The sequence below is a fragment of the Dermochelys coriacea genome, chromosome 1 (genome assembly GCF_009764565.3).
Source record: "Dermochelys coriacea isolate rDerCor1 chromosome 1, rDerCor1.pri.v4, whole genome shotgun sequence".
In the NCBI taxonomy this organism is placed as follows: Eukaryota; Metazoa; Chordata; order Testudines; family Dermochelyidae; genus Dermochelys; species Dermochelys coriacea.
Genome location: NC_050068.2, coordinates 105,247,469 through 105,319,557, shown reverse-complemented (window position 1 = coordinate 105,319,557; position 72,089 = coordinate 105,247,469). Strand labels below are relative to the sequence as shown.

The 72,089-nt window shown below is 41.3% G+C and overlaps 1 protein-coding gene and 1 long non-coding RNA gene across 4 annotated transcripts; one reads left to right on the top strand and one right to left on the bottom strand.

The window, feature by feature from the left end:
• Window positions 1-42,635: 42,635 nt before the first annotated feature.
• On the bottom strand, window positions 42,636-49,875 carry LOC122456192. Its single transcript, XR_006275509.1, has 2 exons — window positions 47,432-49,875; window positions 42,636-44,096 (listed from the first exon to the last, which is right to left on the bottom strand). It is a non-coding gene; the product is annotated as an uncharacterized LOC122456192 (long non-coding RNA).
• A 10,450-nt stretch (window positions 49,876-60,325) lies between these two features.
• ARGLU1 (arginine and glutamate rich 1) lies at window positions 60,326-71,583 on the top strand. Of its 3 annotated transcripts, XM_038418847.2 has the most exons (4): window positions 60,369-60,969; window positions 65,679-65,904; window positions 68,200-68,283; window positions 69,623-71,583. In XM_038418847.2, the coding sequence occupies exons 1-4, from the start codon at window positions 60,620-60,622 to the stop codon at window positions 69,785-69,787; spliced, it is 825 nt and encodes a 274-aa protein (XP_038274775.1). In that variant the 5' UTR covers window positions 60,369-60,619; the 3' UTR covers window positions 69,788-71,583. The 3 variants fall into 3 exon arrangements, 2 of the variants coding, with proteins under 2 accessions (XP_038274775.1, XP_043346331.1); XR_006282649.1 differs by lacking the exon at window positions 69,623-71,583 and having other exon boundaries at window positions 60,326-60,969; window positions 65,679-67,775; window positions 68,200-68,269; XM_043490396.1 differs by lacking the exon at window positions 69,623-71,583 and having other exon boundaries at window positions 60,397-60,969; window positions 67,718-68,269.
• Window positions 71,584-72,089: the final 506 nt, after the last annotated feature.

Here is a 72,089-nt window from a genome sequence, read left to right as displayed (position 1 = left end):
GCAAGGTTCTTTAAAAAGTACATAAGTGTCAAAAATCCTCAACCATAAGGAATGACATATGCTTGATTTTCAATTTCATATGCTTGATTTTCAAAAACCTGCATAGAAAAATTATGCAAGGTGCACATTTTTTTGTAAATTATTTTCAGCTGTTAAATCAGCACACAAGAGGGAATTTATACAGTGGAAGGTCAGAGGGTGAACTTCAACTAAAACATTTGTGTTGTCACCCCCTCCACCCCCAAAAAAAGATAACCCAAGATGTCACTAATCCTAGAAGCATTACTTGGGAAATTCTTTTCCCAGACTATCCTCTCCTTAAACACATTCACCAATGTCTTACATGCAGTCAAGGTTTTACTAATAGCAGACAAGGTCTCTTCCCTCCAACCCAATTCCATTTTCCTTGGATAAATACTTTTACTGTGGCAAATACAACAGAAAACATTGGTTAAGCAGATAAATCCACAGGAAAGGGGAAGGAGAAGGAAAGAAATGGGAGATTAAAAAAAGAGGGGGGGAGGGTGGAGATTAAGCCCAGTAAAGGAAAATGTTAGGGTAAAAAAGGAAAAATGGGAGAGCCACAGAAAGGATAAGGAAAATGGAGAATTCAAACACAGAGCATAGGAGTAAGGAGGGAGAGATAGGAAAGGAATATAAGCCAATTCATTTCAAATGGAGAAGAATATCCCTGTTCTAACCATAAATACATTAATTATGGACTGGTTTACTGGCAACCTGGTTCCTCCCTATTTAAATTTTACCTGTACACAATAGATGCAGAAATTTTAAAGCCATAAGGGACCACTGTGATCATCTACTCTGACCTGCTGTGTAATGCAGATCATAGTGCTTCCCTGAACTAGAGCATATCTTTAAGGTCAGGGATCGGCAACCTTTGACACATGGCCTGCCAGGGTAAGCCCCCTGGCCGGCTGGGCTGGTTTGTTTACCTCGGACTGCGCCGCTTCCCACACCCCCCATTGGTCTGGAGCAGCAAACCGCGGCCAGTGGAGCCACAATCAGCCCAACCTGCGGACGTGGCAGGTAAACAAACCAGCCCAGCCCGCCAGGGTGCTTACCCTGGTGGGCCACATGCCAAAAGCTGCCAATCCCTGTTTTAGGTGTTTGCACCCAACTTACCAAGTCATCCAGATCACTCTTTATCAGTGCCCTGGTCTCTTTGCTATTTACCAGTCCTCCAGTCCTTGTGTCATCTGAAAACTTTATCAATAATGACTTTTTTCCTTCCAGATTGTTGATAAAAATGCTAAATAGCGTAGGGCCAAGAAGAGATCCCTCCAGGATCTCACTAGAAACCCATTTGCTTGAAGATTCCCTGTTTACAATTACATTTTGAGACCTATCAGTTATGCAGTTTGTAATCCATTTCATGTGTGCCATGTTGATTTTGTATCATTCTAATTTCTTAATCAAAATGCCATGTGGTACCAAGTCAAATGCCTTCCAGAAGTTTATGTATATTACATCACCACTATTACCTTTACGGACCAAATCTGTAACCTTAAAAAAATATATTGAGTTACTTGATGCAATCTATTTTCTATTTTTAAAATATTTATTTTGTATATTTGCTGCAGGTCACAACCACTGATAGATCCATTGCTGGCCAGCATGGTACTGGTATAAAATTGCATCTAGTAAGAGAACCTCTGTCCCATACATTTCCCTCCAAAATTCCACTGTTTGTCACTCCTATTTGCCTGCCATATAGTACTCAATGGGGAAACTGGGCAACATACTACAAATGGAGGCATTTGGGTGACTGGGACTCCTATGGTGAAGACAGTGAATTCAATTCCCAGCTTTGTCATACACTCCCTATGACATTGGGCAAGTGATTTAATTTTCTTGTGACTCATCTGTAATAGGGATTGCACTTTCTTTCTCTCACGATTTTCTGCCTTTTTTATTAGAATCCTTTTAGACTGAAAGCTCTTTAGAGCAAGGATTGTCTCTTACTAAGTGCATATATAGTGCCTAGAACAATGGGACATTGATCTCTGTTGTGGCCTCTAAACAATGCAGTAAATTGCCATCATTTTGACAGAAAGTGGACTTTTATTTTCCAAAATGAATTTTTCACAAAATAATTGTTTCTTTGAGAGATCTTCAGTTATTTGAGGGGAAAAAAACAAACAAACCAGAAACCAAAACATTTTCAGTTTTTATTTTGTTTTTCTCATTGTCTCTCTCTCCCTGCCTCTTATTGTTTGTTTCTGGAAAGGTGTGGGGGAAGGGAAGCCAGAAAACAAAAATTTTAAAAATGTTGTTTTCAGGGGGTTGTTTTTGTTTTTCTCAAAAAAAATTTGAGACATTTTAAAAACAAAACCCCAAAAACTTTAAAAATCTCCAATTGGGTAAAAAAGGGTATTTTTTTAAAACCAGATCCAATAATATGAATAATATTCTGGTGACCCTGACTGCACAATCTTGCCCTGCACTAGCAGAATGGCTCTAGTCCTGATTGTGTGGCCCCATCACACCTGTGTTCCAACATCTCTGAAATTCAATGAAATTGATGCACTTTGGAAAAGCATAACCCTTGGTTCCTTTTCTAATTTTCAAAGCACTCTAGAAACTTAGTCCTCAACATCCCATGAGAGAGATGTTGGAAGCAAGTATCCCTATTTCACAGACCAGGACACTGATGCTATTGTCTTTCCTTAAGGTCATTCAGTAGTATTTGGCCCAGCCCTAAACCACATGTCTGTCTTGTTTGAAAAAAAAATCTCTGAAAGTACTTTTTTTTAATTTATTTCATTATTACATTATTGGGAATTATTTTATCTTATTTTAAGTTGCATCCATTAATTTGACATTTGAAGGCTACTTAAACTGTAGTCATGAAAAAATTTCGGCTGGAAATTAGAAGACAGTTTCGAACCATCAGAGTGAGGTTCTGGAACAACCTCCCGACAGGAGCATTGGATGCAAGTGACCTAATAAGTTTTAACATGGCATTTGATAAGTTTGTTAATGGAATTACATGGAAGGGAAGCCTGCATCAGCAGGGAACTGGACTTGAAGACTCAGGAAGTCCCTTCCAGTTCTATGTTCTATGTTTTGATAGATTTCATTGGAAAAACTAGTTGACTAACGACAGGTTTGACTGTCTTAAAAGCTTCCCCCATTCCCTTGTATCCGAGCACCTCAATCTTTAGTGTATTTATCATCACAACACCACCGTGTGGTAGGGCAGTAATATTAGCCCCACTTTACAGACATTAAACTGAGGCATAGAGAGTCTAAGTCAGTGGTGGGCAACCTGCGGCCCGTCAGCGTAATCCACTGGAGGGCCGTGAGACAGTTTGTTTACATTGACCATCCGCAGGCACGGCCACCTGCAGCTCAGGAAGCCATGGGCTGCAGGGACATGCTGGCCATCGCTTCCTGCAGTTCCCATTGGCGAACCACGGCCACTGGGAGCTGCGGGTAGCCGTGCTTGTGGATGGTCAATGTAAACAAACTGTCTTGCAGCCCACCAGCAGATTACCCTGACAGGCCATGTACAGCCCACGGGCAGTAGGTTGCCCACCACTAGTCTAAGTGAATTGCCCAAGGTCACACAGGTCACACAGGAAGCCTATAACAGAGCAGAGAATTGAATGCTGGTCTCTCAAGTACTAGGCTAGTGCCCAAACTACTGAACCATCCATCCTCTCACCTTAAATATTAGCTCAGAGGCTTAAACGTGTGGGAATTTAGTTTGTTGGTACAAAGAATCTCTTTCTCTCTGATGGAATTTGCATATTTGCCATACATAAAATGCATTGGCTAGGAGATTTACAGCATGTAAGGATAGAGGGCTTGCATGGTTAAAGTAGATTGAAACAGGAGGGGGAGCTCTCACCATAGCAGCCCAGGAGATAAGGGAGATGTGAGGCACACTGCCTACTCATGCCAGGGAGACCTCTGCTTTTGCTTTTAGCAGAGGAAAGGGGAGCTGTTTCCTTTCTCTCCTGATACCTCTTATTTTAACCTCTGGGTTTTGAAAGCAAGATATCCCTCTAAAAATGCCCTTTGAGTCACTAAGAGGGCCAGCAGTAATGTACTGTACCTTGTTTGTTGGGTTATGTGGGGAAAAGCATGTTAACTTCCCTTCCACAAGAGAAGTTCTCTCAGAAGAGAATTCTGATGCTCCTTTAGAGACAGGCTCTTGGATATTTACTTTTTCAAACATGCACATCTAATGGCAAGGGAAGAATTGTTCAAGGAGGTGGGGGCAGGGTCATTAGGTAATTCCTAAAAATACTTTACAGCGAGGTCAAATAAAATAATTGCCACATCCCCTAAAGTTGGACTTGTGGATTCTTGCCTGCATGTTAAATCTTTGAAATATTTGACATTTTAACATTTCTAATGTTGTGAAAGAAAAGAGATTTATTTTAATAGGAGCTTGTAAAGAGAGAGTGAGAGAGACTATAATGTTGGACAGGAGTAAAGAGATCTGGCTTCTAGTCCCAGTTCTTCTACTGTGAATTCCTATATGTCCTTGCCCAGGATCCTGATCTGACTATGCCTCCCTGCCTCCCATCTACAAAAGGATTATAATAAGACTTCCCTACCTTACAGATTTGTTACAAGGATTAGTTAATTAATGTTTTGTAAAGTACTTTGAGATCCTTGGATTTCAGGCAGTTGTACTATAACTGTGCAAAGTATTAATGCCTCCCAAAACTTCTGTGGGAATTTGCTTGAATTTAGAGAAGAATTCAGTTCTGCTCATGGTTTTGTGTTCATTTCCCACAGTTATTTGATCAATTTTTACACGCACTCATAGAAAGTAAATATTAAGCTTGCAAATTCAAGTATTTATACAGGAAATGTTACATTTAAAAACAGGATGGGACACTGCTGGACGTAAGAGGGGCAGGATTCACAAAACCCCATACCAGGGCCCTGGTAAAGGGAACTTAAATGAGCTAGACAAGAATCTCACTGCACTCTTTGCCACTAGCACCATATCTTTCACATGCAGTTGTTTTGTGCAAATGTTATGAGAAAAAATATAAGAACATACAAATGGCCATATTGGGTCAGACCAATGGTCCATCTAGCCCAGTGTCCTGTCTTCCAACAGTGGCCAATGCCAGGTAATTCAAAGGGAATGAACAGAACAAGGCAATCATCAAGTGATTCATCACTTGTCATCCATTCCCAGCTTCTGGCAGTCAGAGGCGGAGACATGCGGAGCATGGGGTGCATCTCTGACAATCGTGGCTAACAGCCATTGATGGAACTATTCGCCATGAACTTCTCATTCTTTCTGGAACCCAGTTATACTTCTGGCCTTCACAACATTCCCGGCAAGGAGTTCCACAGGTTGACTGTGCATTATGTGAAGTACTTCCTTTTGTTTGTTTTAAATCTGCTGCCTATTAATTTCATTGAGTGACCCCCTGATTCTTGTATGATGTGAAGGAGTAAATAACACTTCTTATTCACTTTCTCTACACCACTCATGATTTTATACACCTCTATCATATCTCCTCTTAGTTGTTTCTTTCCCAAGCTAAGTCCAGTCTTCAATTTCTCCTCATATGGAAATCGTTCCATACCTTTAATCATTTTTGTTGCCCTTCTCTGTACTTTTCCAATTCTAATATATCTTTTTTGAGATGAGGTGACCAGAACTGCACTCAGTATTCAAGGTGTGGGCATATCATGGATTTATATAGTGGCATTGTGATATTTTCTGTCTTATTACCTAGCCATTTTCTCATGGTTCTTAATATTCTGTTAGGTTTTTTGACTGCTGCTGTACATTGAGTAGGATGTTTTCATGCACATTGAGCAGATATTATCATATTCAGATATAACAGTGATATCTAAATATTTATCATTTGTATTTCTGTAAAACTCAGATGTTCCAGTCAGTCCCATTGTGCTGGGCGTTGTAAAAACACAGAGTAGTAAAAGACAGTCCTTGTCCTAAAAAGCTTACAGTCTAACTTGATTCAGCAAGTGGTGTAACAAACAAATAGAGGAATTGGGGAAGGAAGATGAGTGCAACAGTGATAGGAATGCACAGTTATATAGCCTAGCTTTATGCACAGCTAGGAGATTTCAAATATTTCTAGGGGGAATTAATATATAAACAAATGAGAGATGTCATTCAAATCAGTCATGCCTACTGGTCTTTGTCTTATCCATTAGCAATTTATAAGTGGATCTTGCAGAAGAATCAAAAGGAAAATATATCAGATAGGTGATAGAAGGGTAAACAGGTGAAATTAAATTTCTTCACTCAGCCCATAAGTCTTACAGTATCATGACTTCATTTTTTACTAGGATAATTACTTTTTATTTTATTTATAATTACATTTAAGGCTTATGTGACCTATAAAGGGAAATCTTTAAATGGTCTAAAATTGCCTAATCCTATGTATCTAGAAGTTCTCTCTGTACTGTACCTTTTCCTGAAAGAAGAAAAGCCCCATTTTCTACTACAAACCATTGTCCTGATTATGAATCTGATCCAAAGGCCATTGCAGTCAATGGAAAGATGATAGGTTTGAACTAGTCAGGGAACAGAATCAATAGCATGTGACTTAGGCCCAATTAGAAATAACCAATACTTCTTGAATTTTAAATGCTGAGTACTAAATATTTCAAACTGTTATCAACCCATAGAGTTAAAAAAAATCAGCTGAGTGAATTAAAAAAACAAATACATTTGAAAGATCTGTCATTGATATTCCACAAGCCGGAAAGTTTAATTTATCAAGTACATTTTTCAAGTAAAATTAGTCACTGCAAATTATTCTTTCAGATTTATTATTCTATAATTCATACGGTGAATGGGCTTCAGATAATATTAATGAATCATCCTAGTAAGGCAAAATTAGGTTTAGTGCTTAAATGTGATCAGTCAAGTTTTCCAAGAGATTTGCTACCATTTACTGTTTGGTGTAAAGATTTCACCTCTTTTTTTAGGGGACACACCCATTGTGAGGTGATGAATCATCCCTGAACTAGAACCTGATTAAGCTATATGCTGTGATAAGTCATTCCCGTGCTAGCCAATCATGTGCCAGGAGATGCTCAGGGCAGGTATATAAGCCTGACTGGAGAAACAGCAGCTCAAGCTGCCCGATGTCATGGCTTGGAATTCATGGCTTGGAATTCTCCCCTGCCTCATAGTGGTGACAGACTCCATAGGCCTTAGCCTGCTCCAACCCTGCCCTTGCTGCAGCCTAGCTTCCAGCCCTACCTTTGCCTTGTGCCAACCCTGCTCTTGACTTCTGACTCTGGCTTTGACTTCTGGCTCTGGCTGCCACTGCACCAACCACTAGGCCTGCCCTGCCACATCTTGGTTTCCGACACCCTTGCCATCAAGCAGCAACACATAAAATCTATAACCAAATTAGTGTATCAAGATGGTTTTTAGAGCTAAGCTGTGTCCAAAACCAGGACACTCAATGGCACATACTCTCAAGGTATTCCATGAACAAAGCAGCAATCCCTCAATTGGATGCCCTGTTACAAAACATTAATGATAAAGTCACAGGGAAATATAAAAAATGTGATCCAGTAACTCTGAATGCAAACAATTTAAGAAATTAATATTTAGCAATGGACGCTGGGGGAAAAACTGGAATCAAAATCTGACAGCCTGGAAAACACTAAATCATGCAACAATAATAACTATCACACTAAAAGGGAAATGAACTATTTTGGAATTGCTTGGAGATAGCACATAAACAATGAGCCATAAACTACATATTGTTGCTCAGCCCAAAGAGAAGATACAATTGTTTTCTTTGAAAAATGGCTCTTGAAAACACTAGCAAAGGATGTCCCAATGTATGTATATGGAAACAGCATGTAGTCTGCTGAGAGACTTGACCAAAGGCAACTAGTGTACAAAGCAGTCTGTGATTGTGAAAAATTAAATTGAGGAGGTAGGGAGAGAGACAGAAGAATTTTATTAATGATATCTAGAAGGAAAGGAAAGTTCACTTCTAAAGGGGATGGAATCTACATGTTCTCAAATTTGGGACACAGACTAAGAAATGTGCATTTCTTCCTGTAAAAAAGCATCACAAAAGCAGGGTCTAGAAGCAGCTTTGTTGTTTCCAGCTAAATTTTGGGTCAAGTGCAAATGAAAAATGTACTTATTTTCAGACTATGAATCTGAAGCATCCTTTTTGTATGGGATCAATAATACAATGGAAGAGAATAAATGGGGATCAGAGGAACACATTGGAACTTCGCAAAGGGACTATTTGTCATCATGACTTTTTCTCCCTATGGATTCGTTAAACAGAACAATAGAACTGCACTAAGGCTTGCTAGAGTTGAACGTTTAGCTATGCTTTAATTGCTGTAAAAGCTTTTTGAAGGAAAGTTTTATTTCCATTTTTTTCTCTATATTTCTTCTTTCTTAGAAGTTCATCTTTTCTTACCAATTGTGAGGGACTCCTGGGAAGAAATTGACTAAACACAGCTATGAAGAAATCATCATTTTTCCTATTTTGCCCATTTTGATGATACCCAAACTTGACACTTTATTTGCCTCTAACATGCCGTCTCCCGACTATTCCAAAATCCACCACTTATATGCAGGGAAGTTGGCTGAAGTGGAAATTGAACCAATGATGGTGGTGTAAATGATGGAAGAGAGAAAGTTTTAGGACCAGATTCCCACCATCATGTCACTCTCTATTGAGAGGGGTCTGCTGTCAGATCTCAAATCAATCAGCAGCCTTGAGGTTCATTTGGACTCCTTGTTGCTGCTGGAATCCCAAGTGGCTCCAGCCAAGAAAAATATTTTCCACTTGAAAAAGTCTAGAAAACAGTTCCCTGTTTTTATTAAGTAATAGCTTGGCTACAGTAATTTGAAGCCTTCATGACCTCCAAGCCAAATTATTGAAAATCACTCTACCCAAGTATGAGCATATGGGTCCTTTTTTAAAATGCTATTTGAGTCCATAAAAGGTTGTTTTAAGTCCAGAATACAGCAGGTTTATCTCCTCACTATCATCAGCCACTGAGTGCACATCACCACAATGTTTGCCATAAACTATAGGGTCAAGGTCAAAATAAGGTCTTCCATGAAATTAGCCCTCAAATATAACTACCTCCTTTAGCAGCTATGTTCCTTCATGAACTATAAAGTTATCAACATCAAGTGAAAAGCTCCAGAGAGCAGAAGATAGTGCTTTCTTGCGAAAGTCATTGACTGAAGAGTAGGAAGACCACTAAAATCATGGTCTTCAGAATGAAGTGAAACACACACTTCTTTGGCTTGGTTTAATACAACTAAAAGCAGCAAAGGAGAAGAAACTGAAGAGGAGAAAGAAGATGTGGAGACATGAAGGCAAAGCAGGGAGATGGGGGGAAGAGAGAAGGAAATTAAAACTAGATAACAAAATAATTCTTCTCACTGCCTGGGAAAGTGGGAGAAAATTAAGCCATGGATCATTTGTAGATTTGGTTTTTAACTCCTTGTGGAGGTGTTCAGATATTACAATAATTGATAGCCATTATAAAAACCTCAATAGATTAGTAAGTTATAGAGTGATAGCTAGAGTAGCTCTTGGAACAACTAACATTTGGTTTGAATTTGTGAGAGTTCTGACTGTTAAATTGTAAATGCTTCCACATAAAGATTAGATACTCATACAGCCTCTGTTCAAAAAGATAGCCATGTTGGTTGCTAGGAGATGAGTAGAATTCTCTTGGAGAAAAAATCAGTCCCAATTAAAAAAAAAAAGATTTATGTAAAGACCTTCTTAAATTTAAATATATTTGACAGCAGCTATTATTATTCAGAGTTCCTTCACATCTGAATAAATGGCAGAAAAATAGTTTTATTCAAATATCACTATATCCTAAATGTAAATAGATGTTCTTTGCCTTTTCTTTTTCGTCCCTTTTGTATACAGAGTGATATTGCTTTCCAACTGAAACTGCCGTCTTCCCTTTTCTATAGGCTACTTAGTGAAAGAAAAATTCAAGGAAAACTGAATCAAAAATTGAACTCCACTTTTTTTTCCACTTTTACTGTGAAATATCCTTTGTGGACATTCTCAAAACAAATCGTACAATGGGTAAATACTTTCCTGGGGAAGCAACTTGAACCTAGCAAAACTGAAAGAAAAGTGCACCTTCACAAATGAGTGGCTGGGAGAAGGCAGGTGGGAGACTGTGCTTCATGAAAGCAACCCACAGTCCAATTTCATTTCAATAATGTTGGTAATTTTCCTTCCTATTGAGATGGCTGGAGGTACAGCTGCCTATATTTGTGTCCATGTGCCCAGGTTTGCTAAAAGCGACCTTGACAAATAAAACGTGAAACAAATAATATACTTGTTGTTTTAAAATTGTATTGTCAAAAAATGAAACAATAATCTTTCCTAATTTAGTGTGTGATGGCTTGCTATTGTGGACCTGAGAATACCACAGCTGCACAACACAAAGACATGCTGCCTACACAATGTGTGTCTCCAGCTGCTGTGCCTACCATTGACTGGAGCTAACAGAAATGTAGACCAAATGCTAACAATCAGAAATCAGTGCTGTAACATTACCATGAGAATGAGCACGCCAAACTCTGAGTATATCTTTTTTATTGTTATAAAGTTTCTCAAGAATTTTTTTTTTTTTGTAAAGTATCTTAGAATCAGGCAGCAGCATGTTTCCTATACAATATTGACAGGACTCCTTCAGCTTATTTGGAATTTTCCTGTGAAAGCCTCAGCAATATGGTAATACCCCTTCACCACTTCTCACACCTTTGTTCTGACTGTTGGCACCAGGAAGTCCTTATTGTTTTAATCAATACCATTGGAATGATGACATTTTTTTTTCTTTTAGTGACAGACATGGTGCATTTCCTTGCTTTAAGTTCTCATGAAAGATTTCTGTGCTGTGTTCTGTATATACAAAATAAAATATGTTGCTCCCCCTCACTCCGTTTTCATTTTAGTTTTTAATTGTGTTACTTTAGGGCCTAATCTTTTTACTTCTTCACACACAAATAGCCCCAAAGAAGGCAATGGAGCTACTGGCATGAGTTACGATTACTCACATGAGTAAGGTTTTCAAGATTGGGATTTACTCTTTTGGAGCTGTTACTCAGGTGGTAAATTCCCCCTTCCCCTCCTCCCCCGAAATACACACACACACACTTTAACTGTATTCTTATTCACTAGATTATAAATAGAAAAAAAAAAGGTGGGTGAGGTAATATCTTCCAACAATAGAAGTTGGTTCAATAAAAGATATTACCTCACCCACCTTGTCTCTCTCATTCTGGTACCAACACAGCTACAACATCACTGCATTATAATACTTTACAATCATTTTAATGAGCTGGTACCAAATTCATACAGTTAATTAATTAATGTTATTACAAGCCCAGATTATGTCTGGGCCTCAAGTGGATGCACTGACTTAACTTTCAAGCTTTCTTAAGAAGCAAAAAAGGGCACATGATCAATGCCTAAAAAATACTGTGCAGGTCACTTTAAACAGAGGTACACCCCTCTAAAAAGGCTTTAGAGTGCGTTGCAGGGAAGCAGAGAGTATAGGACATCTTCTCCCACCTTTTGTGGCCCATGTAATGGCTGTGCCAAACTTCGACCCCCGTGCTATGGGGAGAGCAGATCCTGTTCCCTCCATACTACCCAGGAGGGAGCAAGTGAGGCCATGGCTCAAGTCTACACACTCCCGTGGAATGGAGCTCTTCAGCCAGCCATACAGGGGGAGTAAGCTACAATTCTTAAAGAGATGTAGGAGACTGTACACTCTTCTGTGCACCTGGAAACTATGGCATATGAATTTTATGAGGGCTATTGTCAGTAGAGTAAGGACTCCACTTTTCTCTCTGCCCTGCTTAGAATCCGTCCAAGATTTCCCCTTTTCCTCTTCAGTCTGTTCTCCCTAGCATGCCCACTTTCTCCCTATCTCCAGTTTCCTTCTCCCAGCGTCACTACACAACACTTCCCCCTGCAGTGCTGCCCTTTATCCTATAAGTGGTAGGCCATACTGCAAAGGGAAGATTTTCCTAGCAGTTCTGGTGGGAATAGTCGGAGACAGAGTATACACAGTAGTTCCAGTGGACTGGGTATCAGGAGAATGCATGGCCTAGCAGCCCTCCTTTGAGAAACTGGGACAAACAGGAAAGCCCCCCAAGAGAAATAGAGAAAACTCAAGTTGTTTACGTAGGGCAGTAGATGTTCACAGCCCAGTACAATGAGTAAAGTGTGCAGGACAAACAAAGTTTCTAACTTCAAATGTTTACAATTTAAAAGCACACAAGTTTACAAAGCCTGATTACAACAGCTCCACACACATTAGTTGATCCTCATATACGTTTTGAAATCCCCTCCACCTTTTTTTCGCCCTGCCTTGATCAAGTAAATATGTGGCTTCTCATCTCCTTTGATAAGTGTCTCAAAGACAGACTTTGTAATTCTTGGGTTTTTCTAGCTTTTCTTCCCCTCCATGGCTCAGACTTCCCATTTGCCTATGAACTTGACGTCATTCTGTCCTCATCAAACTGTCCTTTCACCTCCATCCCCGAGCACATTCCTACAGACCATAATTGAGGTCAATAGGAGTTTTGCCATTAACTTCAATGGGAATAGGATCAGGGCTGATATATGCCAGTATACCTACCACCACAGTCTCACCATTCTTAGCATATGTCATTGCTTAAATTATACTTTTGTTGAAATGCTTATCTCTGTTATCCTCTTATTTGATGGCTTCCTCATAATCCCAGCACTCCAGATTTCAGCATGTGCAAAATGCTGCTACCTACCTTCTCATAAATCGCATGCTCATTGTCAAACAACTCCACTAGTTCCCCAGCTATTTTAGGATCCAGTTCCAGTTGCCCACTGTGTTTTAAAAACCCTCCATGGACTAACTCCAGCCTACTCAAAGGAACACAGCTGTAAAGTATATAAGATTTTAAGAAACCAAATTTCGATTCATTAAGAAATCTAGGTCTCAGGCCTGTGAGTTGCTTATTACCCTTGCCTCCAACTGAAATTGTTTGTCAATGTGTCTTTCAATGAGCTTGCCCAGGTGTAATTGCCTGGAACTTGTTAAATAATTCTGTTGATAATGCACAAAAAGAGAGCTCACTCCCAGTCTTGCAAAACCAACACAGCAATAACATATATGACTAAGTACACATGAGGAGAAGATCTGCTAATAAGTGCCATTTTCACTGAGTAATTTTTCCAAGACGAAACATACAAGTGAGCATCCCAAGGAGGCAACTGAACATACACTGGATGAAAATAGTAACTGTTGCAGTTTGGAACTTGCAAAAGCAAATGTATTAGATACATATACATTTGGAGCATTTTAGATTTCCCTCAGAAGATTTCACAAGCAACTGGGTCATTGAACCCGGTGTTATGGTTTTTGTTGTTGTTTTTTAAATTCATCTGCACATGATTTTCTATCAACAATACAGCAAAAACTCCAAGATTTGGGGGGAGGGGGTCCAGCCCCCAAATTAATAGTCTATCTAGATATAAAAATATAATTAGAAATGTCACGCTTTGTGTTTCTGAACAACATTTCTACATGATATGGTTCAAATATGTTACCTATCAACATATCTCTCCAACCGAAAGAAATATAAAAATGAAGACAAAAGTTATAGTTACTTTACCAGCTGGAAGACAGAAAACTACAACCAGCAGTTACTAGGGGCAAGATGGTCACTTTAGAAATACAACTGTTTAGCTCTGCCAAATTTAAAGGGTCAGACCCAAAAAGGAAGTCTTATAAGAGGGCAAAGCTGCCTATGGAAGGTTAAAAGGGATCATGCCCTTTTTGTGGTAAGTAGTCTGAGAGTCAGAACTATTTTGGGGGTGGGCTTATTATTGTTATGTTACAGTAACAGGATTTTTTAAAGATAGATAAGATTAAAACATTTAAACATTTATATAGCATATAGAACTTACTATAATGCTTAGATGCAACAGTAGCAAGTATATTACAAAGGTTGAGGGGAAAATAAATATGCTAAACTTGTTTAGAGTATCTGGAGATTTGTGGGGGAGAGAGATTTGTTTGTTTGTTTGTTTAAACATGTGTGCTGATTGTTGTCTCACATTTGGTGGCAATTGTAGAAAATAAAACTTGCTGTAAAATGCTTTTGGAAGAGAACTTAAGGTGTCCACTTTAGACTTGAACATAGACACCTAACACTGCTCCCTCATCAACTATGAAGATTTCTCAAAACAAAAAAAGGCATGTAGGAAATGTCTGGTTTTTCCATGTAACTGATTTGAGTAAACCTTTATAGTGAGAGACTCAGAACTTCATGTGTGTTTCAGATGGGGAAATATAGTTGAGCCACTACCCCTATGCCTAGCAAAAACTGACTGGGTTTAAATAAGAATCAGACAGGGATAGCTTAAAGTGGTCATTATAGGAGTCTTGTGTATGTGATGCTTAATGCAAGTTTTGCCAACTAATGCAACTGTCTCAGGTACTACAGCTGTTTTAGGTGTACACTTGCTAAATGTGCAGGGTGACATTTTCCAGAGTGCTCAACATGGTAAAGGAGTACTTGTGGCATCTTAGAGACTAACAAATTCATTTGAGCATAAGCTTTTGTGAGCTACAGCTCACTTCATTGGATGCATGCAGTGGAAAATACAGTGGGGAGATTTTATATACACAGAGAACATGAAACAATGGGTGTTACCATACACACTGTAATGAGAGTGAACAGGTAAGGTGAGCTATTATCAGCAGGAGAGAAAAAAAACCTTTTGTAGTGATAATCAAGGTGGGCCATTTCCAGCCGTTGACAAGAATGTGTGAGGAACAGTAGGGGAGGGGGGAAATAAACATGGGGAAATAGTTTTACTTTGTGTAATGACACATCCACTCCCTGTCTTTATTCAAGCCTAATATAATGGTGTCCAGTTTGCAAATTAATTCCTATTCAACAGTCTCTCATTGGAGTCTGTTTTTGAAGTTTTTTTGTTGAAGAATTGCAACTTTTAGGTCAGAGAGATTGAAGTGTTCTCTGACTGGTTTTTGAATGTTATAATTCCTGACATCTGATTTGTGTCCATTTATTCTTTTACGTAGAGACTGTCCAGTTTGGCCAATGTACATGGCAGAGGAGCATTGCTGGCACATGATGGCATATATCACATTGGTAGATGCGCAGGTGAACGAGCCTCTGATAGTGTGGCTGATGTGATTAGGCCCTATGATGGTGTCCCCTGAATAGATATGTGGAAAGAGTTGGCAACGGGCTTTGTTGCAGGGATTGGTTCCTGGGTTAGTGTTTTTGTTGTGTGGTGTGTAGTTGCTGGTGAGGATTTGCTTCAGGTTGGGGGGCTGTCTGTAAGCAAGGACTGGCCTGTCTCCCAAGATCTGTAAGAGTGAGGGATCGTCCTCCAAGATAGGTTGTAGATCCTTGATGATGCGTTGGAGAGGTTTTAGTTGGGGGCTGAAGGTGATGGCTAGTGGCGTTCTGTTGTTTTCTTTGTTGGGCCTGTCCTGTAGTAGTGACTTCTGGGTACTCTTCTGACTCTGTCAATCTGTTTCTTCACTTCAGCAGATGGGTATTGTAGTTGTAAGAATGCTTGATAGAGATCTTGTAGGCGTTTGTCTCTGTCTGAGGGGTTGGAGGAAATGCGGTTGTATCGTAGAGCTTGGCAGTAGACAATAGATACTCCTTTTCTTTTTACGGATACAGACTAACACTGCTGCTACTCTGCAACATGGTAAAAGTACCCTTAAAGTTAGTGGTAGTAGAAGTAAAAAAAACCTTATTAAAGTAATCAACTCACAATTTATTTATTTTTTAACATCCAGCCCTCTGGGGGTTTTTTAAAACTGAAATTAAACTGAGTTTGCATCTAATCAGTTCTCGTTTAAAAAAGATCTGTACCTTCTTATTATCAACAACAAATGGCTAAAAAGAGAAGCCTGAGTTTAAATGCTAGTTTTGACCCTGGCTCCTGGTGAAAGCTAATGTACCACACACAAAAAGAGAGAGAGAGAACCCAGTATGCCATTTATCAAAGGCCATTTCAAAGCTTGATATAAAGTTCAAACCTTTTGCAGCACACATTATGATTAAGATGAAATATTTAGTGGCACTGCATTCTGGTCATCTTTTGACAATAACCTACCATGTGTCATAGGTGATGGGTGCTGGAGATTTCAGTCAATAATTAAAGAATAATTAAACTTCTCATTTTTGAGGAGGAAAAGTTATTTGTACACCATTGATTAAATTGCACCCTCCATTTTAAAGTCCTGAACAAATTCCATAAGCATTAAAAAATTGGTTGCTTTAAAAAAACCTTAATACATTGCCATTTAATAGCCATCCCTATACCCTACCTAAACAAATTGGTATGATTCTTTCACCTATGGACAATAGTAAGTCACATTTTTTGGACTTGCACGTAGTGTTCTTTAGAAATCAGACTGTTACAAATGACTTTAAGCTTCTCTATATGATAGTTGCAAGGTGAATGCAAGGTTAGAGTGGAATTAGAGGTACAGCTACTGCTATACTTTTTCAGATTAAAATCTCACTAATATTTAATGTTTGAATTTAAGCAAAATGCTAAATGTTTAAAGAGTAAAGTTCTTTTGATTATTAAACCAGCATTAAAGCAAGATGGAAATTAGATTGCAACGCATTCCATTAGGCCCCATGCTGTTACGCTCGCAAGTGATGATCACTTTTCAGAAATATGTTGGCCAAGGAGGACGGCTAAGAAATGCTCATTTTAGTTTAAAGATTTATTTCCAGATATAATTCACATCTTAGGAGTGGTAAGATCACTTTGTGGAATTTCAAAATAGTGCAGCAAGCAAAAACTAGTTCAGATTTCCTCCACCACCATACTTCCACCTACTCCCTGTCCTTCTCCACTCCCTTTTTAATGTTGCTGCCAGAAGGGAGCAACTCAATACTAGCCCTGCTGTAAGCATCCTCATGTGTGTACAGCATTAGTAGTACAAGAATTAAGATGATTTGAGGATGAGTTTTCCCTGATAGAAATATCTATTCAAAAGTCTAAAAACGCCCCCACCAAAAAAAAGATTGGCAATTGACTAGAACTCCTATGAAATAAATTGAACAATTTGACACGTGAGCTCCATTTTTTACTATCAAGCAAATTCCTGACTTCATTGGCTGCGAACCAACAGAGGATAAAATGTGCAGAATAAACACTAGAGACACAAGGTGGGTGAGGTAATATTTTATTGGATCAATATTAACTCACCTGCCTTGTCTCTCTAATATCCTGGGACCAACATAGCTGCAACACCACTGCATACAGAATAAACACTGTCTGCAGCAAGTGGAAGTAGTGCCATAGTATATACAAATGCCAATCTGTGCTTTGTAACCTGCGGACAATTTAGTGCTTAGAAAAATCATAGTATATGCAGAAAAAAAGAGAAGCAAGGCTAACGACATTGTCTGCATTTGAAAATACCATACAAGATTTGAAACACATGTCCTGTCATATTGTCTCATCATTTAAAAAGAAGAGGAAGGAAAAGGGATTATTATATTTAAATGTAGATCCATCATATTATTTTAAAACAGATATTTTACAAATAAAATCTTATTCCGTCTTCCAAATGTTTACTTTCAAATGCTGGCATGGCAAAGCATTGATCCTTTTTGGTACCAGGGACTCCAGTCATCCAAGCACTCACCTTCACCCACCACCCAGCTAAGGGGAAACTAATCTTCTGCAGCACTGCTTGAGGATTGAAGCAGGCAAGTATTCTAATATTTAAAATGGTGGAGGGAGGAAAAGGGAAAAATACTGTGAAACTTTTCAGACTGGTGACATTTTGGTCCAAATCTGCTAATTGTCTTGAAATTCCTACAAACCCAGTGAGGAAGAAATCATCCAGATATTTTAGATTTGACAGCCATGGCATGCCTGGGAATATAGTGGAATCCAGCAGAGTTGATAATCATAGAATATCAGGGTTGGAAGGAACCTCAGATCATCTTATCCAACCCCCTCCTCAAAGCAAGACTAATCCCCAATTTTTTCCCCTAAACGGCCCCCTCAAGCATTGAACTCACAACCCTGGGTTTAACAGGCCAATGCTCAAACCACTGAGCTATCCCTCCCCCTGGCATGTCACAGATAACATCACCAACAACTGGATCAAACTCAGTGTTTCCTCCCTCACTGAATAAAAGTAGAGACCAGATATAACCACTTTCTACTTAGCCTATCCAATTGAATAATCAGCAGCAACAGCACTTTGTCTTCTAGGTGATTTATAAGCATTGACTAATTAATTCTCACAATTGGCACAAAAAACTTGCATTGGATTTTTTTTTTTAAAGTATTAACAGACACGGAAACTGAGTCATGGGTAGTAAGTGAATGGCCGAAGGCCCCGACACAGTCAATCTAAAAACTGGATTAGGACTAAGGAATCCTAGTTTCCAGTCCTGCACTGAGGTCACTAGACAACACCTCTCAGCCCACCATTCTTCTAGAGTGCTGTCTCAGTTGTTACTAAAACTGTACTAATACTTCAAAACTATCACCAGTATTAATTCAGTGTTCAGAAGAGATCATTTCAACTATGTTCATGACTCTATGTTAATTTTTTTATAAATATTCTAGCAGCAATATTTTGAGAAAGTGAATTTTGAGGAAGGAATTTTCTCTCAAGTGTGGCCTATATAAGGGCCATCCAAAATTGCCCACTCAGGAGTGTGCAGGGCTGGTATTGAGTTGCTCCTTTCTGGCAGCAACATTAAAAAGGGGGTGGAGAAGGACAGGGAGTAGGTAGAAGTATGGTGGTGGAGGAAATCTTGAATTAGTTTTTGCTTGCTGCACTATTTCAGAATAGAAGTATTGTAAAGGTACATGCCAATTTAAGCACCCAGAAGCAGAATACTTGCACCCAAACTGATCATTCAGTTTTGAAAACAACTCAGATATAAATCTGTTATCTCCCCCATCTTTCCTTTGTAATATACAATGCTTTCTGACAAATTTTATTACATTTTCTTAGGGCCCTTTCCAATATGTGTGTAATTCAGAAGTGCCACTACACTAGACTAATCAGAAAGAGACTTTACTATACAAAACCTAAATCTTTGCACTGACTGTCCACTTAAATCATTTGGTTGAGTACTGAGCAGCAAGTGACAATACATTTTTTTTCTCTCATTCAGGATGGAACTGTGTTTAATTAGGCATTGAAAAGAGACTTAACTTCTACAGTCCTCATCAGAAATGGTTTTTGAAGCAGCTCAGTGATCTGAAACACCAATTAGTTTCAATTCACACCTATTATCTGTCCTTCATTACAGTGTTCAGTTCAGAATCCAAATTTGCCTCCATGCCAAACAACAATGACTTTTTCTTTATTTTTTAAAATGTTTCTTCTAGTTGTTTTGAAAGCCATAGTGACAAAGGTCATTACTTAGAACTTAATAAAGATAACTTTTGGTGTGTCTCCCATTTCCTTTTTTCATTTTTATGCCAGCAGGGATCCTCACAGGCATATACTTTTGCTTCTCCTCCCCTCCCCACCCCCCCCCGACCTACTGCAGTGACTCCCCTATCCAGCCGTCCTATACAAGTCACTCACTCCCCCGCCCCCCCCAAAGCTGTTGACACACCACTGCACTCTATAGTACTCCATGGTTTCTCCAAAAGTTTCTCCATTAACTGTCTGTTAATTGCCAACTTTCCCATATTCACCAGTCACCAGCACAAAGTGCAAGAGATTCTCAGTTATTCTTAATCCAACTTTTACCATATACTGCTGCTGTGCTATCAAATTGGCCATGTCCCTGCGGGTATGACTTATTGTTAGTCCTTTATTTGGTTCAAAGGCTAACGTTGTTTAATGTTAATGTTAATGTGGTTAATGTTAATGAGGGGGGAAATGTGTTAGGATATAGATATTCAGGCCTGTGATAAGAACACACCTAAATTCTTAGAGTAGAGGCCTTTACAGACAGGCCTGAATATCTATATCCTGACAAAATGCACTTTGTTTAAATTATATCTGCTGTTTTAATATGTTGCCTTTTGTGAATAAGCTTTAGGACATTAATTAAAATATACTCATTTGAACACTCAGAAAAACAGTAGAACAAGTAGCATCACAGTTACTTATAGGATAAAAATATCTTCGAGTTACTGGTGTATCCCCTTATCATTTTTCCTTCGAATACCTCCATCATTACATTATGACATCTATTTATCTTAGTTGTCCCCTGAATATATCAAGCAGAAAAACAAACCACTTAAGAGCTCTGTACTCAGATAGCGTTTGGGGAGCCTGATCAGAGAACTGACCTGGCTCTCATTTGCAATGCCAGACATATATGACAGACATCTATTTCAAAGAGAGTGGCTGTATCAAAGAGGAGAAGGCAAATAGTTGCCACTATTGGGCCCTGAACATGCTGACACTACTCAACAATCTCCAATACAGGATTAATCTCCGATACAGGATTTTTCTAATCAGGTAGGCATTACAACATGTAGAAAATGGAATTCGGTCTTATAAATAAATAAATCAAGCTTTGATAGCTTTGCCTGAAGCTTTGTCTGTTTCCTTGTCAGACCCTGGTATTTGTTGGGAATCAAGGAAATTGAGCCACTGGGTTCAACCAATGGACTATCATACGTGGATAATACTTTCATTAGCATTTTATACTTTATAGCATTAATCCAAGAATCAGAAATAATTCCAGCTTTCAGCCCCTTTGAGACTAGCCAAAGAGATGAGTTTTCTAAGTTTATGTAGCCAATGTTCAGCATAGTGGCACTTTCTTTGAAAAAGATTCAAGGGCAGAGACCATTAGACCTTAAACCAAAATGATATTGTATTGATTTGGAGCCGATTTCTGCCACATCTAAGGAAAGTATAGTCCTTAGATGGGGAACTATTTCTCTGGCTGTAAATACGTGTAATGGGTGAAAAATGCTTATCATAACCTGGCTGTAATTTTTAACAGCATCATTTAAAATGATTAAGTGGTTATTTCATGCTTGGCATTAGCTATTATGGCTTATGAGAATTAAGGAAATGTCTCCCCAGAATGTTTTGTTCAGCTCTTTTCTGTTAGTTTTAACTGTTCAATATTCCATAATTGAAGGAGTTTTTAGGTCAAATTCTACAAATTTGTTGAATTTTGTGATCAACTATAGAATTCAAAGTTCTCCAGGGTTGCTCACCCCTATATTATATGTGCATGTAGCATAACACTTTCAGAGAAAACAAATCAATAGGTCATTATTTCTGTGAACTAGGCTCACAATAAAGTCTGGGATGTTTTCATCCCTGTTTTCAAAAGCATTACATGGTGCCAATGAGAATAGAGTCTATGCTAATCTTAATCTTAATGTGGCCAGAAATGCCATGGGAAAGAAATAGCAGCAGGCATACAACCAGAACTGTTTACAAGATAAACAAAAAGTTTACTGCTTCCCATATATTAGGGAAACAGTTGGATTACACATCAGTGTCTGGTTGCTTTAGACAATACTACCAGGAAGTTAATGGAATTGGAACAAGGAAATTACTAGGATTCTGCACTCCATAAAAAAGTATAATTAATCATTAGTAAAAAAAAACAATGAACGCGCTGCTGATAAATTAACAAAGGAAAATGTAAATAATTTTCTGTAAAGACTGCATTGCTGTAAAAAATTAAATTAGCTTTGTGTTCCTAAACATCTAAAATTAGGAGGGGGGAATGGTAATCTCATTATGCATTTCTGCTTGGAACACAACAATGATGTGAGGCAGGTGCTTTAGTGTGGTCTTACAAAGCAAGCATGACATCATAAAGTGACTGCTTTATTCATTTCACCCTAGCATGGTAGTGATTCCACAAAGAATAAAAACCCACAGCCCTACTTCAAGCACACAGGAAAGTCACTTCTTTCAATAAATGTTTCCCTTTAATGGAGTCAGCCCCCATTACGAACACCTGGACTTGCATTCTGGTGTCAGTTGACAAGTAGGTGAACCAAACTAATGCTTTGGAATCTTAGTGCTACAGTTTCTCCTCTGGAACAGTCTTCTTTCACACCGTAGGGGTGGCGAGACATTGTTTGTAGCAAGGCAAATGTCTCACACAAAGGCTTCTAGGAGAAAGGCGTATAGATTGTAAGATCTTTGGAATTTTGTCCTTTTGTTCTGTATTTATACAGTGCCTAGTGTAATAGGGTCCTGGCCCATGATTGTGGCTAATGGGTGCTATGGCACTGATTATGACTGCAAAAAGAAAAGGAGTACTTGTGGCACCTTAGAGACTAACAAATTTATTTGAGCTTTCGTGAGCTACAGCATCCGAAGAAGTGAGCTGTAGCTCACGAAAGCTTATGCTCAAATAAATTTGTTAGTCTCTAAGGTGCCACAAGTACTCCTTTTCTTTTTGCAAATACAGACTAACATGGCTGCTACTCTGAAACCTGTCATTATGACTGCAGACATTGTAACAGTGGCAGGGTTCTTCTGCCTTGCCTGAACATGTCTCTTAGCTGCTAGTTCCCCAGTTTCATTTCTCTCTCCCCTGTACAAGGCAGCTTAGCAGAGCTAATCAAAAATCCAAGATGCAAACAAAATGAAATAACACCCTTTTGCTGTACAGCATAATCAGAGCCATCCTCTTTTTGGAGAAAAATCTTTAAAAAAAAAAAAAGGCTAAAGACTAGCATTATTAAAATACTTGATGACACCTTGACTCTAATAGAAGAATGCTAATTTCTCTCTTCCTAGGTCCTAGATCTTCTTCTGAAAGTTCCAAAGAAGACGTGATATAGTCTTCTCCTTAGAAAAATTAGTTCAGGAGTTCCTGAAGACAGTCTTGAGGATGGAAATGTAGTCTTTCTTAACAGATGAATGTCAAAAACCACTTGATTTTTCCCTTTTCCAAATGCAAGAATTCTTCTAAATCCTTGTTTCCCACATAAGGAAAAAATGGTTTCTGTACTTCCTATCGATTAAAGTATCCAAAAATCTGTGATACTGCCTGGTCTTCAAGCATGTTCTACCCATGCTTTATAGAATGTCTAGTAGCAGCATACTGGCTAAGGTAAAATTTCGTAAAATGACCCTGTTGTACAGGTTTTACAGAACCAAAAGTCTGTCCTACTTGATCTTAAAGATTCTCTTGCTGGAAAATAGAGGTTACCCTGAAAAAGAATTTGAAGTGTGGTGAATAGCTAGCAGCCAACAGTGGATTTTTCTGTGGGAGTTTTGCCTGAGAGGAGAGTGGTAATTTTGTGTTCTGGAGATGCAGTTTTGATTTTGAGGTGATTTTCTCTAGGTGTGTGGCTTGATCCAGTCCTGGCTGACAGCCCTTAGCGAGGGGGTGGTGCTGACTCAGTTTAAAACTCAGTTACTAGTGAACACTGAAGCTGTGTATAGAAATGGAAATTACCGCATCTGAGGTGGAAGAAAAACTCAGAGCTTACCTTGCTCAAATCAAGAAGACCAGATAATCTCCATCTCAGAACACTGAAAGAACTGGCACATGAGATTGTTTGTCCAGTAACAAGGATTTTTAATAAATCTATTAGCATGTACTACCATATTACTGGAGAATACCTAATATCATGCCTATATTTAAGAAAGGGAAAAACAGTGATCTGCCCAAATACAGACCTGTTAGTCTAACCTCAGTATATGCAAGACTTCGGAACAAACTGTGAAGGAAAGCAGGTTTCAGAGTAGCAGCCGTGTTAGTCTGTATTCGCAAAAAGAAAAGGAGTACTTGTGGCACCTTAAAGACTAACAAATGTATTAGAGCATAAGCTTTCGTGAGCTACAGTGAGCTGTAGCTCACGAAAGCTTATGCTCTAATAAATTTGTTAGTCTTTAAGGTGCCACAAGTACTCCTTTTCTTTTTGTGAAGGAAAGCATGATTAAATTCATAGAGGTAAAATAGAAAAGGGGATATAATGCTGTTTGGGTTTACCAAAAGTAGATCATGCCAGGCTAACCTGATTTCCTTCTCTGATAAAATAACTGATTTTTTTTTAGATAAGAGAAATGCAGTAGATATAATATACTTTGACTTCAGTAGAGCATTTGATATCGACCACACTGAAAATTATTAGTTAAATTAGAGAAGGTCAGATTAGTACAAGAATTGTAAGGTGGATAAGGAACTGACTAAATGGGAGAAGGCAGCAGGTTGTGCTGAAAGGTGAACTTTCAGACTGGAAGGAGGAGTTCCTCAAGATTTTAGAATCAATCTTACTCAATATTTCCATTTATGACTTTGGCACAAAAAGTAGAACTGTGCTAATGAAATTTGCTGACAATATAGAGTTGGGAGGCATCATCAATACAGAGGAGGATCCAATTATTATATAGGAAGGTCTGGATAACCTTGAAGTCTGGGGTGACAACATGGGTGGTGCATGAACCACCCACTCGGGGAGGCTTGCCCCTGGCCCTGCCCCTTATGCCCGAGGCCCTGCCCAGAACCTCCCACCGTGGCCACCAGCCCCGGACTGCCCTAGCACCCCCATCCCCAGAATGCCAGGCAGGCGGCGCAGCCTCAGCACCCCCAGCCCCAGAGCACGGTCCTGGTGCCCCCAGCCACAGTGTCGGAGCACCGGGTGGCCAGCACAGCCCTGGCGCCCTCAGCCACAATGCCGATGCGCCAGGTGGGCAGTGCAGCCCTGGCACCCTCAGCCCCAGAGATGCAGGCAGGCGGAGTGACGACAAGTCCCAGCCACAGGCTACATTAGCCACAGGTCATGGGGGGTAGGGGTCGGAGAAGAGTGGGAAGCCGAAGGGAGCCTGGGGGCAGAGCGTGGACAGGAGCAAGCCACGCTGTTTGGGGAGACTTAAGCTTCCCCGGCCTGTGATACCTGCTACCCATGTGCGACAGAAACGGGATGAAAATCAATAGTACAACGTGTAAGGTCATGCACTTAGGATCTAATCATAAGAATTTCTGCTACAAGTGCGGGTTCATCAGTTGAGAGTGATAAAGGAGGAGAGAGATATGTGTGTGCTGGTTGATCACAGGATGACTATGAGCCACCAATATGATACAGTTGCGAAAAAGGCAAATGTGATATAGGATATATCACACGAGGCATTTCCAGTAGAGATAGAAAAGTATTAATGTTAGTGTACTTGTAAGACCTAAAGTGGAATACTGTGTACAGTTCTGGTTATCCATGTTCAGGAAAGATTAATTCAGACTGGAAGGGTGAAGAAAAGAACTGCTAGGATGATGAGGGGAATGCAGGGACTCTTTTATGAGAGGAGACTAGAAAAACTTAGCTTGTTTAGTCTAACAAAAAGAGGGTTGAGAGGGGACATGATTACTCTTTATAAATACATTGGGGATAAACACCAAAGAAAGCGAAGAGCTATTTGAGCTAAACTGAAATTTTGGGTCAAGAACAAATGGATATACACTGGCCATGAACAAATGCAGGTTAGAAATTAGTAGAAGGTTTCTAACCATCAGAGGAGTGAGGTTCTGGAACAGCCTCCCAACATTAGTTGTGGGAGGAAACAACTCCTTTAGTTTTAAGAGAGAGCTGGATAAATTTATGAGTGAGACTGTATGATGGGGTTGCTTGTGATGGTGGGGAGTAGGGCTCAGCAGCCCTGGAGGTCCCTCCTGGTTTAAGTCCTGTGCTCCTAAAACTCATGCTTCAGGGCTTCAGCTGGTCACCTGCTGGGGTCAGGAAGAGATTCCTTTCCCCAGTGTGTTCTTGGGCAGGGGGAAGGGGAAGAGTTGCATCTCCTTCCTCCGAAGTGTCAGAGATGGCCATGGCTGGACATAGGGCATTGGATGGGGAGAGCCAGGGCTCTGAGGTAGCTGAGAGAGAGAATACTTGGTGCCAACTATTCTCTCTCAAGTGCATGGCTGGCTGCTTCTTGCTTGCATACTCAGTGTGTAACTGGTGTCCATATGAGGGGATGGGGAAAAAAATTTCCCCAGGTCAGATTGGCAGTGACCTGCGGGGTGGTGCAGTGACCTCTGCAGCATGGAGTGCAGGTCATTTGCCAGGATAATCTAGGTATATCTGACTTAATCAATTCCCTGCCATTGCAGTGGCCTCAGGTTGTGATCTGATACCCTAAGTCAGACTAGACGATCTGGGGGACAGAAAATACCATGTTGCCTCTATATAAATCCATGGTACGCCCACATCTTGAATACTGTGTGCAGATGTGGTCGCCCCATCTCAAAAAAGATATATTGGAATTGGAAAAGGTTCAGAAAAGGGCAATAAAATGATTATCTCGCTGCTAAGGGTGACCTGGGAAGCAAGGCAAGTCTTCTACTGCAATGCGGCTTCTGCCCTGGCCCATATGAAGCTTTTCTGTGTGCTGCAATGGCCCCCCAACCTCTCACGGCACAGTGGTGCGGACAAGTTAGCCTTACTGGGACAAGGACCACAGTGGCTCTCCCGAGAAACCTGTGCAAGCGCAAGTTCTGGATGAGATCTTTGAAGAGATCACTGAGGCCGATTACCACAATGTGAGAGAGTACATCCACACCCTATTCCGCATCTAGGCATGCATGCAGCCCTAACCCTCCTCGCCCCAAGAGCCTGCACCGAATAACTTCCTTCCCAAAATAAAAGCCGCTTACCGGGAACCTCATTTGGTGTTTGTCCTTCCCCAATCACCGACCACCACAACTGGCTACCTTCCTCTTGGCTTGAGAACAGCTCCTGGCTGCATGCATCTAGGGATTCTGGGATGTCTTCCTCTGCCTCAGCACCCTTGCTGCCCCTTTGCTCCTCCTGCCTTGTTGCACTGGGCTCTGAAGTGTCCATGGTGGTACTCAGAGTGGAGGTGGGGTCGCTCCCAAGTATCGCGTCCAGCTCTTTGTAGAAACAGCAGGTCACGGAGGCAGCACTGGAGTGGCTGTTTGCCTCGCAGGCTTTGCAGTGGGCATTCCGCAGCTCCTTCACTTTAACCCTGCACTGCAGTGAGTCCCAGTCATGGCCCCTTTCCATCATGTCCCTTGATATCTGCCCGAAGGTATCGTAATTCCTACGGCAGGAGCACAGCTGGGACTGGACAGCTTCCTCCCCGCAAACACTGATGAGGTCCAGCACCTCGCCATTGCTCCATACTGGGGATCTCCTGGCATGTGGAGGCATGATCACCTGGAAAGATTCACTAAGAGCACTCCACACCTGGCTGAGCAAACAGGAAGGGGATTTTCAAAATTCCCAGAGAATTTAAAGGGCAGGTCTGACGGTTGGTCAAATGAGGGCAGGGCAGTAGAGTTCAAAGTGATGACCAAAGTGGCTAGAACAGGCATTGTGGGACACTTCTGGGACCGATCAGAGCGCACTAACAGATCAGGGCATCCACACTGGCGCCACAGCGCTCCAGTGGGGACCCACCAAATGTTATTCCACTCACTGAGGTGGAGTACCAGGAGCGCTCAAGCTGCGGAGTCAGAGTTCTCTATGTGCCTTACCAGTATGGACAGTAGTGAGCTAGTGTGCCCGGGGCTCCTTTAATTCGCTCTAACTCGCAAGTGTAGCCAAGCCCTTAGAGTGGCTGCACAGAGCTCTCTAGTGAAGCCATAGCCTTAGAAACTGACTCTTTCCATGATCCACTGCAACAGCTGCACTAAAGATGGATGTTGTAATTGATGAGAAGCAGGGTTTTTCTTAGTGGATGCTGTGGAAATCCCTGCTACTAGAGATCAGGGTAAGCCTGAGCAGTGTCATATTTAGGACCCAGTGAAAGAAAGATCTCTTTGCATAAGTCTTCCCTCAACAACAGTGCTGAAAAATGTCCCAGCACCCTTCTTCCAAACAAGAGTGTAACCAAAATATAGTTAGAGCAAAATATTATCATTATATACATCCTGTAATGCATTGTTTTGTCACAAATATTTCATCTACATATGGGTGTGATATGAGAAGACTTCAGTAAGCCTAATGATGGTGATGTATCTCCTGTGAATATGCCACTGTGACCAGATTCTGTAGAAAAAGATATGCAATAAGATTACAAGGGCCCACAAATGCTATGTGAATAATCATGCTAAATATAAATGATGACATAGCATTAATTCTACCTGTTTATGCAGATCATTTTCAGAACTCAGTGAATTCATCAGTGTAACATATCTTGAAAGTCCTATACATTAAATGCTTTTATGTACAATAAGAAATATAAGATACTTCAAATGAAAACCTGAAATGCTGCTTTAGTACCAGAGATAATTTAGTGGCCTTCCCCCAATTTCAATTGTTTTTGATGTAAACAAGGTCTGAAGCAGCTTTCCCCCTGTCAGCTAGGGGTGTCAGGACTAGACTGTATTTACATGAACACACATACTGTGCCTAGGTGTCCAACAGAGTTGTGTTGCCTAAGTGATCAATTTTGGCTGGTGTTGGGTTACAAATCACTTTAGTATTGAATGCAGAGATTATGAAATGTTGTTATCCTTATTATATGAGTAAAGGGCAGCAGAAATGTATTTAGTCTGTCCTGATTGAGGGGATCACCCTCAACTGAACTGAACTCACTAAGCAGGGGGTTCAGATAGAATACCAGGGTTGGAAGGGAGTATGAGCAAGTAGGTGATAAAAGAGATCTGTTAGAGACACCCAGGGGCGGTGTTTAATTTTCCCAGATTACTGGGTGGGGACTGAAGCCAATTCTCTATTGTATAGTTAAAAGGGACCCCTGAATATTGAACCTGGTGCTTGTTGCTGCCTCCTGACTCCACCTGTCAGAAGGATTACATTTTGATCAACAAAAAGAAAAGGAGTACTTGTGGCACCTTAGAGACTAACAAATTTATTAGAGCATAAGCTTTCGTGAGCTACAGCTCACTTCATCGGATGCATTTGGTGGAAAAAACAGAGGAGAGATTTATATACACACACAGAGAACATGAAACAATGGGTTTATCATACACACTGTAAGGAGAGTGATCACTTAAGATAAGCAAAGTTGTGAATCTTTATGAAGAAAAATGTGGTCAGATAAAATATAATTCTCTAACAAATGTAAGTTGTTGCAAGTCTACTACTGTTTATACTAAATCAGCCTATCATTTAGAACTCTGCTCTCTGAACAATAAAAAGTTTTTCTGGGTACAGTCCTTCCAGCTACTATATGATTCTTCTCCCACTGTACATCTTTCTCCTGTGTAACTGTGCTAAATAAAAAAGAAATGCAAACAAACAGGATTTTTGCTTTCATTTCACTGAGAGACAGCCTGCATTTTCTCTTTTGTCCCTAAATAACACACGTTAGATTTTGTTTGATACACATTTTAAAAGTTCCTTTTAAGTTTTCTCTTCCTAAAGAATACTTGTGTTGCCATAGCTTTTTTTTTTACCTTGTTCAACAGCACTCACTACAATTTGAAGCTTTTGATCTCTTTTATCACCTGCTTGCTCATACTCTTTGAATTGCACACATGGCAAATGCTGTCCTCTTAAGTGTCCATTGACTTATTGGAAGAAAGCAAGGAAATATCTTTCTTTTTATTCTGAGGCCCAGGTTAGATAATACATTCAGAAGAGACAGTCTACGTGGGCTAATCAGACCTATTGTTCACTGTTTGCAATGTATATCAGAAATACAGAGGGGGGAGGGGACGATGTGAAGGAGATGGGGAGGCTTCCATGAAAGACACATATACTTGCAACCATACCACCTTATGGCATGCTGTTGTCAAATATCCCAAGATGAGTAGCACCAGACTTGCTCATCACTTGGATGGGAATGCTATCTAAGTGCTGCAAAAAAAGTGCTGGTGGCACTCATCCTTCTGAGCCAATACTGAACCAATAGCCCAGCAGGGTGATAGGTGGTGGTGTGATACTTCAAGGCCCATATTCTAAATGAGATATGACAGTGAGGTCCTGACCATGTGTGACCATTAAAAATCTTATTGCATCTTTCACAAAAGTAGCAGCTTAGCCCTTATGTACAGCCCAAGTTCCAGTTTGGATAATCACAGTGTGCTGATCCTGATTGCCTAATTCAATGGCAAAACTCCCACTGGCTTCAATTAAATATGGCATTCTTCACTTCCTGTCCTCAACTGCTTTGCAGTGTTGCTATGCACTGTTAAACAGCTGTAGTGTCAGGCATCAGTAACGGGTAAAGTGATTTCTGTAAGGTAAGGGTGTCTGTCTGTGATAAAAAGCCTGTGGCACCGAGTCTCAGAGCCTGGATCAGCTGACTCGGGCTCACAGGACTTGGGCGGTGGGGCTAAAAATAGTAGTGTAGTTGTTTGGGCTCAGGGAAGAACCTGAATGTCTACACTGTCACAGCTTTATAGCCCATAACCCAAGCTCCAGGAGCCTGAATCAGCAGACCCGTACCAGCTGTGGCCATGCTGCAGGTCTTCTATTGCAGTGTAGACATACCCTAAGAGGTCAGACTCTCTTGCATAAGCCGATATAAAGCAGCCCTTAAGATGGTTATTGGATGATTTCTCCCTGCATAGGGGCCTCTTGGGTGGGTAAAGTGACTGTGCTCCTATGCTGACAATTCCATCCCACAGCAACCAGTGAAGGGCTCATGGGCAGGCATGCCTCCACTCCAGCATGCTGTTTGAGACCGCAAGCAGGCAGTGCAAATTACAGAAGCTTAAAGGATGCACTAACTTCCACCAGAGAACTGATTTGACCCAGAACAGCCCCAATATTAGGAGAGTGCAGAGGTAGCTTAAAGCCATATTTACACTCCCTTTCTCAGTTGCAGTGAATGCTTTTTGGCCATAGCCTGAGATTTGACTCAGTGTTTGCAAAGCAAGTTGAGATCCTTTGGGGAGAAAGGTACTATATTAATGTAGAGAATTATTATTATTTATCATAAGGTTTTCCTTCATTTTGCTGTCTTTTCACTTGTTTACAATGCTGCAGAGCCACTGTACAAATGAAAAGAAATTACAAAATACCTAATGGGCAGACATGATTTATATTTAATAACCAATTTTTAATTAACTCCATTAGCACATGGAAGAGGCCATGCACTTATATCTTAAAGTTAATAAATAAAGATATAATTTATGTGTGCATATCTAACAGTCTCCTGTAACTTGTTTACTGCAAGCACAATAGATGAAGCAGAAGATTTTAGTTTTCATTCAAGAGGACAGAAAAATTCAGGAGGGGGAGAAGAAATATATTGTGCGATTTTCAGGTAAATTAATTATACAAGAAAGAGACAAACACTATATCTTTTATTTGCATATGGGTTAGATGTTGAAAAAAGGATGTGGGAGAGCAAAATTAATGCATCTATTCACTTTGTAGAGCATAAGGGAACAAAAATTTAATTTAGAGCAGGGGAGAAAGACAGAAACAGCAGCAGTAAAGAAAACAGCAACCTCACCTCTAGAAATAAACAAAAATGAGTATAGCAGAAACACTACATAACGAGCCCTTTGCACCTTCCCATAAAGAACTGTAAACTGAATAACAAAAGAGCCTTCCTGGCTTTCTTTTGTCCCTTCCCACCTATTGAATACTTCTTGGCAAAAGCTACATTTTTGTGAGCAACTAGCAAAACTATACAAATGGGGAATCATGTTTTCCCCTACACTTTTTACAGAACTATTATGCTGTTTTATTTTAGTTTGTTTGCCAACTTTTTTTTACACATTCCCAAAGATCCAATGCCCAGTGTAATTTGTGAAGAATGGTGGGAGATGTCATTTGTGGACCTGGATTGTCTCTTTCCATGATAAACACCACAGGAGGGGACTTTTTAAAGTCCTCTGTGAGGATTTCATTGCAGAGATACGCCTACACTGTCCAGCTGGGGATGGCAAGGCACTGTTTCTTCCCCACTCCTAGCCCCATGGAAAATCTAGCTCCAAGTGTGGCAGCTTCTCTGGGAACCACAGGAAGTCAGGGCCATCCATGTAGAGGCCGGCCTACAGTTGTCTTTAAAAAATATGGGACTGACCTCCGATGTCCCCAGTCTTGACTTGAACCTCTGGGGGCAAGTCCCTTTCCCCTTCCCCAGCCCCATGCTCCCCAGGGTTTTACTCTCTCCAGCTCTTGATGCTGCAGAGAACCCAAGCCCTCAGGTGCTGCCCCAGCAGCCACTGTGACTACTATTCAGGTTCTGCATAACTGAGCTGGAGACTGCAGTTGCTGGTCTTTGCCTGGTGCAGTGCTGTGCACCCTGCTGGGGACCTTGACAGAGACTCTGCGAGTGGAGAGGCTACACCCAGGCTACTGACCCCCCTGCCAGACAGAGCCACTTCCTGACCCTGGCCCTTCAGCACAGCTTCAGTGCACACAGCCCTGTCCACTTGCCCTGCCAGACAGATCCTGCACAGGGAAAGTAGATAGCTCATGGGCTGGAGTTACCAGGGGGTCCTGTTCAGAAGGGGGGTACATCTTTCCTCCTTATGTACACTCCCTTCCTGATCTTCATGTCTTCATGACTGCAACAAAAACGTGTATTTAAAAAAAACATATTTCATAAAAAATATAACCTATGTATGTGCAATGGGTAGGACAGAGAGATTAATGTAATTTCTCTACAATAATACTACATATCTACTTAGAATATTATTTTTAATTATGTTTAAAAATACCATCAGTGATGTTCTACTGATTTCTTCAGCCAGGCTTTCTATTCGCAGATCACTTGGGTTAACTTCTTTATGTACCATATTGAAAAATGCATAACATTTAGTGCATTCATTTATTACCCACGTCTCTGTTAGTGAATTAAACATTATTGAGTTCTGTTGTGAGTGGACAAGAGGTCACTGCAAACAACATTCTCATACACAGAGCTTGACCACAGAGTTCACTTTGACTCATTTCATAACTCAATGGAGATTTTAAAGCTGACTAATTGGAAAATGGATATCTTATGGGGATAAGGGTAGGATTGCCATGAAAACAAGGGTTCCAATCATGTAAAAGGCTGAGCACCTCCTAAGCAGCCTCAACATACAGGGGCTCAGTACCTTTCAGGATCAGTCCCAAAAGGACAAGGTCAAGTGCCTTGGGATTAATAACATTAATAACACTCAGTGCAGTCCTGTAGGGAAGCCAAATATGAGGATTCCAATGGTGGTAAATAAATACATCACATTTATATGGTCAAAGCAAAATAGACAATAACTACCAGTTTTTCCATGATTTTATCATAAATCCTATGACAGTTGGTGCTTTTCTTAAAGCCCCAGCCCCTGGAGTCATGGGATTACATGAGACTCTCAGCCTTCAGCAAATAAAAAAAGTCTGTAGTCTTCATGACTGCAGCAAACAGCTTGAATACATGATACCTATAACCTCAAAAAACAGAAAGCAAGTAAAAACACTACCTTTATTATTTTTTAAAATCTCATGATTTTTAAACCAGTCTCATGATTTCTGAGATTACATGATTACTTGGTGTTGGTGTTGGTGATATTGGTGTTGTTGGTTTTGGTGATATTGCTAATTAGACATTGCTAATTAGAGCAGAGCAGTTTTTAAACTAAGAGATGGGGGAAAGCCGATTGCTGCAGAGGCGCACATGGATCGGACAGAGACTTCTCTTAGAGGAGAGTCTATTGATAGAGATTCTCTAGGTTTTAGTCAGGAGGAGGGGATGGAAGAGGATAAAGTATGGGCCAGATCAGACGAGAAACATTCACATAAAGAATCTGACACATCAGAAAAGGGCAGATAAATAAACAGTGACAAGTTTTTAAAGTGCTTGTACACAAATGCTAGAAGTCTAAATAATAAGTTGGGTGAACTAGAGTGCCTCGTGTTAAAGGAGGATATTGATATAATAGGCATCACAGAAACCTGGTGGAGGGAGAACAATCAATGGGACACAATCATTCTGGTGTACAAAATATATTGAAAGGACAGAACAGGTCATGCTGGGGGTGGAGAGAGTGGCACTATATGTGAAAGAAAACATAGAATCAAATGAAATAATCTTTAATGAATCCACATGTTGCATAGAATCTCTATGAATAGTAATTCCGTGCTCTAATCAGAATATAACAGTAGGGATCTATTATCGACCACCTGACCAGGACGGAGATAGTGACGATGAAATGCTAAGGGAGATTAGAGAGGCTATCAAAATAAAAAACTCAATAATAGTGGGGGATTTCAATTATCCCCATATTGATTGGGTACATGCCACCTCTGGACAAAATGCAGAGACAAAATTTCTCGATACTTTAAATGACTGCTTCTTGGAGCAGCTGGTACAGAAACCCACAATGGGAGAGGCAACTCTCAATCTAGTCCTGAGTGAAGCCCAGGATCTGGTCCAAGAGATAACTATAACAGTACCGCTTGGAAATAGTGACCATAATATAATAACATTTAACATTCCTGTGGTGGGAAGAACACCTCAACAGCCCAACACTATGACATTTAATTTCAGAAAGGGGAACTATGCAAAAATAAGGAGGTTAGTTAAACAGAATTAAAAGGTATAGTGACTACAGTGAAATCCCTGAAAGCTGCATGGACACTTTTTAAAGACACCATAATAGAGGTTCAACTTAAATGTATACCCCAAATTAAAAAACACAGTAAAAGAACTAAAAAAGAGCCACCGTGGCTTAACAACCATGTAAAAGAAGCAGTAAGAGATAAAAAGGCATCTTTTAAAAGGTGGAAGTCTAATCCTAGTGAGATAAATAGAAAGGCGCATAAACACTGCCAAATTAAATGTAAAAATGTAATCAGAAAAGCCAAAAAGGAGTTTGAAGAACAGCTAGGCAAAAACTCTAAAGGTAATAACAAAATATTTTTTTAAGTACATCAGAAGCAGGAAGCCTGCTAAACAACCAGTGGGGCCCCTGGACGGCCGAGATACAAAAGGAGCACTTAAAGACGATAAAGTCATTGCAGAGAAACAAAATGAATTCTTTGCTTCAGTCTTCATGGCTGAGGATGTCAGGGAGATTCCCAAACCTGAGACGTCTCTTGTAGGTGACAAATCTGAGGAATTGTCACAGATTGAAGTGTCACTAGAGGAGGTTTTGAAATTAATTGAGAAATTTAACAGTAACAAGTCACTGGGATCAGATGGCATTCACCTAAGAGTTCTGAAAGAACTTAAATGTGAAATTGCGGAACTATTAACTACGGTTTGTAACCAGTCCTTTAAATCAGCTACTGTACCCAATGACTGGAAGATAGCTAATATAACGCCAATATTTAAGAAGGCTCTAAAGGTGATCCTGACAATTACAGACCGATAAGTCTAACGTCAGTACCAGGCAAATTAGTTGAAACAATAGTAAAGAATAAAATTGTCAGACACATAGAAGAACATAAATTGTTGCGCAAAAGTCAACATGATTTCTATAAAGGGAGATCATGTCTTACGAATCTATTAGAGTTCTTTGAGGGGGTCAACAGACATGTGGACAAAGGGGATCCAGTGGACATAGTGTACTTAGATTTCCAGAAAGTCTTTGACAAGGTCCCTCACCAAAGGCTCATATGTAAATTAAGTTGTCATGGGATAAGAGGGAAGATCCTTTCATCGATTGAGACCTGGTTAAAAGACAGGGAACAAAAGGTAGGAATAAATGGTAAATTTTCAGAATGGAGAGGGGTAACTAGTGGTGTTCCCCAAGGGTCAGTCCTAGGACCAATCCTATTCAACTTATTCATAAATGATATGGAGAAAGGGGTAAACAGTGAGGTGGCAAATTTTGCAGATGATACTAAGCTGCTCAAGATAGTTAAGACCAAAGCAGACTGTGAAGAACTTCAAACAGCTGTCACAAAACTAAGTGATTGGGCAACAAAATGGCAAATGAATTTTAATGTGGATAAATGTAAAGTCATGGATATTGGAAAACATAACCCCAACTATACATACAATATGATGGGGGCTAATTTAGCTCCAACTAATCAGGAGAAAGATCTTGGAGTCATTGTGGATAGTTCTCTGACAACATCCAGCGGCAGTCAAAAAAGCAAACGGGATGTTAGGAATCATTAAAAAAGGGATAGAGAATAAGACAGAGAATATCTATTGCCATTATATAAATCCATGGTACACCCACATCTTGAATACTGCATACAGATGTGATCCCCTCATCTCAAAAAAGATATACTGGCTTTAGAAAAGGTTCAGAAAAGGGCAACTAAATGATTAGGGGGTTTAGAATGGGTCCCATATGAGGAGAGATTAAAGAGGCTAGGACTTTTCAGCTTGGAAAAGAGGAGACTAAGGGGAGCTATGATAGAAGTCTATAAAATCATGAGTGGTGTGGAGAAAGTGAATAAGGAAAAATTATTTACTTGTTCACATAGTATAAGAACTAGGGGCCACCAAATGAAATTAATGGGTAGCAGGTTTAAAACAAATAAAAGGAAGTTCTTCTTCACTCAGCGCACAGTCAACCTGTGGAACTCCTCATCTGAGGAGGTTGTGAAGGCTAGGATTATAACAGGGTTTAAAAGAGAACTGGATAAATTCATGGAAGTTAAGTCCATTAATGGCTATTAGCCAGGATGGGCAAGGAATGGTGTCCCTCGCCTCTGTTTGTCAGAGGGTGGAGATGGATGGCAGGAGAGAGATCACTAGATCATTACCTGTTAGGTTCACTCCCTCTGGGGCACCTGGCATTGGCCACTGTTGGTAGATAGGATACTGGGCTGGATGGACCTTTGGTCTGACCCAGTATGGCCATTCTTATGTTCTAACCCTCACAACATCCCTGAATGAGTACAATTATCCTCATTTTACAGAGAGAAAAATTAAGTGACTCCCCCAAAAACATACATCAAGTAAAATAATGTACAGAGAACTTTCGCTCCAGCAGTAAAAGCTTTCAGCAAGAATTTCAGTGGGCTTCTCAACTCTTTCATATTATACTATTCAGGGAGGATCCTTGTGTAAGAAAAAAATGTATTGAGCCCCAAGTTTTGTTGTGGCCAAATATAATTCCAACCTGAAGCAGGAATATAGCAATATAAGAATTAATATATTACTCACTAACTCAAAATGGCTTAAGAAGGAACTTGCAAGCCTTTACAATGCCTACAACCTATTGGCATCTGCAATAGATAAGTTCTCAAATATTCTGCAAATTGCTCTATTGTACTAAATGCCTCTAAAATGGCACGCTGAAAAAACCACACTGGCTGAGATGATTGCCAGGGTCCAAATTCTATATAATGAATTTCAGTAATTCTAAATAACGCGAAGGCATGAATTGGTGTCATTCACAAGGCAAAAATCCTGTGATCCTTCATGTCTTCATGCTTTCTTATAGCTGCTAAAAGAAACAATATGACTTTAATATAGATTTTTCAATCATTTAGTGCTTTAGATTATGACAATTATTAAAACAATTAATAAAATAAAAGTACTGAATATCTCTTCCTTCACAATGTACTCTTATGAAACTCTCACCGATTGGGACAATTACTTAACTGGCATAATTCTATTTCCAATGGGGTGTGCTAATTCAGAGAAGTCTATGGTAATATCTTACAAATTCCTATACATCTGAAATTCCTATGTATAAAAGCCAATCTGAAGGCTTTACAGCAACACAACACAACTGTCAGAAGTCCCTTTCTTCACTACTTTGTGTATTTGTACTCCAGGTAAGGAAGATAATGTCTAATCATTCTACAACTGATTCCTGCTGGTATTTATGCTTGCCAGAGTCAGTCTCAGTGATGACTCATCCTTACATTCGGAGAAGAGCAAATACCTGGCTATTAAATGGAGGATTCTGAAAGTATAACAGTCATGAAACCAGAAAGATTCTGCCTGGATAGGTCTTCTGTGATGGGTTCCCCGCAGTGCAACCTGGAACTGGGGTACCACTGAGCCCTCTGGCTTACCAATCTGGGCTCCCTCTTACACTTTGATGTTGTGAAAAGTTGCAACCCTCACAAGGTACTGCACTTACACAGACATCTAGAGGCAGGGACACACCCAGCTGAGTTACATGAATGCTTCTCCCAGCCACTCATGAACCAACAACAGAGAGGCTCCAGCCAGTTCCCCCCAGCTCCCCAGCCAAGGACCCCAGAGTTATACTGTCTTGCCCTGGTCAGAAGCCTAACCAGTGTAAGTTTATTACCCAGTCCACCCCTCCCTCAATGTGGAGAGGACAGGCACCAGCTTTTGTACACTGAGCAGAGGTTTCCCCAGTGCCAAATACACTGTTTTAGGTAAAACATAAAATAGGTTTATTAACTACAGAAAGATAGATTTGAACTGATTATAAGTGATGGGCATAAAGTATAGAGATGCTTACCAAAAAAATAAAAACAAGCTAACAATCTAAGTTTTTTAATCAAGCAGTGTCTTACCCTGATAGATAATACAAGCTGATTACAGATCTTCAATATACAGGCTCGAAATTTTCTTCAGCCTGGGACCACCTCTCCAGTTCAAAGTCTTTCTCCTCTGGACCTGTTTCCAGGTGTTGAGTTGTGGGGGGAGTGAGGACCAGTGATGATGTCACTTCCCCTCCCTTCTTTCCGCTTGCTGGAAAGATCCTTTATGCTGATGTGGGTATACAGCTCCTGGGATAGTCCTAGGGAGTGTGGATTCCCTTTAATGTACTATCACCGCATCTGGCTGTTCCTTTGTTGTACCTGAAAGACTGGTTTTGGGTGTTGCAAGCCTCACAACACGTTTGAGTAACACACAGATAGCAAAACTTCATAACTTCACATACAATGATAGCACACACAATCAAACAGGGTATTGATGTTCAACAGATCAAGGCTTTTAAAATAATACCTCACCAGGCATACTTTGTACAAAAATATCATAATTACTGTATATGATAGTGGTAAATATGGGGGTTCCAGGTTGCTGCTTTGAGGCACAGAATGCCATATCTTCATTTAGAGCTCAGAATGGTGATGAATGGCCCATACAAGCATGCTATCAAAGGATGTGCTACAAATGACAAGAAAGACTTCACTTTTCAGGAATGTTTACTGAAAACTATCAAGAAGAACCTGCTAGGATTTTAGTGATATGCCCCTTTGTCAATACACACAATAAATTCTAAGGACCCTATCCATCTGAAAACAGCCTCCATATTTAATGGCTGCTAAAAGGTTCCAGTGGCCAAATGTAAGGGGGGAAATCGCTGTCTTCACAAGCTGCAGAATGATGAATAAAGCATCTGTGTCAGCCCTTCTTCAGAATAGACTCTGGATTTGCACAATCTGATGGCTATACTTGTGCTTATTATTAATAATAATATTTTTTAAAATTGCATTTCTACAGCATCTTTCAATCTAAGATCTCAAAGAATGATACTGGACACATAATCCAAATGTTTCCCAGACATTACGTGGGAGCAGATAATCCAAAATTGACTGGAAATATTAGTCATTCGGGGAAAACAATTAAAGGGGACACACCAAATGTCATCCTTGTTCTCGTCCACATTGACTAGGTCAGACAGAAGGAGAGACAGGTTATGCCTCCATAGGGGATTAAACACACATACCAGATTTATTAAAACACATACAATAGGTCCCAGAGCATCAGAGCACTGTTCTCTGGACAGGTTTGTTTCCAAATCTTTGGCTGAAAAATGCCATAGACATTATGTAGTATTATTGTATATCTTATACAATAATATTATGGCATAATTATAAATAATGATGTTATTATTTTATTATAAATTATTACCGACAAGAGCCTAAGTACAGCAATCAGACTGGGCAAAGCCAACAAGGTTTCAGTGTGTTCTGTAAAATCTATGTATCAATCATCTCTCATGTATCAATCAAGGCTGTCCATTTTCTCCCAATATGATCTTACAGTACTGTTACCCCAGCCTAATGATGAAGTAACTCCTGCTTGCTAAGCAGCCACAAGAAGGTTGGTAGTGGCTTTTAAAGGAACAAGGTTGGATTAGAATTTGTGGATCATGAATGGAGAGATGCTTATTTCTATGAGCTGCTCATTTCCTTGATGGTTCCACTCCACAACTTGGAGATATGGAGATTGTTGTTTTGGGGGATTTTGTAACCATACAAAGAGTTCTTGATGACAAATGTTCAAGGATAGTTCAGAATACAGCCAACACTTCAGATAACCTCAACCTTCTTCCTAGTGCAGATGCAAGTTAATACTTTTTACTTCAGTTTAGCTAGTCAAGGTTCACTTTGGTCGGAGTGGAGGATGGCCTTCAACCAGCTAAATCAAGCTTATAAGTGTTATTCTGTGTCTACTCTTGATCTAACTTCAACTCTTTTTCCTAGACTAGGGCCAGGTCTACACCATCATGGCATAGCTACGGTGCCTCAGCTATGCCGCTGTAACCTGTAGCATAGACACAGACTGCAGCAACAGAAGGGCTTTCTGCATTGCTGTAGGAACTCCATCTCCTTAAGCAACGGTAGTTAGGTTGAAAGAAAAATTATTTCATTGACTTAGCTGCATCTACACCTGGGATTAGGATGACATAGCAACAATACTCAGAGTTGTGGATTTTTCACACCTGAGTGCCATTGTTATGGCCTTATCTACACTACACAGTTTTGTCAACAAAAGTCAGGTTTTGCCGACAAACCAGTGGAGGTGTATACACAATAATACTCCTCCCCCGATTTAACTCTCTTGCTATGCTGACATAATAAAACCACATTGATGAGCAGCATAGAGCTTCTTGCAACAAAGTTAGAGCAACACAGTGTGAGTGCAGACACTGGGCACTTGTTTATGTCACCGTAAGTGGCCTCCAGGAGGTGTCCCACAATGCCCATCATGACCATTCTGGTCAGCAGTTTCTACTCCACTGCCAGGTACCCAGGCATACTCCAGAAATTTTTGAAATTCCACTTCCTGTTTGTTCGGCATGGACAGCTCACATAGCATCTTCCCAGCTGACCACCCTGGCTTTCTGCAGCAAACGTGCTCCCACCTGGAGCACACCGGAGTTGCTGGATCTGTTGGGACTGTGGGGAGAGGAGGCTGTGCAGTCACACTTCTGATACAGCCATAGGAACTTTGACACCTATGAGCAGATTGCTTATGGCATAGATGAGAAGGAGCATGAAAGGGACACACAGCAGTGCCGTGCTCAAGTCAGGGAGCTGAAGCAGGCATACCAGAAGGCAAGGGAGGCCAACTGTTGCTCAAGTGCAACACCGAAAAACACAGCTTCTACAGGAAGCTGCATGCCATCCTCAGCGGTGACCCCTACTCGACCTCCAAGAGCCCTGTGGATACTTTGAGGGGACTGGAGGCAGCAGCCAGCAGAGTCAACCCCAAGGATGAAGTGGTAGACAAGGAGGTCGAGTTGGAAGAGGATGTGAAACAGGCAACAGGCTCATCCAGTGGCTTGTCGAGCCAGGACCACTTTTTGACTCTGAAGGGGTCTAGTCAGTCCCAGCAATCCAGCTCTGGCATGTCTGAAGCAGGAAAGGGGAGTTCTGGTAAGTACACATTTTGCTTTGATAGTGCACTGTTACATGAGGTAGAGGTGTCCTTTATTTTGTTACATGGTGCAATTGGAAGAAGGGATCGAAATTAGCAACACTAGGTACTGTTTTCATCTGCTTTGCATTCCCCTATGCACTTATGCAATGGGAGTCCTGCAGAAAAGTTTGTTAATGCACATCAAGATCTCCCAGGAATCCTCCACAGAGATCTCTAAGAAACTTTCCCGCAGAAACTCTGCAATCCTTTGCCAAAGGTTGCTTGGCAGAGCTGCTTTGTTTCTTCTCCTGTTGTGGGAAACTTTGCTGCACCAATCAGCAATTACTTCTGAAGGAACCAAAGCAGCATACAAGTGAGCAGCATACAGACCCAGTCGGAAGCTGCATGCATGCAGGAAATGCACATGTGCATCTACGGCTACCCTCAGTAGTGTGATTTCAGCTTTGATCACCCTGCCTGTGGAAAGCAGTGCCAGTATTCAGAATAGTGTCCATAGGTGCCTGTTCTGATCCCCTTCTGAAACCATTCAGACCCTTTGTCCCATCTTGCACCCCCCCGTGCTGAACTCACCATGTTTAGTGCTCTGGCTGTGCTGCATGCTTGCCAAGGGAAAGTGAGACAGAGGTGTATGTAACTTCTATGATTCAAGACTGTAAGTGCACACAGAATACCGACTGAGTATTTTTTTCTTTTGCTTCTGCAGATGTGCCCTTGAGGGCCAGCTTCTACACTCCGGCAGAACACCTCAGTCAGATAAGGAGGCAAACGCGGAAGAGTAAGGACAACATGTTTCACAAAGTGCTGCAATCGTCAGATCAGGCCTATAGTGAGCATAGAGCGTGGAGAGAGACAATAAATGAAAAAACTATAAATAGATAGCCAGGAGAGGAGACAGGGCCAGGAGAAGATTATACAGGGTCAGGAGTGGATAATAAACTCATGGAGGCCCAAACAGAGATGCTGTGGTCCCTGATTGATCTGCAGGCAGAACACATGTGTGCTCAACTCCCCCTGCAGCCCATAGAGAACTGCCTTCCTTGCCCTCTCTAAACTCTCCACACATTTCTCTCACATTCCCAGCCCATCGTAGTACAACTTGCACTTCACCCCTAGGGACATTTTCCATAACAACAAATGGACGTTACACACAGCTGTGAGTCCTTACTTCAGAGAGTGCTGCTCACAGTCATGCCCCTTGTAAGAAATGTTATTGTTTATTGCTGTTTAATAAAAATTTAGTCTTACAAAGACAGTGGTTCTTTATTTGTGACCTACACAGGGTGGTTGCAATAGAAATTCATACACGGCGGCAACTGGCACATTTGCAGACTATAATTAACGCTCAGGCAGGAATCATTATAGGGGTCGTTCAATGTGGTAGGTAAACAATGTCTGGCTGAATCAATTACAGACAGACAAATTAATAGGGCTCATTGTCAAAATGCTGCTTAAAAGCCTCCCTGATTCAAATACCCCCCTGTTGAGCCCCTCTAATAACCCTGGTGTCTGGTTGCTCAAAATCACTCACCAGGTGATCCACCTCAACCCTCCACCTCTTGGGAAATGTTTCCCCCTTGGTTTCAAAAATGTTATGCAGAGCACAGCAGGCTGCTATGACCATGGGAATATTTTCCTCATTAAGGTCTAACCTGCCAGAAAGGCAGTGCCAGCTACAATGTAATCTACCAAATGCACATTCAACTGTCATTCTGCATCTGTTGAGCCAGTTGTTGAAGTGCTCCTTGCTGCTGTCAAGGTTTCTAGTGTAAGGCTTCATGAGCCACGGGAGTAAGGGGTAGGCTGGGTCTCCCAGAATCACTATGGGCATTTCCACATCACCTGTTGAAATCTTCTGGTCTTCAAACACAGTCCCTGCATGCAGCTTTCTATACAAGCCAGTGTTCCTGAAGATATATGCACCATGCACCTTCCCTAACCACCGTGCATTGATGTCAGTGAAACAACCTTGGAGATCCACCAGCACCTGCAATACCATAGAGAAGCAACCCCTTCTATTGATGTATTCCATTGCAAGATTGTCTGGGGCCAAAATTGGGATATGTATGCCATCTATCGCCCTGCCGCAGTAAGGAAATTCCATTGCCGCAGAGCCATCCACTATTTCCCACAAATTGTCCAGAGTCACAGTCCTTCATAGCAGGAGATTGATTAATGGCCCTACACACTTGCATCACTGCACCCCCACAATGGACTTCCCAAGTCCAAACTGATTCGTGACTGACCGGTAGCAGTCTGGAGCTGCCAGATTCCACACAGCAATTGCCACTCGCTTTTCCACCATTAGGGCAGCTCTCATTTTGGTGTCCTTATGCCACAGGGCAGGGTCGAGCTCCATTCAGAGTTCAAGGAAGGTGGCTTCGTGCATATGAAAGTTCTGCAGCCACTGCTCATGATCCCGTACCTGCATCACAATCTGATCCCATCACTCAGTGCTAGTTTCTCAAGCCCAATAGCGACGGTTCACTGTGTGCAGCTGCTCTGTGAATGCCAACATCAGTCTTGAATTTTCTTTCCATGGCACAAAGCAGGGCAGGCAGCATGGATTCCTTTTCAGATTCACAGCTCATGAAATACTGCAGAATCAGCTGTGTTGTGTTCATAACACTTATCACATGACTGGTGAGTAGTGCAGGATTCATGCTTTCAGGCAGAGATGGCAGATGCAAAGTTTACAGGGGCAGCTGAAAAACAGTGTAAAACGCAGTCAGAAGCCAGAAAACTGCATCAAAGGGCAATGATCGCGCCCCCATTATGAACTGCGATCCATTCCCAGAACTCCTAGTGGGAAACGGTGGCAATTTGCACAGTGAGATAGCTACCCACAGTGCACTGTTCTCTCTGTCGATGCTAGAGCATCAACTGTGGATACACTCCATCAACACAAGGAGAATTGTGTGAACATGCACAAGCAATGTAATTACAGTGGTTTATGATAGTTGATGTAACTTAAGTCAACTTGAACTATGTAGTGTAGACATGGCCTATGTCAACCTAGGTTTTAAGTGTAGATCAGGCGTAGGCCTATCTCAAGAGTGTTATTCTCGAAATTTGAACATAACTTTCACAGCATCCTTAATTTACAGATCTTTGACAGTACACTTTGTTAAGTGTATTGTATCAATACACATGTAGGGAGTATTTAATCAGCAGATCTGTCCATGTGGAGAAACTTTAATGCTAAAAAGAAATCCTTGAAATAATAATACATGTATTACAGTAGCTGCTTTTCTAATTTTAAAAATTAGACATAGCCTTTTTTAAAAAAAACTGCACAAATAGTTCACATTAGGAGTTGTAAACCTTTTTTAATGAAGCTGTAACTATATTACAGGAATGTACGAAAATATCAGAAATAAATTTTTTTTATTACCTTCTGTAAAACATAAAAATGGCCAAACTGATTTGCTTCAAAATTTATACAAAAATTGTTGCACTGAAAATTTACATCCCAAGTTTCTGCTTTGAAAATTTTTTTTAGAGGATGTTCTGTACAAGCCACTGAAAATGAGGGTTCATAATGGAAACGCTGACAGACTGTTAACTATAACAGTGCTAGCCAGACACACACATGCTTGCAATTTATAAGCATCTGAGGCTTCCTTTGATATACTGTGCTTCATGTCACAGCTTTGCAGTTCAGTGCAGATACCTCCCTTACAGGATAGGCACACAAATCACTATCTTACAAATTTCCTGACTTCCCAGAATAGCTTAAAGAGGGAATTGTTGTATGCTGAGAGTGAAGATGTATTATAAGATGTGTTAATGAGGCATGAATTACATTGCAAGCACTTCACTTTACTTTTTCAGTTACAGATAATACTTTGAAGAAATGGCTGAAATGTCATTGCCAATTTATTTTTTCCTTTTCAGAACAAATGTAAGATAACCCATTTCATGTGTCCAATAATATGATACCCAGAAAATCTCTATCTGATACAGATACAAGAAACAGCAACCTTGCAATCACGTCGGTTCCTTTATGGTTTGGCATAATCTATTGTCTTATATTATCAAAAATTCAAGAGACACCTGAGTATATAAGCATATATACAGGAGCAGCCCAGATCCAGAACTGAAAGGAAATTCATGGTTACAAATATATGTTTTCAGTCCACACTCTGCTTAAGCCTCCTTCACTAGATCCATTTCACAGGGAACCAATTCTGCTTGCTTCTAAAATACATTTTCCTTCTCTGGGAGTGGTTCCCAAAGCATTTATCTCTGCTCCATGACCAAATCATGTTCCTTTTAGGAATTGTTTCCAGAATCAAGTACAGTCATTCAAGCCACCATCTGGCTTTTAAGGAAAAAACCTTCTGTATGTGGAAATACAAAATTGATGTGTCTCCAGTCTAGACTAATAATTATGTTAACGATAGAGCCAGTTCCCTTTTCCACACGGAATAGGTGGAGGCTTTGATAAACCAGTAATGGTAGGTGTTAGTCTAGTGCTCACTGAAGAATTTTTTTTATGTGTGTTTTTTTGTAAAAAGGAACTTTAGTCTCAATCAAGAATCCCACGTCCATTGGGGAAAGACAAAGAGTTAGTTCATTTATCAATCAAAGGCAAAGGAGTAAACTTAGTGTAGTTCCACAAAACAGGAAATGTAGTGTTGTTCACCAAAGGTTGACCAACTTGTAGATTTTTTCTCTAAATTGCCTTTGTTTTGAATGGGAAGCAGAGTTCCTCTAATTGTGCAAGTCTAATTCTTCTAATTTCAGGCTTTTTATGTATTGAAATGGACAAATTCATTTCAAATTGTTACACTATTTAAAAGAAAAAGAGTGCATGAACAAAACAAAGATTAAGAAAACTGAGTGGGGCTGTTAACCTTCATTAGAAGAAATGTGCAATGTGCTTGCATTGATAGGGGCCAATTTTCAAATGTGGGTGCCTTAGGCCACATTTTAGTAAAGCATTTAAGCACAGGCTTAACTTTTGTTCAAAGCTCCATGCAATGAGCTATATACAAGAAGACATTTCCTGTGTTCAACAACATTATTAGTCATGCAAAATCTAGGAACTATGGGATGTATTCATGAGTGCCCTCTACTGGCACCTAATCTATTAACTAACCAGTTTTAGACATCTCTCATTTATAGAGCACTTCTATAAGAACTTTAAGCAAATGCTCAACTCCACCCAATTCAGCACGGCATTAAAGCATATGCTCAAATCCCATTTGCTTAAGCGTTGTACTGAATAGGGATGGACTTAAGCGCACGCTTAAACACATGCTCACGTGCCTTACTGAATTGAGTTTTTAATAGGACATCAAAATGCTGCATTTGTACATTCAAATTGAAACTAGTCTCAAATATACCCACTGGAATCCTTCCACTGACTTCTATGAGTATTGGACTGGGTCCTAACAATGGTCCTTTCAGCACACAAGTGATGATTTGAGTGTTCAAATGCAAACAAGCATTGTTATTCTCATTTTTTTATGTGGGTATTGTCATAGGATTCCTGGGGTATAACTTGGAACTGGGGTACCGCTGCGCCCCCTTACTTCTCCAGCCTGGGCTGTCTCACAAAGCTTTGCTAGTGACAAGCAGCAAACCCCTTCAGGTGCTGCTATCACTCAGCACAACAGCATGTCGAGCCCCACACCCAGCTAGATTGCATGAATGCCCCCAAAGCCACTGATGAATCACAAAGAGAAAGGCACCAGCCAATTCCCCCCAGCATCCCAGTCTTTCACCCCAGAACTGTACCATTTTGCCCTGGTCAAAAGCCTGATCAGTGTAAGTTTATTACCCAGTCCGGCCCTCCGTCCATGTGGAGAGATCATGCACCAGCCTTTGTAAACTGAACTGTTTCCCAAGCACTTCAACCAAATACACTGTTTAGGTAAAGTATAAAACAAACTTATTAACTACCGAAAGATAGATTTTAAGTGGTAGGCAAAAAAGGTCAGAAATGGTTATCAAAGAAAATAAAAGATAAACGCAAAATCTAAATCGTAAACCTTATTACACTAGGCAGTTTTTAAATCAGCAATGTTCTCACCCCACTGGATGTTACAGCTCTTAACGCACAGGCTTCGCCTTAAACCTGGACCAGTCTCCTCAGATGACCTTCATTTTCTCGGCATTCCTGTTGCTTCCAGCGTAGGTGGGGGAAGAGAAAGGCAAAAACATGATACCACAGTCTTCTATTTTATATCCTTAGTCCATGTGCCTAGAAAACACTTGCCCAGAAATGTCCTGGCGGGCTTTGCTGAGTCACAGGGTTGCGCAATCCCACTGGTGGTCTTGTGCAACTGAGTCATAGATCTGAGCCGTCCCCATTGTGTGGTGCTTGAGCAGCCCTCATTGAATTGTAGATCCCTTGATTACAACTTCCCTGCTGATTAATGGTCGTTGAGCACCCTCCTGATAGTGGTTTGCCACCTTTGTATATCACTAACAAACTTACAGCATATTTCAGTAACAACCATACAGCAAACCACCCCCCACCCACCCACCCCCACACACACCCCACCAATGATACACATACCCAGACAGAACAATGGGCTTCTGGAAATCATGACCTTTCACATGTCAACCCCCTGACATGCTCTATATGAAATATGTCATAGCCATATGACGGTGTGGATAGAGGGGTTCCAGGGCACTGCCCTGAGGTATAGAGTGTCACGAGGATAACATGAAGAAATGGAGGCAGGGAATTTAAATGGTCTTCCCATGAACACAGAGTAAGTCAGAGGAAGGGGAAGGAGAATAACCTAGAACTTCTGACTCCTATACCCTGTCATCAGTCCACTGAATTACAGCTGTCCTTTCCTTTAAAAAAAGGAAAGAATCTTTGAACTGACATTTTTTTTTAAATGGCTGCATATATTGGCTAATAAAAGATACATCTCTACTTCATTGCAAAATATTCATACATTCACTGATTTTAAGGCCAGAAGGGACTATTGTGATCACATTATGACCTATTGTATACCATAGGCCATAGAACTTCCCCAAAAAAATTCCTAGACCGTACTTTTTAGAAAAAAGTCCAATCTTGATTTAAAAATTGTTCTCAGTGATGGAAAATCCATCATGACCATTGGTAAATTGTTCCAAAGGCACTACCTTTGTTTCCGGAGCTAGGACTAATCTTATTTGTATCAATATTTCGGTTTTACTATCTGTGCTTGTGACAGAGGCGCTCAAAATAAGAGCATGTTTTTCTCCCTACCCTTTTCTAAAGCATCTAAACTAATGACAAGAGACAATCATAGGAGCTTGTAAACTCATTTAGGGGGCTAGATTATGCCTTGCGCTTATGCAGATGCACAGGGTACGGGGAGAGAGGACCAGAAATAAAGAGCTTCCCCCTCCTTTGTGTGGCACATATAAGAGACAGGCATAATTGCAGTCCAGAGAGATTGCTACCATCCACATCTATTGGGGCATTAGGCATAACCAATGGCTTTGCCTCTCTGCAAATGCAGGAGGGCAGAGTATGTTGCCTGAAGTCCTTAAAGTGGAGCAGTAGATTTTGTACTGGTAAGGAGGAATTCAGCCTCATTGAGTTCATCCAGTTCTGCACCACTCCTAACAGATAGCTATGCCTGAACTGCACAATCTAGCTAGCCCTTAGGGGTATGTCTTCATTGCAGAGTTAGCACTTAATCAGATAATGCACCAGCCCTGCTCCCATCCATACACAAAATCCTTTCACCCAAATTTGGTGGCACTTTTAACCCCAGCTAGCAGGCCCTGCTGACTGTATGGGTTGGAATCACCGTGCTGCTTTCATTCAGGCTGATAAACCACCCACTTTGCAGCAAGGACATAGGTAAAATCACTTGAGTGCTGTTATTCCTCCAATGCCTTCCCACAATTCCCCCAGTGGGGATTAGGACAGATACATTCTTCCACAATTCAGTGGGAATGACTCATAGAGCATCTTATTGCAGCACAAAGAACTCTGGGATGAACCCTCAGAAATCCTAGCAACCCAAGTGGCATTACAACTTTTCAGTGTGGTTGCTTGCACCCTGCTTAGGCAAACCTGGGTGCTGACCATATGAGTTAATGCTGCAATGAAGACATAACCATAGACTGTAAACTTATCAGGGCAGGACAGGCATGGTCTTTATTTGTGTCCTGTGCACCCAGCATCTCCAATTTACTTGTATGCAAGCTCCTGGGCATTCAGCACTTTTGGAATTCAGGTAGGTTTTTAATTGCTAATTTAGAAGCCTAATTTTTCATTCCTGTTTTTAAACTCTTGGCTGAAATCTAGCTGTATATTCTCTTTGTGAAAGAGAAACACACTTTTAATCTGGCACTGTATATCTCTAGAGGTGTATTATACAGCCATTCACTTAAGGATGGTCCAAAGCAAAATATCATGCAGAAAGCTCAGCTATTTTTGTATTTTTCTTTCTTCTATTTAGCTGTTTTAAATTCTGTCCAAAGCCCATACAGCCTGAGGTCCTGGTAATCCTAGAGGCGAGATTTTCAAAGGCAGAAATTACAATTAAATGCCCAACTCCACCATTTGTGTCTTTGAAAATCTCCTTGATGATCCATGAATATTAAGTCTGTTTTATTTGCACCTTTGTTCCTATGCCAATTCTGGCTGGAATTCCAATTGAAGGGTTCAACATTTTTATACAGCTCAACTAGCAGAATTTATTAGCAGGAAGTCAGAGTAGATCCAACTTGTATCTTCTTTTGCCACCACTAAAATTGAAAATTTGGGTTTTCTAGTTTTTAAGCTAATATAGATGGTAATTTGGAAACTGTGTGCCAGACTCCAGAGACCAGACCTCATAGGTGTAGGTATCAATGCCCTTCCTGCTTTAAGCTCCATATTTTATGTGAGTACAACTCAAAAGAAGTTTCTTTTTTACCTTATTTCCCCACTTATCTCCACTCTCCATGCCTTTCTGACTTCCATTTTGGAAGTGTTATGGGGAATGTTAAGAAGTATGGTGGCTAGATGCATGATTAACAGTTACCGCGTACCCATATTCTCCCCCCCCACCCTCTGTTCATGGAGAATTCTGTGGTGGGTGGTGGAATTTCAGGGACAGGAGGGAGTTAGTGGAGTATCTTTATGCCCCGGTGATGCTGCACCACCACCTATCGGCCATTGTCAGAAGGATACACATTAGGGCACATGGCAGTCCCTCAGGGGGTTCTCACAACAAATGTTTTGGTGGCCTCAGAGTGTGACCTACTGTACTTGCCTCTGAGCTGGCACCTCAGGGGTTTGGTGTACTCCAGCCCTGAGCAGCCTCAATATTTACAAAATTAAACACTAATACATCCATCCTTTGAAATTTGTATTTTGTTGTAGTATCTAAAACCATTTTTAATTACCTTATTGGTCACGCTCTCAGTAAATTAGTTAATTTTTATGAAACAAAATCTGTTTGGGAATAAAATTAGATCCAATTTTAAATTAACCATATTCTCTTATACACATAATTCTGATGAAACAAGCTTTGCCTTTTCTGTATCAGAGATATGAAATGTATTGTCAACTGCATTATAATGTGTTGTCTGTGTTCAAAAATATCCGTTTTCTACACACAATTATTAATTGTCTTTTACTTCTCCCTACAGAGTTAAGATAGTGATTCTATTTATGTATACAGCCTATCCAGCTCCTTTGGTATCAGTACAGTGTGAAAACCCCTTTGTATTGGTGTGACTTGAAATTTTACATGATTTGCCCCTCATCTTCCAATTAAACAATTTTCCCTTCCCAAAGTATTCCCTCCTCAACAATTCTAAGAACTCAGTCTGTTCTCACAAGTTTCAAAAGAAATAAGCTTTAAAAGAAAAAAGTTGCTTTCCTCTGCCACCTGCTCTGTGCTTCTGCCATGCTTCCACCCAGCTGTTCTGCTGATCTCCCAGATGCTTGGCCTCTCCTGTATCTGTAGTAGAACTGGGAAGAAATCTGTGGAGTTGCTAACAGAGAAGCAAAGTAGCTGACAGAAAATGCACACCCAAAACCAGCAGCTTTGGCAGTATGTGTGAAAGAAGTTATTAGGCAATACAATTTATGCACCTGCCTAGCCTTAGCAATTCAAAATGTGACACAAAATCACAGTCAATTCACACTTTTTTTTTAAAACTCTGCATAATGTAACAGTTCCTGATCTTGCAATAAACAGCTGATAACTGAAAACAGCTAGTTTGAAATAATGGATAAATATTTGAACCTCTTTGCTGTTAAAGGTTCTTGCTCTTCTGACCTTCCTTTTCCTCTTACTATTATGGACAAGATTATTTCAGGTCTCCATAAAATACTTATCAAGTGGTTTATGCTCTGCTGCTCTTTCCCTGCTTGCACAGCTGAATCTTTCCACTTCAAACTCCTGGGGCTGGATCCTCAGGACCAACTGAGCTAAATTCTATGCAGGACCCTCAAATGGAGGAGAAAAGGTAGATCCCCATATCCTTTCAGCTCTTCTGATAGTTAGCCTGACTGAAGGCCAAACCACACCGTGGCATTTCCTAGTTACACGGGCTATGGAGGTAGAGATTGCCAGAGCACAGTGCCTGGCCAGGGATACACCTGTACATCTAGGTTGTGCAGGGTGGGAAATATAGCATCCTCTCCCTTGCTGCTGCCCATGATGTGGTAGCCAGGGCAAGGGAGTAAGGGGGCAGATGTTCCTTTAGCCTGGCCAGGATTTGGCCCTCAAATACAATGTTTTTGAAGAGTACAAAAGCTGTTTAAGAGGCAAATGGAACATGTAATGCGTTACAAAAACAGAGGAAAAACAATGCAAAAAGTATATACAAATGCACATTACTGAAGTACCATGTGCAGATTTGGTTACCTAACCCTAAGGAGAAAAACACGAAATTATGACTGCAAAGACTACGATTATTTAACTGAGAAAAAGAAAATTAGATGAGACTTCATTAAATGATCAAAAATTACAAAAGGAAACTGTCAAGATTCCTTCCCCACTCTGAACTCTAGGGTACAGATGTGGGGACCTGCATGAAAGACCCCCTAAGCTTATTCTTACCAGCTTAGGTTAAAAACTTCCCCAAGGTACAAACTTTGCCTTGTCCTTGAACCCTATGCTGCCACCACCAAGCGTGTTAAACAAAGAACAGGGAAAGAGCCCACTTGGAGATGTCTTCCCACAATATACCCCCAAGCCCTACACCCCCTTTCCTGGGGAAGGCTTGATAAAATCCTCACCAATTTGTACAGGTGAACATAGACCCAAACCCTTGGATCTTAAGAACAATGAAAAATCAATCAGGTTCTTAAAAGAAGAATTTTAATTAAAGAAAAGGTAAAAGAATCACCTCTGTAAAATCAGGATGGTAAATACCTTACAGGGTAATCAGATTCAAACATAGAGAATCCCTCTAGGCAAAACCTTAAGTTACAAAAAGACACAAAAACAGGAATATACATTCCATTCAGCACAGCGTATTTTACCAGCCATTACACAAAAGGAAATCGAACGCATTTCTAGCCAGATTACTTACTAACATACTTAATAGAGTTTCTGAGACTGCATTCCTGATCTGTTCCCGGCAAAAAGCATCACATAGACAGACAGACCCTTTGTTCCCACCCCCCTCCAGATTTGAAAGTATCTTGTCTCCTCATTGGTCATTTTGGACAGGTGCCAGAGAGGTTATTTTTGCTTCTTAATGTAAGGGGACTGTTGTCCCCTTACTAATATTCAGTGGGGGTCTTTTGGTTGGCTAGCTCCCCGTACTAAAAGGGGAAGGGTCTATGGGAAATCAGGACCCTGAGACTGATAGTCTCCAGGGGGCCAATGCTCCAGCTCAGCCTGAATGACAGGGCAGGCAGGCTAATCAGGGAGTCAGGAGGCCAAGGAGGTCCCCTCTTCTGGGGGAACTGGATTTGCCTGGGTCAGACAGAGTGGGGCCGAGCTAAGGAGAAAGCAGGGGCCCGAGCTGAGATGGGGTCCAGAAAAGCAGCCCAGAGAGAGCAGACCCTGTCCTGGGAACAGAGCTGCAGCCCCAAAGCCAGAGGCACAGCCCAGAGAGAGCAGACTTGCCCTGGGAGCAGAGCTGCAGCAACCAGAGCCAGAGGGGCCAGAAAAGCAGCCCACGAAGCAGGTTAGTGCTGGGAGCAGAGTCACAGAAGCAGCCTGCAAAGCAGACCTATCCTGGGAGCAGAGCTGTAGCAATCAGAGGCAGAGGGGCCAAAGAAGCAGCCCAGGGAGCTGGAGGCAGAGCAGCAGAGACGGAGTGGTGGAGCTGGGGCTGGAACAATCCGGAGCTGGGTGCAGTGAGCAGATGGGGAGAGCGAGGGGGACCCTGGGCAGTGGGCCCAGCACAGGGAGACGCCTCAGCCAAGAGGCTCTGCAGGCTGGCTTGGATCGTAACCCCGACAAGGCAGGGGCAACACTGGGAAGAACGGTCCTACCAAGAGCCTGAGAGCGTGTGGCCACCACCAGAGCCAGTGTCCAACCCACAGCATCCCTGCAGCACAGCCAGGGCCTGAGAAGAAGGCCTGGGACTTACAAGGAACAGACTGTGAACTGCCCTGACATTCCAGAGACACTGTTTGTGATGTTCCCTGCCACAGAGCGGGGTGATGTGTTTCCTTTAACCTTTCCCATTATTCCTTCTTCTTTTTGAAATTAATTGTTGATTAAATAACTTGCATTTGCTTTAACTTGCAATAATGGTCAGTGGGTCAGAGAAGTGCCCAGTGCAGAGAGAGTACCCCGGAGTGGGGACACCCTAGCCCCTGTCCTAGGTGACCACAGCAGGGTTGGGGGTCGAGCCCCCTAGGAATCCTGGGCCCAGCCTTGTTGGGGTTATGAGGACTCTGCCAGACAGGAGAGTGGAAGGGGAGCCCTTAAGGGCAGGGAGGCCACTGGGTAAAGGAAGTGGGAGCGAGGACTCAGATCCTTTCGCTAGCCCACTTCACCGGGGTAGTGCAGAAACCAGGAAAGTTCCCCACAATAGCGGGACTAGCCCCCCGCTAACATTAACCCTTTACAGGTGAAAGGGTTTTGCCTCTGGCCAGGAGGGATTTTATAGCACTGTATACAGAAAGGTGGTTACCCTTCCCTTTACTTTTATGACAGAAACTGATTAGGGAAATGACCAGTCCCTCTTTTTATTCATTTACCTAATACAAGAACTTGTGGGCTCTCAATTAAATTAAGGATGGTAAAATTAAAACCTGTAAAAGGAAATATTTCTTTCCACAGTGTATAATCAACCTATGGAATTCACTGCTATAGATCATGAGAAATATACTGTAGCTGTATTTGTAAAAAACACTGGATATTAATTTATTATATATTATTATTGTGGTAGGCAAACTTACACTGATGAGAAAAACAAATCTCATACTTCAGGGTATGTGAAAGACTGAAAGAGTCAGAAAATATTCTCCATTCGGTAACATTGCATAGTTTGATAGGTGCATTATTTAGGATAAAGGGACCTTTTTTTCTGAAACATCAGGTTTTGGCCATAACCAAGTTCTCAATGTCAGTCTGATCCTGTGTATTGGAAACTCTATGTTCCTATCATGTTGTTGTGAATAAAACAGGAATAACAATTAAACAATCCTGAATTTCTAGTAAAAGGAATCCTGTTATGAATAATGTACTTTTGTAATTGTTTTATTGCACCACCAAACATAATCAAATAACTTGTTTATTAAATCACATCAAGAACTACGATAATACACTGTTCACGAAGCCTACAGTCTCGGATGCAGTCATAGTACTGATTAGAATGGGGAAGAGTTCTATAACACAGAGGACTGGAGAGGTCAAATAGAGATACTGCTAAAGGTCACCTGCAGAGGGGAAATCATAGGCTTGTGTCCTTTTTTCCTTGTTTAGGATTTATAAAGGAGGCATGAAAGATCTGATAATTTTCTGCTTGATTTTTACAATACAGTTCAGGTCCTATGCATGCTTTAGTGACCGAAGTACTAGTAAAATTAAGGCTAAAACTGGTCAGAAAAATTCCAGTGAAACATTTTTTGATAAGAACTTACAGATTCGTTGAAATTGAAACTTACTGCTAGTACTGATTGTTCAATTTTAACAAAGATCCCCTGGAAAACCTGTGTAGTTTCTGCCAGCTAACCTACCCAACTGCTGAAGAACCCAGGCTTCCAGGGTCCACAGCTCTGGGGCAGCCCACAATGCAAACTGCCACTGATCCTGGGACCCCAAGGCTTGGACTGTCTCTGAGCTGGGGACCCCAGTGGACTGCATCAATGTTGGGGATCCCAGGACTTCCAGGGTCCATTTACTTTTGCAGAGGATTTCAAAATGTTTGGGTTTTATTTCAAACTGGAATGAAACCAAATTTCAAAATATCAAAATCCTCCATGAAATGGAATTACCTTTCTCCACACAAATCTAATTATAACACCACAAGAGACAGCAGATTAAAAGATGAGCAGATAAGATGGAAAACACTTTGTCAAGACTTTAAAATTATTTGTGTGTTGTTTTGTTTGTTTGTTTTTTGTTAACATCTATTTAACTGTAGTGACTAATTAATATTGTGAGAAAAATATGTCATTGTTAAAGACTCCATGGCCACCACCCCTTCACTTAAGATGTGAGAACTCACATACACATACTCGAGAATACAAAGAGGTCCTTAGTCTAGTAAAACCCAGGAAGACTAGACTTCACTTTCCTAATACATTAAAACAAGCAGAAATAAAACTTACATATTTTTTCAGGCCTTTATCATAAAGAAACAAAAAAGGGCACAAAAGGGATTATATTTTTTGAAATCATTTCCAGTTCACTTTTAACTAATCATCATTAACAGAAACATTTTTGCCAAAAATTATATAAAGCAATAAAGTGACATTTTAACTATTTTTTCACTTTACCCCTTACACTTCTATATTACATATAGTAACAGGCTGTAATGATTTGAATGAGGTCTTTTTTTAAGTGGGAATTCAACCACGAGAGAACTGCCTTCCCTCATGCTCCCACCATTTTATCTGAACCAATTAAAACATCAATGGAAATTTGGGTACATTTCCCCGCTGAAGATAAATAAATCTTTGGCAGTGCTGGGAGCAGAACCAAGCATCTTCATTCAGCCATTCAGGGCTTGTCTACGCTGGCCTGCAACTTTCTCACTCAGGGGTGTGAAAAAACATACCCCTGAGCGCACCAAGTTTCAGCGCTGTAAAGCGCCAGTGTACACAGTGCACCAGTGCTGGGAGCTACGCACCTCGTGGAGGTGGTTTTTTTAGAGCGCTGGGAGAGCGACCACACAAGCCGTATTAAAGCGCTTCTGTGGCAGTGCTTTAGCATTGCCAGTGTAGATTAACCCTCATGCTTAGCCTAATCACTAGATTACACACCCTCCCTACTCTTACAGTGATTAGTCACTCTGTTTTAGAAAGGATTTTTTGTGCATCCCGGGCCTTGTCTATACTAGTAAATTTACCTAAGGTCAGTACCAGGTTTACCATGGTGCCAGTAACTCCATGGCACCAGGCCCACACTCAGAAGAGGCCGCGGTGTCCAGACTGTGGCCCCACCTCTCCAACCTGCTCTGCCTGGGTTCTGCCCGGACGAGGCCCCACCCATCGCTCACTCCTCTTCACCCCATTCTCTCCCACCTAACCGTGAATGGTGGGGCGGGAATGGTGGGCTGGGCCCCTCCAGGCTTGTGGGTCCTGAGGGAGCCTGGTCAGAGCAGGTTGGGCTCCCACTCTGTCTTGGCTGGTTGTGCTGCTTCCAAGGGGCCAGAGGCATAGGCACCTCTTTCCTGTGGGTGCTCGACTCCCCCCCCCCGTCCCCAGGCTTGCCCCCACTCCACCCCTTCCACGAGGCCCCGCCTCTTCCCACCCCTTTCCCACCCCCATTCCAAACCCTTCCTCAAAGTCCCTGACCCAACTCCACCCCCTACCTGCCAATATTCCAACTCCTTCCCCAAATCCCCGCCCCGGCCCCTCCTCTTCCCCGCCTCCTCCCCCGAGCACGCCACATTCCTTCTCCCTCCAGGAGCATGCTAACGCTGCCAAACAGCTGTTTGGCAGCAGCCGGGCAGGAAATGCTGGGAGGTAGGCAAAGGAGCGGGGGACATGGCACACTCAGGGGAGGAGGAGTTGGAACAGGGTGTGGGGGAGTTTGGCTGCCAGTGCGTGCAAAGCACCCATATATTTTTCCCCGTGGGTGCTCCAGCACCCACGGAGTAGGCGTTTATGACCAGAGGGATCCCTGACTGGCCCCAGCAGTGCTGCAGGCTCAGCCCATGTATGGACATAGTCACTTCCAGCCGGACGGTGAGCGTGGCTGGGGGCAGGAAGGGCGTGGGAGAGTGGGTCTCTGGAGGGTCGGGGGGGGCACTGGAGGTTCTGGGGGGGTACTCCTGGGGGAATGAGAACAGATCCCCTGCAGATTTCTTTGCTTCCCTTTCAAAAGTGATCGAGAAGTAAAGGGAGCGGGGTGGCAGCTGAGAACACTCATGGACTTAGTTTGAGGGACAGTGCCCCCAAACAGAGGCAAGGCATGGGGGCACAGAGTCACATGCCACTGCCTCCCCCCCTTTCTGCAAGGGCAGCGCTGCCCAGCTGAAAGAAAGAGGGTGCTGCTCAGAAGATGTCACTTTCTGGGTCCTAGAGCTGGTTGAGCTCCCTTTCTGTGTGCTGGGAGCCATCCTGTTTTCTGTACAACAGTGAGTGCCTATGGTGGGGAAGGGCAGGAGCAGGCTGGGGCTAGTGGGAAAGAGGCAGTAGGGAAGGAAGGGGGTAGGATGGGGAGGAGATGGAGCAGTGGGGAAGGGGCATGGGCTGGGGAAAACAAGGGGGCAGGGGAAGTGGGGGCTGGGGGAAAGAGGCAGTGGGGACAAAGCGGGTAGGGTGGGGAGAAGATGGGGCAATGGGGAAGGGGAATGGGATGGGGAAGAGAAGGGGATGGGGAAGTGGGGAAGGGGGAAGAGGCAGTGGGGAAGGAAGCAGGTGAGGTTGGGTGGGGAAGAGATGGAGTGATGGGGAAGGGGCATGGGATGGGGAAGAGAAGGGGATGGGAGAAGCGAGGGCAGGGGGAAAGCTGGAGCCCAGCCTGCAGCATCCCCTTGGCAGAAGCTGGGGCTCCCTGTTAAGCAGACCCATCAAACCCTCACCCTGACAAGCCCCACTTCCCCTGCATCTGTACCAGTTTGATAAGCCCACCCCCAGACACCCTTCCCACTGAGCCACAACCACCTGCACCCTGACACAAATGAACCTCACCTCCTCTGCACCTAGACTCTCCCGCTGAGCCCCAAACACCTTCACGTGGATCCCCTGCAGAGTCCCATTGCCCCTGCACTTGGAACCTTCCACTGAGCTCTGTGCATCCAGATCTCCCACTGAGCCGCCCGCACCCAGACTGCCCCACAGAGAACTCTCTTAGTCCCCCCCATCCCCCCCACATCTAGTCCCTCTGCACTTGGATCCTGCTGCTGAGCTGAATCTGCTCACCCACACCTGGTGCACTTGGCACAGGGGGCAGGGCCCCAGGGTACTTCTGGGGCAGGCTTGGCCCTTGCACTGCGTCAGGGTTGGGTGCATCCTCACTGTCGAGTCCCTGTCCCCGGGTGGGGTGGGGGGAGGCTGCATGGAACCAGTGGCTGTGTTCCCCACCTCCATGCAACCAGTGGCTGTGCTCCCCACTGCCATGATGGAGCCTCCACATTTATTGACAAATAAAATCTACAGCATTTTAAAATATTGTGCGTGGAATTTTGATTTTCTTGGTGCAGAATCCCCTCAGGAATATGGGCTGCTGTGCAGCTGTGATGGTGGGACTGTGAGGTGCAGATTTGAAAAGGTTTGTATGGGCAATGGGGAGATCTATGGGTGGGGGCTGCTGGGCGAGCGGTGTGGTGTGCAGGGTGCTGTGAAGTTGTGGTGGGAGGCCAGCAGCAGAGGTCTCCAGGAGGGGTAGGGCCTGGGCATAGAGATCTGTGGTGGAGGTCTCTGGGTATGGGGGTGCTGGGCATAAGGGTGGGGCACTGGGCAGGGGGGTGGTGCGGTGCGGTCCCGCCCTCAAGGGGAAGGGGCCTGCTGGCGGCACAGGGCTGGGCAGGCCACTGTGCCTCTGGCAGCTGCAGGTTCGTAAACAGTGCCCGCCTGCTGGGCTGCGCAGAGTGGGGCGGCTCCCACCAGGCCGTGCCTCATTGCCCCCCAGCCCACCCTTCGCTCTGGAGACTGATCATCCCGCCCCCCTGCACCTTGCCCCATGGGGGCCCCCAAGTATGTTTGGCGCCGGGCCCAACAAAAAGTTAAGCCGGCCCTGCCTAAGGGGTCAGCAACGGGTGTCGTTGCAAGCAAACGCAAGGCCGAATTATGGCTCCAGCCCCGTCATCCGACACACGCTGGCAGACCCCTGTGGCCCCATGGGCTTGACTGAGATCGGCGGGGATGTGCAGGGGGCGGCCTGTGGCCCGGGATGCCAGGGCAGGATCGAGGCCCCGATTCAGCCCCGCGCCAGCGAGGAGGGAACGGGACGCAGCGGGGCAACCCTGGCACGCGCTAGTCACACTGCTGGCAACTGCCCCGCCTAAGGTCCGCGGCCCCCCCTCCCCCTCCCCCTCCCGGAGACTGTCCCCAGCCGCTGCCCCCCAGTCAGGACTCTGGGCCCTTCACGGCGACTCCCGCCGACACCCCTGGAAGTGGGCGTGGGGGGGGGTCGCCGACAGGTGGGGGGGGGTCACTTCGCACAGCGGGTGACACTTTCGGGCTTGACGGGGGTGTGGGGGGAGGCGCTCAGCGGCCTCGGCCTCGGCCTCCGCTCGCGCGCCTACGGGGCTCAGCGGCCCAGAAGACCCGGCCCCAGGGGGGCGGGGCAAACTGGGCCCAGGCGCTGCCTTCCACCCAATGGCATCAGGGCCGGCTGTGCACATGCGCAGAGGCTCTACCTCGTCCCACCCCTTCCCGAGCTCACCCCGACTCAGCCCCACCCTCTCCGAGCGCCTTCGGGTATCTCCGGCAGACAAAAAAAGGAGGGAGCCGAGTGTGCGTGCGCGGTGCATTGTGGGGCGGCAAGGAGCCGAGTCACCGCTGGGCTGGGGCCGCCATCTTGTCTCCGTCCGGATTCGCTGCCGCCTCCGGGGCCTGCTCCTTCTCCTCAGTGCGCCGGGCGGGGGAGAGGCCCAGCCAGGCTGATGCGCGCGTCCCCTCGCGCCTCTCTCAGGTGCCGCTAGCGTCCAGGCTCGGGCGGGGCGGCCGCGGCCGGGGGGCTCCGCCATGGGTCGGTCCCGCAGCCGGAGCTCGTCCCGCTCCAAGCACACCAAAAGCTCCAAGCACACCAAGAAGAACCGGAGCCGCTCGCGGTCCCGCTCCCGGGAGAAGGAGCGGGCGCGCAAGCGCTCCAAGTCCCGGGAGACCAAGCGGAACCGGCGCCGCGAGTCCCGCTCCCGGTCCCGCTCCAACACGGCCCCCTCGTCCCGCCGGGAGCGCGAGCGGGAGCGCGCCTCGTCCCCCCCGGACCGCATCGACATCTTCGGGCGCACGGTGAGCAAGCGCAGCAGCCTGGACGAGAAGCAGAAGCGGGAGGAGGAGGAGAAAAAAGCGGAGTTCGAGCGGCAGCGGAAAATGTGAGTGTCCATCTCGGGGCGTCCCGCCTGGGCCCTCGTCTCTCCGAGCCCGGCTCGCAGCGGCGCCCTCCTCTCGCTTCTCGCCCGGCCCATCCTCCCCGGTAGAAAACACCCACCCCGGAGCCGCTGCTTCCCTCCTTCCCCATCCATCTCGCTTCCTCTTCCAACATGCATCTAAGGGGCTTTGGTGCGGTCTCCTCCTCTGGCCGAGGCCTCGCCGCCTCTGGGGCTGTGGGTGCAGCGCCCAGTGCCAGACTTTTGTCCCTCCCCTTTTCTGCAACCGTGCAGCTTATTCTTTAGGCTGAGGCACTCCTCGTTGGCCCGAAGGCTGTGTTGTGTCTTGTAAAAAGTATACTAACTCGGGGTCTCTGCATTAGCGCTGAATCGGAGAGGAGTCATATCATGAACCACTTGCCCCATTGAACAAAACCAGCATGTTCCCGTGGGTAGCTCTTGTTACATTTCGTGAAGCCCAGAGGCACTCCTTTCATTTTGTGTTAGATTGGGAATTAGGTTCCCGAATAGTTCACCTTGCAGCTTTATTTAAGTTATTACAAATATTTTTATTCTCCCTTGTGATTTCTTACTTCATCACAGACAACAACAACAACTCCTTGTAACAAGTTGTAGTAAATCCAACCTTATTTTTGAACGTCCAATAAACCTGGTACCTTGATATATGAACCTGAGGTGCAAAAATATTGACTCGGGAAAACAAAAAAAATACTGTCTTTCTCTTTGTAAGTGAATGTTTAGGTAGACTCAAATAATGGCGATCAGTCTGATTAATTTTACACTAACTCATTTTCTTTTGGCTTTGTTCTAGCTATATAATAATGAATGAAATAATTACAAATCATGCCTATGTTGGAAATTCTGATATCTACATATTCCTTCTTTTATTTCTATTGTAAAGTATTCTGCTGTTGAGATTCCTCTTGACTTATGCTAATTGCAGTTTGATAGCGATATCATCAAATATTGTAGGGTTACTGAACACTCATTTGAAAAATTTCAAAATAATTTGTCTTAGAGACACTCGGCTCTGATTCTCCTGCTAGACCTGGGCCAATCAGGATTAATTCTATTGAAATCATGAAGTTACTCTAGCCTTTAGTGAAGAGTGAAAAGAGATTCAGGCTTTGTTTCTTTGTTTTTAAATGCTCAGTCCCTTCTCAATTTGGAATCTTAATGTTTTTGTTCCAGATTATTTTTCATTCACAGGTAACCCTTTAAATGAGCTCTAAGGCAAACACTTAAATATTTTATTTGAGAATGTATATGTGACTTGTGAAATATTTGCAATTTTAAAGTAATTGGACATCTACTTTTTATAACAAAGGCCTGATCTCTTATTAAACCAAAAATGACTCTTTAGCAGAGGGAAGAAACTGTTCTAGTACTGAAGGAAAACGAAAGGTTTAAGATCTTTATATCAAATACTTAAGCAGTTGAGCATTATGTTGCCATTAAAAACTTTGATTTGCAACAAATCTAGTTCTGTTTAGCTGAATAGTAGGCTGGAGCTCATTAAGAAAAAAATCTTTTGGCAATCTTACCTTCCCTTTAGTGTTTTTCTAGAACAACTTTGTTATACTATTCAGATCAACTTATTACGAACAATGGTGGAATACTTGTGATTTATGATCTAGTTGGGCAATATGGGATTTGATCGAAGTAGCAACAGTGCAGTAAAGTGCAGTCTTTCTCTCACAGGAGTTTGTTAGGTAAAATACTATTTAAGAGTGCACAAGAGTCTTTAGTTGTCCAGGTTATTTAAGTGTTGTGAACTTAAAAAAAAAATTAATTAAAAAAAAAAAGTAAGAACTTTCATGTTTTTGGTAGGGTTATGTTTTTTGAGCAGAGGGAGTTGGGTTTTTGCGGGAGGAAGGGGGTATAGTATTCCATTTGGGCTTTGTTAATGTGGCAAACTATATTAAATTTAAACTTCGTGCTCCACTAGTTGAATCAATTACTTCATATTTCATACTGGCTTATATGTCACTTACCAAATTGCCTAGCTATAGCCATTTTCAATGTCTGTAGATGTCTGTCTTCTGAATCTGTACAGAACGTCTGTCCTGAGATGTAAGAGACCTCTGTGCTTTACACTGTTTTCTGTTCTTTGCAGTGATGCTTAATTTCAAGGTCTACAAATAAATTACTATGAAAACTTTTATGTAGCAAAGCCACTGAATCATAAGCACTTTCCTTCTTGCAGCTCTCATAAAACTCCTACCATACTCTCTATGCATCTCATAACTTACTCCGAAAAATCTGACACAAATATGCTTTGACTTTCTGGTGTTTCTGAAAATGTTGCATGTTAGAGGAAGATGCTAATTTTACCTCTGTATAGGAAGTATTTTATACACATGTTACAGAAAATACCTTCTTATAGATAGAAACTACACCACCATATTTAAGCTTCATCCTGTATTTATTGAGAATCTACAGCATTGACTTAGAGTTAAATCTTCAAATGTAGATGTTAGGATGGTGGTCTAATACAGAACTTAAATCTTTTGAGAATAAATTCCCGTGTAGTCATGTTTTTGGTCACAGCTTTTTTAGTGTAGTTTTTGATCACATTTTCTGGAACACTAACTTTTGTTAGAGTGGGGGTGTGTTATGTAATAATTGTCCATAAGTATGGAAAGATATGCAAGTGCTGCTCCTAATTTTATGAATTCTGAATTTTTTTTCCAGGAGTAGAAGTAGGTGAGACCTGCACAGTGCAATGCTAATTTGAGAACAATATAATTTACTTACATTATTTTTTAAAGTGAGCAGTGCACGTGTGTTGATTTGCCTGAAATATTTGCTTTAATTCAAAAATAATTCTTTTCATGTGGATTTAACTTCTCGTGTTCAAATATTTGATTAAGAGAGCAACAATAAATATGGATTTGTATAGATCGGTACCTGATATATACCAAGGCTTAACTTGAAGCAAATTTTACAGCACAATTACAGCCTACTGAGTAATATAATGTTGTTTTAGATTCTATCCTTATTCTGAAGGTTTTGAAAACACTTTAGCAAATATGCCTACAAGAACCTTGTAGTTATTTCTGGAATGAAAGTTCAGTGGGCGACAAATACACTGCACAACAGTGGGGTGAGATAATGGGCCATGGAATATTTTATATCCACTTATAGCAGAGAACTTTGGTTTAAGGTTTCATCAGAAAGAGCCCACATCTACATCAGTAGAATGAAAGACTAAATTTACTCTACTGGGGGTTAGGGTTAAAGGAGACCCTAGGTGTTTCAAATACGTTATTTAGATAGTCAATTCAGTCCCTTTAGGATCTGTGTTGTCTTACTATTTTGTAAAATCCCCATTAGGAAATTCAAAATCTGTCAAATTATATCATTTTTCTGAAAATGTATGAATAATTGAAAGTGTGTCCATACTAAAAATATACTTATAATTGAGTGAATAAGGTCTGAAACTCTTACTTTAACAAGAAAGTGACCAGAAACTATTCTAGTTTAGGTCTTATATTGTAAAGCATAGATTATTGGTCCTGACTGACAAATTAAGATGCATCTCTTTTAAACATACTGTAATCAGTACTTCACTAGTGTGCTTACATTTCAAAAGTCGATTGTGAATGTAAAAATAATACAGTACAGTAATCCTGAAAAGTGAACACCATTTAAGGAATAGCTGTAGAATATTATTTTTTTTATAAAATGAACATCCTGTTAGTATTTGAATATTTAATTCACGTACGGGCCCGATCCTGCAAATTCTCACTAGTGTGCATAGTGCTTGCTGTCATGAGGAGCTTTTTCATCTTCATGGTAGCAAGCACTACAGCAGGTATTCAGTGTTTATAGGATCTAACCCAATATTTTATTGTTGAGTGAAAAATGTGAAGGGGGTTAAAGTTAAGTGAATATAACATTTTGCATCCTATCATATTTGATGTTAACCTTTTATAAAAAAAATTAGCATCTTACTAAAAAACAAAAAAACCCACTCTTTAGAAAAAAAAAATCCTTTATAAAAACGCAGAACACAAAAGCTATGCTTTATTTAGAACTCCGAATTGATATTCTTTGCTTTTGTACAATTATGCTTGACACTCAATACCATCATAAAAAAATTAAGTAGATCTGCAATATTTGATATGTGATAAGGTAAATTATTGGAGATCTAGATTACAACAACACCTGGAGCTTTTGTTAGGAATATTCAAATTACAAATTTTATTGTCTCTGCTTTCTATTTTAGTTAGAGACCAGTTTGGTGCCTTTGAGGTAGAGGTCTTAGGGCAGTGTTTTATTACTTCATGTAACACAGAACCTAAAATGTTCTGAATTTTGAAAGGGGGATGGGTACTTTAGCTGATAGCTACGTTTCAACATTACTGTGTTTTAAGTAATGTTCAGAGTCAAAATAATCCATTTGCTGTATCACATCCTACTCAAAATGCTATTTTGTTAAATATAACATTTTAAGATGTGTGAAATATGGTATGTTGCTATGGCTTTTGTAGTCATCATCTTACTCGCTTTCTCCTAAATGTAAAGCAAATTTTTTGTATGGGTGGTGTGTGAACAAAGAATAAAGGAAAACATTTAAATATATAATACCAATCATAATCTTCTATGTCAATCTGTAAATTCAGAGTTTTATTTAAATTCCATTATTGAAATAACTAATTAAATTATTATTTTCATGTCTCTTTTTCTAGACGCCAACAAGAAATTGAAGAGAAACTCATAGAGGAAGAGACAGCCCGAAGAGTGGAAGAGCTTGTGGCTAAGCGCGTAGAGGAAGAGCTGGAGAAACGGAAGGATGAGATTGAGCGAGAGGTTCTCCGCAGGGTGGAGGAGGCTAAGCGCATCATGGAAAAACAGTTGCTCGAAGAACTCGAGCGACAGCGACAAGCTGAACTTGCGGCACAAAAAGCCAGAGAGGTAACGCTCGGTCGTTTGGAAAGTAGAGACAGTCCATGGCAAAACTTTCAGTGTCTGGTTGCGCCTCCTGTTCGGTTCAGAAAGAGATGGAATACAGCAAATCTAATTCCCTTCTCGTGTAAACTTGCATTGCTGCGAAACTTAATTTCTAGCCTATTCAGAGGAGCTCACTGATACTTAAAACAGTTATTCTCCTAAAACCTGTACAAGGATACTTGAATTTTAATGGAACTGACCTACATATTTGAGAATTGTTTGAAACTTTTGCCATGGCTGCAGGATTTATCCACAATCCTTTCTTATTTGGGGGGAAAGGGTTAAAATTTATAAAGTGTATCCTTCATTTGTTTCATTTTATTTACCTAGACTGTAAGAGGCTTTTTGCCTTCAGTCAGGAAAAGAGCAGGGTCCAGCACTGAGCTGCAGTACCTGTCTTTAACTAGGTTTTCTTACTGTTCTCCCTTTTAAAATAAACATTCTTTTTGGACTAATTCCTGTATTTTGAACATAAGCCCAGCCACCGTCTTCACCAAGGACTTGTGTCCAAATCATTATATCCATTTTTCAATAACTACTAACTCCTTTTTTTCCCTCTAGAATTTATTAAGGAGCAGGTTATCCTTGTCTGAAGTCAAGCTAAACATGTGACTTGTTTTATCAGCAGCTGGAGGAAAAACTGAAAAACGTCTTTCTGTGAGGCAGTAATTTGCTACTAAGGCTTTGATGCTTATCTACACTAATCACTCCAGGATCCAAAAATTTAAAGTCAAACTTTTAAACCCTTAAAGAAAATTCAACTAAATAGCACTGAGTGTCCAGTAACTCTCTCGCTCCGTACTTCTTTTACTTGTTGATCTAAATGAATAACTTGATTATTTTACAACGGGAAAGCCATTAATAATGATGCTTTCCCCTTCAAGCTAAATGTCAACTGTTTGTCTGACAATATAATATCTTTGAAATAAAAGCTCTTTTGTTGAGACTTAAGTTACGCAGAATTTCACATGTGTGCAATTCAAAGTTCAACTTCAAGAGAAATGCATTTTGACTTTAGATACATACAAGTTTGCTGAAATTTGTATATAGTGGATTTCAGTTAACTAAATGGATGCATTATTCACAAAAAGGTTTTTAAAAACCATAAATTAAGTTTGATGCGGAGTAGTTCCATCAGTGCTTTTCTATGTAAAATATATTTCAATTCCTGGAGCAAAGCATGCTATATAGTAGCTGATTACTAGTCATCGTAAGAAGTTTTCTCTTCATATGCTTGTTTTGTTTCATATTAACTTTTTTTTTTTACACAGACACAAACCTCTGGCTGATTTTAAATCTTCCAAATATTAAAATAATTTGGATATTTATGTGAACTGAAGCACCTCAAAAACCTTCCCGCACTCTTCATATTTATGTTTTGCATAACAAAGTTTTATTAAATTCACCAAGGAAACAGCAATTTATAAGGCTCTATTTGCTCATCATGCCTTTCCTGGACTCCTGAATTCCAGTTCAAACTGTAGATGACAGTTTAAGCTGTCTTAAAATTGTCAAAATATTGAATGTTACGTCCATTTTCCCCACGAAAGAAGCCCTTAGTTCCATGAAGTATGGATTACCATTTGTATTTTTCACTAACAGTAAATGTATTTTTCTTATTAATTGTTTGCCTTAGGAATGATTTACATATTTTTGTTCCTTCTTATCATAAACATCTGCATTCCTCAGCTCAGCCTTCCTTGTATGTTGTTTCTTTATAAATGGTTGAGCTGCTGATGCAGGTATTGCCAAGCTAACAGTACAAATCATTTTAAAGAGGAAGCTGGCGCGTATGGCAGCCGAGGAGCACACTCTGCAGGACACTGGACAAGACAGTAAATATTCAACTTTTAATGCTGATTAAAGGAGTATAGGTAAAGAATACGTAGGTATACTTAATTGGTGAGACAAACTATTCACTTTATTTATATTTTATATATTACTTTTTTAATTTGGTAAATACTATCCAGTTTTTGTAGTTGTCCTTGTTCATTTGTGTGGTATTAAAATATTAGTAATAAATTGTCAGGAATCTATGATTAGGGAGGGTTTAGTTTGTTGCTGTTTGGACTGGGAGGGATGATTTAAATTTAGTACTAGAGACCAATGTTAGTGGCTGCACAATTTACTGTTGAGACAAAATAGGTGGCTGTAAAGCTGCCCCGTAAGTCAGTTCACAAAAGAATTCTGAGGAAGATTAGTGAAGACACATAATGAGTATTTTACTTTTCTAACATCTTACCCTGTCCTCCCCTTTAGGAGGAAGAGCGTGCAAAACGTGAGGAACTAGAGCGAATATTAGAAGAGAATAATCGAAAAATTGCAGAAGCACAAGCTAAACTGGTAGGTAGAAATGAAGTTTACATTAATGTAGACCTGTTCAAATCCTATTGCCTGATGTGCTAGATAAGATTTATTTATTTATTTATTTATTTACATCTAATCCTACCCCCATTGAAGTCAATGTGAATGCTTCCATTGACTTTGATGGCAAACAGTCTCTTTCCAGCTCCCAATGTATCCTTTCAGGTTTTGACTGTTGACCAGGCTTTGACTAGTGTTCCTAGTGTAACAGAACAGGTATAAACATGTTTGACACAAGCAAAATTCCATTGTGCAGTGGGTGGTGAAGACTTTGTCAGCACATACACTTCAGACTTCTGTATATGATAGTTGCACTCGTTTAAAGTAAATCAAGAGGTTTTAAAACAGTTTAGTTAAATCAGTGCATCCCTGTGTGGATGCTGTCATTTTAGTTTGAGTGGTTTATTTTGGTTGATCAGTTCAAAATAATCTAAAATAAGTTTGGTCACAGAGATTTGCACCAGTTTAACTAAATTGTTTAAAATCACATGTTTAATTAAACCAAGGCAGCTTTCTTGTGTAAATAAGGCCTTTGTTAAAATTGGTTTCTGGAGTTACACCTGCTTTAAAATCTCACTGTCAGTTTTTGTGGTTTTACAAGTACATTTTTATTCCTATCACTTTATGGAAAAACAACTATACAAACAGAAGAAATTATTTAAACTAACTATATGCTAAATACTATTAAATTAACAAAATAAAAACTTAAAAATACAGAAGTTCTTCCGCTAATCTTTCCTTCTTTAGTAATTATGTCCTGATAGTGCAAATAGACACAAGTCACTTTATGCCTGAGTCATTCCATTAAGCTTACTGCATAAGTTCTTGCACTATTTGAGCCTAAATGGTAATTTTGTAATAGGTTGAGAAAGAAATCGGATGAAAACTTGGCAGTGTTTTGCTCTATATTGATAGTGCCCCTTTAAGTTATCCAACACAAACAAGAAGTAGTGGAGAATATTCTTTTTTATTAATTGATTTCCCCAATAATGAAAACAGGAACAATGTTATATTTAAAATTTTAATGCATATAAATATATACAGATAGTATTTGTAAAGTGTGTTGAAAATGGAAAGAACTATATTGATGTATGAGATTTTGATATGCATTTAAGAGCCTGATCCCTAAAATGTTGATGCATGTGCAAAACTTTACTTCTGTGAAGCCAGTGGAACTTGTAACATGAGTAGTTAGTGTCTAAATTTGCAGAATTGGGCCCTGTGTTTGCTGAATAGATGTAAAATAGAGATTAAGAAATCACTACTATGGGGACTGCAAAATATTATGTATTCTAAATTCTTCTGGTTTTGTATACAGGCTGAAGAACAATTGAAAATTGTTGAAGAACAAAGAAAGATTCATGAGGAGAGGATGAAACTAGAACAAGAGAGGCAACGTCAGCAAAAGGAAGAGCAAAAAATGATCCTGGGCAAGGGAAAGTCTAGGCCGAAACTGTCCTTCTCACTAAAGAGCCAGGATTAAATTGGAACTCTGAACTCTTAAAAAGAAAAACGAAACAGAAAAACTTTGTATGGTAGCTTCATGTTGAAGTGGTTTTTTTTCACTTTTCTCTTTTTTTGGGGGGGGGGTTGTTTTTTGGAAGTCTGGAAAGTTAGCTTGTTCTAATAGGGGCTGTGCTCTGCAATTCTTAATATTTTTTTTTAACTTCCATTAAGTTAAATCCTTATCAGATCACTGTTGCCTTTTAGAGAGTAATCTGTTCTCATCCATTTTGTTTCTGTAATAGTGGTTTGAAGCAGATCAGGTCACTTTATAAATTGTGTATGATCTGATAAGGTTTTTACTGACCCGCTGATCTCAGAGTTATACTCTGATATTAGACCAAATTTCATGCTGGTTTTTCTGACTTTTAATAACAAAAAAAAGTTAGTACATGCATCAGTAAATTCCCAAAGTAGTACTGGACCTCTGTGGTTTATTGTTAAATCAGTGTCCTATGATACTGTCCCACTGTTGCACTTGATGTTCCCGATACAGGTAAGGAAACGGTCAATTCTGCTATGAATATATAGAAAGATTGAGAGTTCAGTATTGTCTCTTAGATTGTTTTTATTACACTGACAAAATTCAACCAGCATTCCCCATTGTGTAAATAAACCAATTTGCTGAATAAAGTAAAGTCTTAAATTCATATGTTTAAGTAAATTTTTTTAGTACACTTGTATAACTACAGTAAGAGTGACAGTTCACTTTCCTAAATTCAAAAATACAGCAGTATTTTTTTAAGTTCACTTCAAAAAAGTTATTGCTTTTCCTACCTCTAATGCAAGGATTACACAGACAGTTAAAAAACCCACAGTTTTTAATATTTTTTTTAATTGTTATTGCTATTCTCATGTTGGTTTTATTCTGACAGAGATTTATTTTGGCTTGTTTAGCTTACTGAACCCAGAAAAGTACTTCAGTAGCTAATCCCCTTGAGTTTGCTTCATTATATAGCATGTTGTATAATTTAGGGTCATCGCCATATATATTGGATCCGATAGATTTAGGAAGGGGAAAATAAACCCTATATATATTTATTTTTAAATTGAAGGGCAAGCACACTTGCGAGGTAATGGAAAGCAAAAAGTGAAGTTCTGTTTAAATACATTGTTTTAGGCACAAAGCAACTGTTCATGTGCAGCATCCTGAATGTTAACCATTTATATACGGGTTTTATTCTGACAAATGAAAACACAGATTGAAAGCTATATATAAAATCCCCTTTTGTTTGTAACTCTTCTGCTGAAACTTCAGCTACTGTAGTGTCCAGTTCTAAGATTCCATTTTCCTATTGATATTACAACATCTATAGTGAATACTTTAAAATGAAAGATAATTGTTGACAAAACATTTGAAGATTTTTCCGGAATAAGAGGGAAAGAATTCCTGATACTTCACCAGATCTGTTTCTGTGGGTTTGATAAATAAAATGTAGCAGGTTGAATGTGTCACTGTAACAGTATGCAGCAGTCTTTGTCTGGAACTTGGAGTTGGGCGCAGATTGACACTTTGTGCTTTGCCCTGAGTGCTACAATAAGCATGAAGATATAAAATACCTACAACAGTACTTGTACTTAAATTTGTCTTTATAAATTGTTACAGAAAGTGTTGCTTAATGAGTAAACACACAAACTGAAGCCAAACAATGTACATGACCTGTAGCAAGCATCAGGCTTTATTTAAAAACTCAACTGATACCTGTATTTCTAAAATATAAAACTTCCCCTTGTTCCCTATATGAGAAACAAGCTATTAAAAAATCAATACTTAAACAGACCTATGTATTTTGTTTCCTCTCCTGTTCTGAATGCAAGAAACTAAAGCTGCCCTAAAGCAAATTTGCAGTTGTAATATTTTTTGTCTAGAAATGATAGCAACTGTTAATCATTTCACATTTCATTAATTATTTTATTTGGTTAAATAATGGCACCAATACAATATATCAAATCTTGGTTGTCTTAGGTGTGCAGTATAAGTGGCTTTCTCAGATCATAATTTTTAAGTCATCCTTCCTCCGACAGTTATTCCATTCTCTCCCGCCCCCCCCCCCCCCCCCAAAAAGGTTTCACATCCTACTATATGTTGCACTTGTGTATTTGTATTCTTCCTAGAAGCAGATCCTCAGCTGATGTGTAATTGTCATAACTACATTAACTTCAGATATTTCTGCTTACCAGCTAGGCTTTTATAAATTTTGTATAGGGAGAGATTCATGTGTGCTTAATTCCCCCTGCCTCCCAAAAAAAACTTTTGTCAGTTGTTTGTGATGACTTAGAGT

Coding starts and splice junctions, on each gene's coding strand:
- ARGLU1 (XM_038418847.2), top strand. CDS start 60,620: ATGGGTCGGTCCCGCAGCCGGAGCTCGTCCCGCTCCAAGCACACCAAA. Junction 60,970..65,678: donor TTCGAGCGGCAGCGGAAAAT/GTGAGTGTCCAT, acceptor CTCTTTTTCTAG/ACGCCAACAAGAAATTGAAG. Junction 65,905..68,199: donor CGGCACAAAAAGCCAGAGAG/GTAACGCTCGGT, acceptor CCTCCCCTTTAG/GAGGAAGAGCGTGCAAAACG.